Here is a 56,597-nt window from a genome sequence, read left to right as displayed (position 1 = left end):
GTCCAGTACAAGTGTTAAAAATCTTCTTACGCAAGTAATATCACAGTAATGACAATCATTATAAACCACAAAACAAGAGCATGTCAACAGAACACAAACTCACCTACAGACAAATAGAAGTCAAGTTATTCAATGCACCTTTTGGAAACATAATCTAGTCATAAATGTTACTATATAATACTAAATTACTCTTTGCTTGCATACACTTAAATACATTAAGACTCTGGTTACCATTCAAGCTACTGTAAACCACTCTGCAGAATAGCATTCTATCGGCAGTATAGAAATTAACAATGCTATTTTATTGTGAAGGTAGGAATGAATTCTGTCCTTGATAATCAGGGAGGGAAAACAGACAAAATAGTATCAAGCTTTTCTCTTGCAAGCTTAAAATCTATTTTGATCCAGTGTTTTTTATCAGTGAACTTATTTTCTCCTGAGCCTAAATAAACATTTTACACTGGATCCTCTCTGCTGGCATTAGCTCTATCCCAGCATCAGCACCAAGCAAACAGCTTTGAGCCATCCCTGCCAAGTAGGGGGCCTGCCATCCTCCCTTACGGTCTCAACAACCCCACACAACTGTGATGCAGAGAGATTGGAACTGTTCACATTTGAAATGCAATTGCCTGCACTTAACTCTGGCTTCTCTATAGCCTACTGAGTTGGCATTTGGTCTCTGATGCTCATTAACCCTGTGACACCCAACAGTGTAAAAATACCAGCCAGGTCACCCGTGATACAAGTCAGTATTCAACGTCCATCCTGTTACCTTCAAGAAGGTTTTGATTTTGCTAGGGCATTGGGGACTGAGATGGTGGATGGATGTAAGCAACTGCCTCTGATTCAAAAGGTTGCATGTTTGAATCCAGAAATATAAAGTAGTTCTTTATGTTTTTGTTTTAAGCCTATCCCAAACCTTAACCCTTACCTCCCAAACCTTAACCCTCCTGAGTGGCGCAGCAGTTTAACATTTACATTTACATTTAAGTCATTTTAAGGCACTGCATCCCAGTGCAAGAGGTGTCACCGCAGTCCCTGGTTTGAATTCAGGCTGCATCACATCTAGCTGTGATTGGGAGTCCCATAGGGCGGTGCAGAATTGGCCCAGCGTCGTCTGGGTTTGGCCGGGGTAGGCTGTCATTGTAAATAAGAATTTGCTCATAACTTACTTGCCTAGTTAAATAAAGGTTACCTTAACCATTTGGAATGAATGCCTCAACCCTAAATCAACCCTAACCTTAAAAATGTGGAGTTAATCCTTAACTTCTTGGTGACAGGGGGCAGTATTTTCACGTCCGGATGAAATGCATGCCCAAATTCAACTGCCTGCTACTCATCCCCAGAAGATAAGATATGCACATTATTAGTAGATTTGGATAGAAAACACTCTGAAGTTTCTAAAACTGTTTGAATCATGTCTGTGAGTATAACATAACTTATTTAGCAGGCGAAACCCCGAGGACAAACCATTCAGATGGTTTTTTTTAGGTCACTTTCTTTTCAATGAGTTTTCAGCGGGAATCCAGATTTCTAAGGGACCTTCTTGCAGTTTCTACCGCTTCCATTGGATATCAACAGTCTTTAGAAATTGGTTGAGGTTTTTCCTTTGTGTAATGAAGAAGTAGCCCTGTTCAGAACGAGGGTCACTTGTAGTGTACTGTTAGGTAGAGGCGCGTGACCAGAAAGCTAGCTACAGTTTGTTATCCTCCTGTATTGAACACAGATCATCCAGTTTTCAATTGTATCTATTATTTACGTTAAAAAATATCTAAAGTTGTATAACAAAAGTAGTTTGAAATGTTTTGGCAAAGTTTACAGGTCACTTTTGAGATATTTTGTAGTCACGTTGCACAAGTTGGAACCAGTGTTTTTCTGGATCAAACACACCAAATAAATGGACATTTTGGATATATATCGACGGAATTAATCGAACACAAGGACGATTCGTGATGTTTATGGGACATATTGGAGTGCCAACAATAGAAGCTCATCAAAAGTAAGGCATGAATTATATTTTTATTTCTGCGTTTTGTGTCGCGTCTGAGGGTTGAAATATGCTTTTCTCTCTTTATTTACGGAGGTGCTATCCTCAGATAATAGCATCGTTTGCTTTTGCCGAAAAGCCTTTTTGAAATCTGACATGTTGGCTGGATTCACAACAAGTGTAGCTTTAATTTGGTATCTTACATGTGTGATTTCATGAAAGTTGGATTTTTATTTTTATATTTTTTTGCCCTTTTTTTCTCCCTAATTTCGTGGTATCCAATTGTTGTAGTAGCTACTATCTTGTCTCATCGCTACAACTCCCGTACGGGCTCGGGAGAGATGAAGGTTGAAAGTCATGCGTCCTCCGATACACAACCCAACCAGCCGTACTGCTTCTTAACACAGCGCGCATCCAACCCGGAAGCCAGTCGCACCAATGTGTCGGAGGGTACACCGTGCACCTGGCAACCTTGGTTAGCGCTCACTGCGCCCGGCCCACCACAGGAGTCGCTGGTGCGCGATGAGACAAGGACATCCCTACCGACCAAGCCCTCCCTAACCCGGACGACGCTAGGCCAATTGTGCGTCGCCCCACGGACCTCCCGGTCGCGGCCGGTTACGACAGAGCCTGGGCGCGAACCCAGGGACTCTGATGGCACAGCTGGCGCTGTGGATTTTTATAGTAATTTATTTGAATTTGGCGCTCTGCATTTTCACTGGCTTTTGGCCACATTTCCCAGAGAGGTTAAACAAACTTGTCGTTTGGAACAACTTTGAAATTTGAAGTTTGAGAAACATGAATGAACATCTAATTCTGATGTGAGAGCTGGTAGCAGCATACAATATTTTCTAAATTGCATCCTGCAATCATGTCAAACGCTGTATAGTGCATCTCCTTAGGCCCAGATGTATCTTTTAATAATATTTGTTCAGTATCAGTATGATTACTGTAGCATCAGTAGCCTCTGGAAAATGTGAAAACTGTCCACTCATCTAACACCACACTGGCCCCTACACAGATATATGTTGTAGGTCATCCAAGCAAGTACATGACATGAAATATGTTTTCCTGTCTTTTCTCAGATGTAGTGATTATGTACAAAAAATGAAAATCTAGAAACAAACATTCTGAGTCAGAGCTAGAGGTAGTTTTGTAAGTATTGCAAAAAGGCAACATTGGGTTTACAGGCTTGACACACTGGTAGATACACTCTTAGAAAAACAGGTGTTATCTAGAGCTTAAAGGGATTCTTCAGCTGATCCATAAGAGAAGCCTTTGAAGAACCCTTTTTGGTTTCAGGTAGAACCCTTTTGGGTTCCATGTAGAACCCTTTCCACAGAGGGTTCTACATGGAAGCCAAAAGGGCTCTACCTGGAATTAAAAAGGGTTCTACATGGAACCAAAATGAGTTATCCTATGGGTACAGCTGAAGACCCCTGTTGGAGGGCCACAATCATATTTTGATAGACAAGTTTCCTTACCAAATTCTGCAAATATGGACAACCAAATACTTCAACAGTAACTTTGATGCCGTCTCTACACATCAAAATAACAAAACTGTATATACAATTTAAGATAGAAAGGACAATCAGATATTACTTCTCCATACACAGAAAACTCACAAAATAGTTTGTACTTTCAAAAATATAAACATTTGGATTGTTCAAGTTGATCAATTTAGCTATTTGAGACACATTTGTTAAATGAACCTTCATTTAACTAGGCAAGTCGGTTAAGAACAAATTCTTATTTACAATGACAGCCTACTGGGGAACAGTGGGTTAACTGCCTTGTTCAGGGGCAGAACAACATTGGAAACTGTATGACATAAAGAAATGCATTTGAAAGGATGATGAGGAAGCTGCGGGTGTAAACCGAAGTCAAAAGTTGGAGTAAGTTGGAGAAGAGTAATACAGTATGATGATGTTTTATTACCATGTTTTAATTATCATTATCAATCCAGTGAAACTGGCTTTGTTGTAAAGGATAGCTTTGGTCTCTGTCCCATGTTGCTTAATTTAAATATTTAAAAAGGGTTTATGGAAATATCTGTCATTCAACCTGGATTTGAAATGTAAAGCAGAGCAGTAGAAGATGGTTGCTGGGACCCACTCCCTACCAACAGAACAGGACAGAACCCTGGCATTACATTGATTTGGGGTTCTGATATATTCTTTTCTGGATCTGGGCCTGCACTAGGAGATACTGCAGTCCATAGGCTGTTGCCTGACAAGTGACACCTACTTTAGCTACATAATAAGGTAAGCTTTGCTGCACAGATTCCTTTATGCTTGGATTGCACAGGTGGAATAGCACCACAGGATCTTGTTTCACCAAATTGTATGAATCAAATCTTTCCATGGTTTCCTGTCAAACTTGATAATCTCAATGGAGATGCTAGTGTCTCATTTTCAACTGGCCTCATAAGTACAGTACATGTGGATGCACTTAGATCTGCTTTATCAAACAAGGTGAGTGATCTAAAGTAACCTATACAGGCAACTGCCAAGATAAATACCAACATAAAGTGTACTATAGGGCGTTGGGCAACCATGAGCCAGAACAGCTTCATTGCACCTTGGCATGGATTATTCAAGTGTCCAGAACTCTATTGGAGGGATGCGATACCATTCTTTGACAAGAAATTACATAATTTTGTGTTTTATTGATGGTGTTGGAAAGCACTGTCTCAGGCGTCGCTCCAGAATCTCCCATAAGTGTTCAATTGGGTATAGATATGGTGACTGAGATGGACATGGCATATGGTTTACATCATTTTCATGCTCATCAAACCATTCAGTGACTACTCGTGCCCTGTGGATGGAGGGATTGCCATCCTATTGGGGCATAGTCATGGTAGCTAAAATAATGGCCTGCCCAGCATTTTTATACATGACCCTGAGCATTACTTAATGTTAATTGCTTAATTAACTCAGGAACCACACCTGTGTTTTAAAAAAGATATATATTTCACCTTTATTTAACCAGGTAGGCCAGTTGAGAACAAGTTATCATTTACCACTGCGATCTGGCCAAGATAAAGCAAAGCAGTGCGACACAAACAACACAGAGTTACACATGGAATAAACAAATGTACAGTTAATAACACAATATAATAGTCTATATACAGTGTGTGCAAAGGAAGTAAGATTAGGGAGGCAATAAACAGGCCATAGTGGTGAAATAATTACAATTTAGCAATTAAACACGAGCGATAGATGTGCAGAAGATGAATGTGCAAGTAGAGATACTGAGGTGCAAAGGAGCAAAATAACATAATGGGGATGAGTTAGTTGGGTGGGCTATTTACAGATGGGGTGTGTACAGGTGCAATGATCTGTAAGCTGCTCTGACAGCTGATGCTTAAAGTTAGTGAGGGAGATATGAGTCTCCAGCTTCAGTGATTTTTGCAGTTAGTTCCAATTGGCAGCAGAGAACTGTAAGGAAAGGCGGCCAAAGGAGGAATTGGCTTTGGGGGTGACCAGTGAAATATGCCTGCTGGTGCGCGTGCTAAGGTTGGGTGCTGCTATGGTGACCAGTGAGCTGAGGTACGGCGGGGCTTTACCTGGCAAAGACATATAGATGACCTGGAGCCAGTGGGTTTGGCAACGAATATGAAGCGAGGACCAGTGAGATCATACAGGTCGCAGTGGTGGGTAGTATATGGGGCTTTGGTGACAAAACGGATGGCACTGTGATAGACTGCATCCAATTTGCTGAGTCGAGTGTTGGAGGCTATTTTGTAAATGACATCGCCGAAGTCAAGGATCGGTAGGATAGTCAGTTTAACGAGGGTATGTTTGGCATCATGAGTGAAGGATGCTTTGTTGTGAAATAGGAGGCCGATTCTAGATTTAATTTTGGATTGGAGATGCTTAATGTGAGTCTGGAAGGATAGTTTACAGTCTAACCAGACACCTAGGTATTTGTAGTTGTCCACATATTCTAAATCAGAACCGTCCAGATTAGTGATGCTAGACGGGCAGGCAGGTGCGGTCAGCAATCGGTTGAAGAGCATGCATTTAGTTTTACTTGCATTTAAGAGCAGCTGGAGGCCATGGAAGGAGTGTTGTATGGCATCGAAGCTCGTATGGAGGTTAGTTAACACAGTGTCCAAAGAAGGGACAGAAGTATACAAAATGGTGTCGTCAGCCTAGAGGTGGATCAGAGAATCACCAGCAGCAAGAGCGACATCATTGATGTATACAGAGAAAAGAGTCTGCCCAAGAATTGAACCCTGTGGCACCCCCGTAGAGACTGCCAGAGGTCTGGGCAACAGGCCCTCTGATTTGACACACTGATCTCTGTCTGAGAAGTAGTTGGTAAACCAGGCGAGGCAGTCATTTGAGAAACCAAGGCTGTTGAGTCTACCAATAAGAATGCGGTGATTGACAGAGTCGAAAGCCTTGGCCGGGTTAAAGCACCTGCTTTCAATATACTATCCCTCATTTACTCAAGTGAAGTGTTTCCATTATTTTGGCGGTTTCCTATAGCTATCAGTAACATTATTGTTCTGATAGGTCATATAAGATATTACACAAATGTATTGACAGTTGTACATTAGCTTGTTAGTTGTTGTCAATTTCTACTCTATATATTTATATTGTGGTGCATGATTTCATGAGAATGGATTCATTTCATTAGATTGAATTAATTTAATTTTGATTTTGATTTGAAACTCCTATTTGGTATTATCAGGTACCATGAATCTGCCTTGATATATTGGTGGTTAATTTGCAGAGAGATCTTAGCAGGGTGTCTAGCTAGGAGATTGACTACACCAATATTCAAATAGAATATATTGACGGTTTGGTTTGTTAAAATGATTATAAGAACGATATTCCTAATGCATATATTCAATGTTTTGCCCATATATCCTGGTCCTGGACCAAGATATATGCCCATATTTTATATATGTCCATATATCCTAGTCCTGGTTAAAGGAATAATCCACTCAAAAAAAAATCATTAGTCCACTGTTGATAGATTCCCAAAATGTGTTGCATGTCACAGCAATCAAGTTTTCAAGATATAGACTGTTCAAAAAGCAAGTTGCTGCCACATCATCATGATGATGTGTAAAACCACTAAAGGGACACTTGGTTTTTTTGTGTCTGTTTAACCAAGCCAGTGTTTGGTCATAATAATAATAATAATAATATATGCCATTTAGCAGACGCTTTTATCCAAAGCGACTTACAGTCATGTGTGCATACATTCTACGTATGGGTGGTCCCCAGGGATCGAACCCACTACCCTGGCGTTACAAGCGCCATGCTCTACCAACTGAGCTACATACACTTTTGAGAATTGGTATGTTACCTCACTTTAATAAACAGCGATTGAATAATGGAATTCCTTCATCAACGTACTGTCGAGCACTGTGTGATGGCAATAGTGGAGTGTGCATAGGTGGTAGGGGGGTTACAAATAATCTCTTTACCAGGTAATGTCTGCTGTTATGAACTAAAGTGACATAAAATCACTATATAGCTGTGATGGCTCAGCAGTGTGCTCAGCCCTGCTACCTCTACTCAGGAACTCAGCCAAAACACACCCAAAATGTATAGAGCTTGTTATGACTCACCCTCGGGGGAAAGTATTGTATTGTGCATGTAGCCTTGCATTTCAGCACTACAGCTTTACCCCAGCTTTGCCACTGTGTTGTTCACCATCTGAATCGTGCCTTCTGAGTATGATTTTCAGATTGATAAGTGATTAGGTTTTAAATAAGGGATCTTCAAGAAGACATGCTAGACAAAATAGATTGAAGGCTATGTAGCTGATGTCTATATTCGGCCATTTTTATTGGAAAATAAACGAATTCACCTGGTAAAGAGGCTCTTTGTGAAAGGAAAACAGAATCTGAAGCTGTAACGACGGTAGATATGCCACAAACACAGTATATTGTATGGTTTCTACCTCAAGGGGTGGTTGACGCAGAGATTACGAACTGATTACTGTTCAGAGCCGGTTTCTCAACCTCAACCTTCAACAACCTTTCCTTATTCAAATAGTGTAAAAACAAAAACACCTGACCTTCTCTATCCAATTGCACAGCATTTACGAAATGAACATGTAACAACGTGGTAATACAATGTTGTTGCTATTAATTACTGCTTTACTACACAAGAATAAGTGTAACTTAATGTGAAGTGTTACCAAGAACCTAGATATCCAAAAGGAACCAAATAGGCTGATATAAGTCAATTGTATTGTAACAGGGCAATATGTATTTATATTTCATCAACATTTATTCGTAAAGCATGCACATTTAGAAAGATGAACGGCTGTTGTGCATGAACAAAGTCTATCAAAACAGGTTAACCTTGATGTTGGCCAGCACAGGCCAAAGGTTTCTCTCAAAGACATGGCGCAGTGCCAACACTGTGTATTAACTCTCTGTGTTAAGGTCATGATTGGAGTAGAGAAAGCTGATCCGAGAACAACGCTTACAGTCCTGTCAATCATTCCATGATATACACAGCATGTTCTTCTATGCTCCAATTATGTCCTTGGTGTTATACTTCCTTTAATACTTCCCTGTTAATTGAGACCCCTCACACATAGAAAAAAGCAAATGTTCCTAACATTCCCGTTAGTAGAGACACAAATCTAAGGAGTGATCATTTGTCATGATAGAAGTTGGATTGAGGTAGCCTATCTGTACGATTTTAGTAATGAAGATAATGTTAGCCATCTTGGACTTTCGTTGTGGAAACTTATGGTCTCATCACTCCTAAAGACAATTTCTAGGGTAAGAAAATACTTTATTCAATTACAAATTTGAGTGAACTATCTCTTTAAGTCTTGTCGATGTTGGATGATGAAGGGAGAGTTACCTATTGTGTTTCCATGGCAGCCTTATTAAATCATGGCTGCACTAGTATTATTGGTGTGAAAAGGTCCTTATGTTTGACAGAACAACAAGAGAATAATCTTTTGTACATTACTTTTGGTCCTTACATTGGCAAGGCTTTTAATGTGTACTTAGAATTGTAGAATACATAGAATTGTGAAGGGAGAAGAGGTCAGTTGGAGTTCCTATGTTACATAGACATCTGGGTAGCTCATGTCTTCATCAGGAGAAGCAGACGTTTGTAATGGTTGACATTTAACTTCATTTACAAGGTGTTACTGGAGAGGGAGGAGGGGGGTGATAATATTCTTCTAAGTTTCATTTTCCCTTCTTGTTTGTACAAATATAGCTCTCAAATAATAAAAACAAAATCCAGCTTATATCTGCAAGTTAGTGAGACACCCACACTCATTTACAGCGATAGGCAAATGACCTTAACGATGACTCATACCATTTGCTTAAAGACTTTTTTTAAAGCACATTAAAAATCCTTTAATTCGAAGCCCAGGCGCCCCTGAGAAAGAAGAATGGTGTAAAGCTTTGCTGTGAAGAGCGACCATGGGGCCATGGTTATTGTCAAAAAATGCCCTCCAAAGTAAAATCCCCTCATCTTCTAGTGCACAACAAACATATCAGTCATGTTTATAGAAGTGCAAATCAAAAGCCTGCATAAATAAGTCATTTCACAAACATGACATAACAGCTTTGTAAATCATTCATAAGCTTGTGTCATACTTGGGCTCATACTGGGGTGGCTACAATGGCATTACCCCATGGCAAAACACATGATCTACACAGCATATTACATGTTACAGTTCTACAGTATGTCATTCTTTAAAATAGTAAATAATGTCAAATTACCTATATGTTATACCACGGTTAATGATGGTGTGCTACAGCATAATAATACTAAATCGACCAAGAAGTAAGTATATGCTGGAAATAATTGAATAATTACATTTTTAAATGTAACCTTTATTTAACTAGGCAAGTAATTTACAATGACGGCCTATCATAAGTATGTTGTGTATGGAATAGATAAAATAGCGAGTTGATCTGTAAAACCTTGTGAATTTGTTGCAACCCCTATTACCAGCCTGTTCAACCTCTCTTTCATATCGTCTGAGATCCCCAAGGATTGGAAAGCTGCCGCAGTCATCCCCCTCTTCAAAGGGGGAGACACCCTGGACCCAAACTGTTATAGACCTATATCCATCCTGCCCTGCCTATCTAAGGTCTTCGAAAGCCAAGTCAACAAACAGGTCACTGACCATCTCGAATCCCACCGTACCTTCTCCGCTGTGCAATCTGGTTTCCGAGCCGGTCACGGGTGCACCTCAGCTACACTCAAGGTACTAAACGATATCATAACCACCATCGATAAAAGACAGTACTGTGCAGCAGTCTTCATCGACCTCGCCAAGGCTTTCAACTCTGTCAATCACCATATTCTTATCGGCAGACTCAATAGCCTCGGTTTTTCGGATGACTGCCTTGCCTGGTTCACCAATTACTTTGCAGACAGAGTTCAGTGTGTCAAATCGGAGGGCATGCTGTCCGGTCCTCTGGCAGTCTCTATGGGGGTGCCACAGGGTTCAATTCTCGGGCCGACTCTTTTCTCTGTATATATCAATGATGTTGCTCTTGCTGCGGGCGATTCCCTGATCCACCTCTACGCAGACGACACCATTCTATATACTTTTGGCCCGTCATTGGACACTGTGCTATCTAACCTCCAAACGAGCTTCAATGCCATACAGCACTCCTTCCGTGGCCTCCAACTGCTCTTAAACGCGAGTAAAACCAAATGCATGCTTTTCAACCGATCGCTGCCTGCACCCGCATGCCCGACTAGCATCACCACCCCGGATGGTTCCGACCTTGAATATGTGGACATCTATAAGTACCTAGGTGTCTGGCTAGACTGCAAACTCTCCTTCCAGACTCACATCAAACATCTCCAATCGAAAATCAAATCAAGAGTCGGCTTTCTATTCCGCAACAAAGCCTCCTTCACTCACGCCGCCAAGCTTACCCTAGTAAAACTGACTATCCTACCGATCCTCGACTTCGGCGATGTCATCTACAAAATGGCTTCCAACACTCTACTCAGCAAACTGGATGCAGTCTATCACAGTGCCATCCATTTTGTCACTAAAGCACCTTATACCACCCACCACTGTGACTTGTATGCTCTAGTCGGCTGGCCCTCACTACATATTCGTCGCCAGACCCACTGGCTCCAGGTCATCTACAAGTCCATGCTAGGTAAAGCTCCGCCTTATTTCAGTTCACTGGTCACGATGGCAACACCCATCCGTAGCACGCGCTCCAGCAGGTGTATCTCACTGATCATCCCTAAAGCCAACACCTCATTTGGCCGCCTTTCGTTCCAGTACTCTGCTGCCTGTGACTGGAACGAACTGCAAAAATCGCTGAAGTTGGAGACTTTTATCTCCCTCACCAACTTCAAACATCAGCTCTCCGAGCAGCTAACCGATCGCTGCAGCTGTACATAGTCTATTGGTAAATAGCCCACCCATTTTCACCTACCTCATTCCCATACTGTTTTTATACTGTTTTTTTATTTATTTACTTTTCTGCTCTTTTGCACACCAATATCTCTACCTGTACATGACCATCTGATCATTTATCACTCCAGTGTTAATCTGCAAAATTGTATTATTCGCCTACCTCCTCATGCCTTTTGCACACATTGTATATAGACTGCCCATTTTTTTCTACTGTGTTATTGACTTGTTTAATTGTTTACTCCATGTGTAACTCTGTGTTGTCTGTTCACACTGCTATGCTTTATTTTGGCCAGGTCGCAGTTTCAAATGAGAACTTGTTCTCAACTAGCCTACCTGGTTAAATAAAGGTGAAATAACAAAAATACAAAAATAATTAGTAAATTGGTGTGGCGCTGCAGGTCAGTTTACTGTGAGTAAGCATGCATCGAACATAGGTTTTCAGAATGGGACAACAAAAAAGAGGACTTAGCTTCCCTGCCACAACAATGTGTATTTGTCCAATCCGATCTGAGAGTACCTCTTTGCTTAAAACCAGTAAGAACCTGACACTCATTTTAGGCCTCAGGCCTTAGAGGTGCAAGTGTTAACAGTCCCTGTCTTATCTGGCTGCATCAAGTTTACTTTGTTGTAAAAAAAAGTTGTGTAATTGGAGTCTTTAACAGGTTGTAAAAGGGACTGAAAGGATTCTGATGCAGTGATGTTATATATCTGTCCTGGTCAGGGCAGACAAAAGCACACAGCAAACTGCCAGAGCAAAGCATGTCATCTGAATGGTAAGCCTTCTTTGCAGTGTATTACATCCAAAGGCTTTGTGTCCCTGAATTTGGCTGGTAGAATGCACAAAGGAAGCAGTTTGTTCGCCCCTGACAAGTGTGCTTTTATTTTCCGCGGCCCTTTGATGTATCGAGAAACTTTGGCTGTGATATCCCTCGTGGACAAATGCAGGAGAAATCCCACTCCTTTGTATCATCCTTAACAATTCCTCACCATTCACTGGAGAGCCTTTATTCACTTTAAGACCTTAACTTTGAACCTTTGTGCCTACCGTCTGTTTCTCAAGTGTAATGAGGAATTTTGTATGACTTTATTGTTGGGGGTGGATAGTGGGTTGAAGTGAGGGACATGTTAGGAATCGTTGAGTAATGCTACAGAAGCATCACATCACAAACACATTAGCCCTGTGTTGATGCTTCATTAGCTGTCCTATAGTGACATTCATCCATGCACCTGCTGCATTTAAAAGGACTTCAAGTTTTGAGACAAATATTCTACCTCAATTATATTCAACATCGGTAGCAAATTGCTCACACCGGTGAAACATAGAAAACATGTTGACAGGTAAAAAAATATTTGTTTGTAAATCCAATGGATTTAAACACAGCAACTGCATGGGCCTGGTCATGTCCGTAGGTATAAGTTGATCATATAAAAATGCTAAGTATCTGCATGGAGCCAGAGAAGTGTGAGATTTACACAAGGCCCCAACACTGTAATTGGGTGTTGACTTTGTGTTGACTGACAGCTTTGTTCTGACTGTATGCTTGAATAAAAGTTCTCTCATCTCAGCTGCCTTCTGTGAACAATATCATAAATAGAGCCCAGCAGATCATGACCCCTAAACTGCTTTTCCCATAGCATACACAAAAGTATAGATATGAGTCCTACTCCAGTGAATAGAGTGAGGGCTTAAGATGGCGTAACAGATAGCTTTTAGGGGTGTGAAAGTTGGGTGCTGAAAAGGGGATGGTATGACCAGTATTTCTCTCTCTCTCACTTATTTGTAATGGGAGTAGTTAGCTTTGAACTTGGCCCCCAGCAGAAACTTCCATGAGTATGGAAGACAGTGTCTCTGACTAACTGGACTAATATCAATATGTTGTAAGAATTGAGGGTCAATCTATTGCACTTCAGGTAGTTATTTTTTTATATTAGTGTAATGGACTGTGTGGGTTGTCAGGCTAGTCATAAATGCAAATGATAGGGTCAGCACTCCTCGGAAGCCTGCAATGCCTTTGGCCTGGCTAAGGAACCGTATGCAAATGTACTTATTCAAATGTACACCTACCTCTTTGTACACATACATGGGCCAATGAACTACTGCTTTTGGACTGAGCAATACCATCACGGTATATGTTGTTTATTAAGAGGAGCAATTCTTACCCTAGTGAAATGGGCGTGTTCATTCTTACCTTCAGCTCAGGGAGGGCAAGCAGCTCTACAGACTTGCAAAAGCCCCAAAGTAATAGCAACATGTATATTTAATTTATTTTGAAATGTACATGGTTGGTTCTGAAATGTTGCTATTTAGTGATGAGCTCAGGCAAACCTGACAGAGTATGGTTTATGACAAGCTCAGAGCTGTCAGCATGCAACAGGCCCTTGCAGAGCCATGAACAAACACACATCACCCCACTGGGCAAAACTGGTTGAATCAACGTTCTTTACACGTCATTTCAACAACAACAACAACAAAAATGTGATGATTTTTAATCAATGTTGAAAACTGATTGGATTTTCAAAAAGTACTTTTTTTCACCCGACTTTTTACCTAAATCCAACGTCATGGTGACATTTTTTGTTGATTTCACATTGAATTAATGTTAGTTGAACTGACGTCTGTGCTCGGTGGGATTTGACAACAACAAGGAAGAGAGTTAATACAGAGTAAAAATATACATTGTTATGAAGGAAATGACTGACAGCCTGTAATGACTATGCTGGCCATTCCTGTTCCTCATCTAGGTAGATTTTATTTTACCCCATATCATTGTGGTTACCTTAGGATTTTGGCCATGAAGGCCAGTCACTTTATGTTACAAGTTGGACCAACAGAATATGACTTGGGTATGACACTAGCAGGTAGGCTGGGGAGGGGACATGTAATCTGATAAACCTATATTGATTCTGATGTTGCAGTGCAGCATGACAGAGAAGAACTACAAAGAGTTCAGCACACCGTGATGAGAAGATAAATAGGTTTTGCTAGTGTTCTCTTCCTAAAGGGCAGTCGAAATACGAGAGGGGTGTCTGCGTTACAAAAGCATCATTTAAAACAATTCTCTCTTTTCTCTCGGGTCTTTTTTGGCAGGAAAATACTTACTCTTTCTGCATATTGGATTCTTAATGGTAAATAAAAAGGGAGTGAAATAGTTTCACTGTCATGCTAGTAATTGTGCAAATCCATGTGCTCAGTATGCACTCATCTGTAGAGGCTAACATCCTGTAAACAGAGACATGGAGAGAGAAGTTGAAGAGATGGACTGGGATCTGAGGGTTAGAGATATCCCGCCATCAGTATGCACTCATCTGTAGAGGCTAACATCCTGTAAACAGAGACATGGGGAGAGAAGTTGAAGAGATGGACTGGGATCTGAGGGCGCAGGTACTAGTAACTCGTGACGTGAGGCACTCATTATCAATATTTATGGAACAAAGATTAAGACAGAGTAATGATACGCAATCCTCTTAGGACCCATTCACCCATAATAGTTGTCGTTACAGGCAACGAAGGAAAATGCTGATGGACAAATAAAATGTAGGCGGGCACTTTACAAACTAAAACCTTAGTGACTACTGTATGAGACGAGAGAATCCTGGATAGAGAACCTACAGGTAGTTAGTTGATGATGCTGCAGGTGAAGAGTTGCTCACCCCCTGCAGAAACAGACTGGCCATGGGGCAGTTAGGGCAAATGCCATATGGTCTGGTCCATCTTTAGCAGTGGGCAGGTATAAATAGGGGGTTTTGTACAGAATTATCATTACTTGGCTAATAATGAGCCTCGAGGGAAAAAAATGGGCCAGTGTGTTAGAAATCCCTGGGACGATTTCAGGTCCCAGTCCGTCCCTGACCCCATGAAGAATGCATAATGGTGGGACCTGTGAGTACTTCTCACAGGAGTAGGTCTAGTTTCTGTTCGTTGAGGATTCAGGAACTGGAAATGTATCCTATCAATGTGTTGACTCGTAACAAATTCTCATATGTTTGTTACAATGTATTTTGCTCATACTGAGTTTTTGTGCTGACTGAAACTGAGTTCCCTTTTGTGTGCATAGTGAACATGCTGTAATGAAACATAGCCTGGTCTGTTTTAATTGCTTTGGGACTTTTGTTTCAAGAATGCTAAATGTACGGTCCCTGCTGTTTACTGACCTGTTTTGCTTTAAAGATGAAGTTCTTGGTACATGGCCCCATTGTAGGAATCACTTCCTGGAATGGTCTTGGTGTTGATCAGTCTTGGATCTGTCCAATCACAGCTTGGAAAGATAAGAGAATATTCCTGTAGAGAACCAGTTCATCTACAACACTTAAAGTAATGTGCATGTTTTGTATACAGGAGGTGACTGATATTGTTGGCATAGGGGAGAATGGCATGCCAACTAACATGCAGTCCAACAATCAGGTGATCAATTGGTGACCTCGGAGTGAGCCATAAGATATTGTGGTGCAGAGTGCGGAGGAGGGCATGGATAGTGGAAAAGGGGCGAGCATGAGTCAGTGGAAGAGTGTGTGAAAGCTGTGGGAGCAGAAGAAGCGTTAACAACATAACAAGTAGATTTAAGTCAAGTTGCCATGTTATGAGGAGGACTAAGGAGGACAGAGTAGGATGACGGTAGAAGACAGAGAGGTGACGGGTGAAGTACATTCTAATGTACCACCTTCTAGAGAGCTGTGCTATGTGCTTGTGGGAGGGCTACTACTAATCAAACTTAGTGATCTAATAATGTGTGGTTCATTCACAGTTTGCCTTAATTTAGCGCGGACTTGATCGGCGTCTAAAGTAAGTGAGAATTAAAAAGGAAAATGTAGTATCCATTGCCATGGAGGGAGACTTATTTTTGGGTGCTGTTATTTTTGCCAAACAAAAACAGTCTTAGGGAATAGCCTTGCTGTAGAACAGGTATGGAAACTACATCCACATTTAGTTGATATGTGATGAGCTATGTAAAAAATACATTTTCCGTAAAAAGAATAGGCTATCTGATTGTGCACAAGTGATGTTTTTGAAGGTATCGAGTTGATTCCAGGGACTTCATGGTCTTGCATAGCCCTCTTGACTTCCATAACCCACCCCAAAAACACACACACAGTAACACACAAACACCCACACACACACACACACACACACACACACACAGGTTGATGGAGTTTATGGATGTGTACCTGGGGAATGCTATCTCTCTTTACCCTAGAAGTGGTCCCTTGGACTGAAAGTTAAAATAGACATACAGTATGTACAGAATTAGACTTAGGGGAGGGTTACCATGCATGCAAGTGTCAGTGACATCGTGTTTTCAGGTACAGCCATCTGATTGAGTAGTGTGTTACATTGTTAAACCTAGTTGTCTAATTAGTCCGACAGTCCACGAAGCATATTTGTTGTGTGTGTTCATGTGCTAGAGATTTAATGTAGCCATAGGCTACCATTCCTACAGTATTTGCCATGAGCGACAAATTATTAATACCATTCTGTTTCACTAACAATTCCCTAGATAGTTCGAATCCTGGTTCAAAGTTGGGCAAATCTCTCCTATTACTCATGTTACTTACCAGTACATTTGTAGCGCATATACGAGTGTCACAGGTGTGACGAATACCCCAAGCATAGCGCTTCGTCACTGCATAACAATTAGATGGCTGAGTGTTCGCCGTGCAACTGACGGAATTTTACTGAAAACAGATATCGCGTTTGAACTTGGAATTAATGATTGTAAACTGAAACATTTAGGATTTAAACCATTGAGTTGTGAGCTACAGCGAAATACCTAAACATATCTAGAAGTTTAGGGCATAGCCTAGGCTACTTGAAGACGTGGATTCACTTCTGATTTTTCTAGGCATTTGAAAACGAAGCAAATAACAGTATATTGCAAATGTAAGTATATGAGTCTGGCTCTGTTTCGTCCTCAACGCTAGTTTTATTTTTAGCAGCAACAAGTTCTCAAAGAACATAATCTCACTAGCGAGAGGGACGATAAACGGTTGAGAATTGTTTGTTTTATCGGATATCACCCCACCTCTGATTGTAAAAAAAAAATCGAAATGTTAAAAGTTGTGGCGGTTTTGCGTAATATTGCCTGAGTGGTAACAATATATAGGCAGCGAAAGATATAACCTAGGCTACTTCGTGCATATGTCTTATATTGTAAAACTGTTAGGGGGCTCAATATTATTGTGCAAACATAGCCTAATTTAAAGAACTGAGATTGTATTCATTGAGTGGTCATTTGGGGTCCCTCATAAACTTGACTGCCTTCGCTTATTTCAATCACGTAAGACCTCTAATGGCGTTGTCCGGGAGAGGGTATTGCGTATATCTGTCTTTCTATCTACACAGGCTTTTGTGAAAATCGCGGCTGGTTGTTGTTTGTCCTGACTGTAGAGCCACCAAGGTGTTAGAGTTTAAACACGCGGAGATTGCAAAGGGTTATTAGATTGATAAATCACCGAAGTGGTGGGCGATCTACTGAGCACAGCAGAAGTTCTCATATGATGACTTCAAACAAGACACATTACCTACCAGCATCTGTTGGAGTGAGTGGATATTAAGACACTTCTATCTCCAGGACAGCGTAGAGGAAAATGGTAAGTAAACATGGAAATACAATCGAAACAGGAATGGTATCCAAGAAATAGCAATGCTTGCGATTTAATCCGGGAATTAATTTAGGCTAGCTATATAGCTGGATCATAGGATGGACTCTGTGGGCTACTTAAGAAACTCTCAACAGAAACCCATGAGTTTGTTAAGAAGGATAATATTGGCAAAGCTTCTATAAAAAGATGGGGAGTCATTTCTAAACTCAAGAAATGCAGGTAAATTATGTATTGGGATATATTGTATCATCTGTGCGCGAAATGTGCGAGTGTGCTGTATTGTATTTGACGGCTTTAAGGTTGTGTATATTGCTAACCAGGGTGTTATGGTATGTATTGAATATCATTTTTTCAAGTGTGGTGCCAATGAAAAGCAACGTGTGTGTATCTGTCGTCCTGCCCAATACATGACTTGAAGAGTGCGGCAATAACGCAGTAGGATCAGCATTGTTAGGTGTACAGCTATTTGGAGATGCTATTTGATTGAGTCTTTGTGGTGACTAGAGGCTTTTGGTACAGGTGCTGCTTTTCTTAAGGTCCGGCCAACATGTGATCAAATATTAACAGGACTGGCTTGGGGAGAAAAACGTTCACGTGACGAGGCGTTGGGAAGCAGTAGAGTAAAGCAGTATCAAATGGTACTTAAGAAAACTATAGATTTTTTTTAACCCCTTAGTTACCCTCGCTGTGTTATGCTTTCAGCACGTTGGACAGAGGCACCGGAGTCGTTGCATGGACTAAAACACCAAGTGGACATCAACTCTCTTTTGCTGTTCCCTTACCAAAGCTGGGGAATTTTTTTCAACTTTTGGTAAGAGTATGCTGAGGGAGCCTTGTGATCTAAAACGGAAAACAGGAGAAAAGCGCGTGTCAATGAAGGTCTTGCGCTTTGAGATTTGTCTCGCCACTTAGAGCATGTGAAAGTTGAAATCTTAGAGCCGCTGTATAGGGCGTGCGTTCTTTTCAAGCTCCAGTCTTGGTATACAGCGTTAACTTTGGGAAATGCAAGTCTTGGTCTTGGAGATCTAACCACTGATAGTGGTTGTCAGCCCTTAAAAAGGTAAGAGTTCCCTCCATTGTGATTCATTGTTATTCATCCGCCATCCTTGTCATTATCGCTTATATTGTTTTGTGGTTTCAAATTGAAACTTGGATCCTATCAAATGCACCGTCATGGTATTGTGCATTGATTTGCGTGAAATTATATCCAGCTAATTATTTTCCAATTTACTATTTTGATTTGATTGACAACAGTCAGCGTTTATGGATTTATGCAAGGTGCTATTTCATCTCATGAAAGTTTCGTTTGAAGGATGTATATTTTTATACAGATTACAATATTTCTCAGTACTATGAGTGCATGACGGAGCCTTAAATTAAAACACGCAAAGCACACGTTTAGGTTTATGCTGTAGACATTTAGCAAACGCTCTTGTTCAGAGCGACTTACCAAGGCTATGCATGAAGGGAAGCTTAATACAACTCGTAAACAAAACCTTTAGAATCACTCAAATATATATTTTTACATTTACTGCAACACAATCTAGGCTACGGGATCCCGTCTCCCAATCGAAATGGAACTTTGGAATGCGCAATTCATGAATCATTCTACCCGACACTAAGCAGAATAATGGTGCATGTCCTAAATAAAATATTAGCCTCAACCCCGGCTACCTTCTCACTGACTCGCTTCATATTAGGGCATATCTATCTATCTATCTATCTATCTATCTATCTATCTATCTATCTATCTATCTATCTATCTATCTATCTATCTATCTATCTATCTATCTATCTATCTATCTATCTATCTATCTATCTATCTATCTATTTTTGTTTGTCTCGCATATCAAACTATTGTATTCCTCTCTCAGCCCTAAGCGACAAAAAATAGCCTACTCTTATCTGTTTAACATCTTTACCATCCTCCGTCATCGCGATCAAATCACTTGTGTTTTTACTACAGCCGCTTCTCGGTTTCATTCATACTGCGCTTTCACTCTAGCACTAGCATCACCTGCTACCCCTCTTTGTCCGCGCGCAAGTCTGTGTAGCCCACATTCGACCTGTCGGAGACAACTTCCACGTTTACAATAAATTGCAAAACCACAAATTACACAATGATTTAATGAAATATGAAGAACAAAAACATTACCGAGAAATCACCTCATAGAAATCAGAGGAATTTCAAAGATGCAATCAAAGATATGGAATTACAAGAAAGATAGGCGTGGTCAAACTGCCTATTGACAGATGTTAGGCTATGGCTGGCTAAAGGTGGTGCGAGATAAGATGGCTTGATAAGAAATTGCCCGAAAGCAGTGGGTTTTTAAGACAGTAGAAAACCAGGCATGCAAGATTGCGTTGATCCTCAAATTGATTAGTCCGGCGACAATGTTTTTGCTGATTTAACAGCCAACGGACTTTAGAAATTCGTCTTGCGTGCCAGCGAAGAAACTGTGGATATTGTTGGTATTCAATCTATCTCTTTGTACGGCTTCAGTTCAAATATTCTGATTTCAGGACGATGCTATTGAATGGCACACAGCTGCAAGAAAAACCCTAAGATATCAACGCCCACAAGCGCTCGCAGCCCTGTTTTAATCAAGAAGCGTCCAGTGGGGTTACATTTCAATGCATTATTGAGCCTATCCTCATTTATAGGCTACGTCTGAATTATTACAGCTTCATTGTGTTTTTAAATGACATGTTTAAGTAAAATTCTAGCTTGCCTTAGAAAACCAAATAAGGCTCTTTAAAACATAGTCCATGCGTGACTCATTATTTAATTAAATACTTTACTTTATAATTGAACGAAATGAGTATACTTATTAGGCTATTGCCTATAGGAAAGCAGGAGACCCGTTAGTTAGGATGACGCTGTGTGTTGTAACATATATCACAGCTGTAATAATAAGAACAAGAGGACGCATGTTAATATTATTAATAAAATGTTTTATATAATAGGCTTTATAACAAGATGATACTTACTAGAGCTATGCTTAACGAATCGATCGCCTAAACGTTTTCGTTTTATTTGTTGCAGTGGGTTTATGAATTAATAGACCAGCGACAATATGACAAATTGGCTGCATACAAAGCAACATGTATATTGTTATTTGTTAGATTTCTTAATTTGGTCAGGTTTTTATTTTAATAATTTTCTCAGGAATAACATATTTTCTTCAGGAAAGTCGAAGCGAGAGGAGACGTGGGTTTATGAGTGGGCGTGCGGAGGGAGGAAATAGCGGAGGCGGGGTAGGGGGGGTCTGCGGGGTGGCACGACACACTTTGTATGTATGAAGGTTTTTTTTAGAACTTTCTGCAATGTACGTCATCGGATCAGTCCATAAATGGGGTTGTGTTATCTTACTGAGAATCTCCCTCAACCCGCCCCCCTCTCCGCACTCTTAGCGCTGCAGAGTTGGGGTGGGCGTCAGTAACAAATCTGAGGATGGTAGGTTTCATTCCAAATAACATGAAATGCTATTGTGGCATCATATTTGACAGAATATGCGTGTTTCATTCTTTATAGATGACACAGGGGCGATGAGAGATATTTCTGTTTGCGTTACTATAACGGTGTTTAGTTTTCCGAGTCAACCTTTCATGAACTTTAAATGGTGAGGTCTATGAACATGTATAGCTGTAGCTATAGCCTATAGCTCTCTGAAGTATTTTATTATTTTACATGGTAGAATCTGAAGTAGGCTAACAGTTGATAACACTCCACTTTTCGTGCGTAATTGAATAGGGGATAGTTTGACATTTACGTAACAGTAAAAAACAAAACCAACAAAAGGATAATGATTATCATAATATGAATAGGCTAATGATAATAATATTAGAATAATCGGATTATAATCAGCGGCTGCCTCGTCATGATTTTCCTCATCTGCACCTCCATCCATCTAGTTATCATGTCATCATAATGAGTTATGGCGGGTTGAAACGTTTGAACCCAGCTATTTATCTATTCAACGATGCCGAGACACATCTTGGTTAGTTTAAATCATGGGAATACATGATTACAAAAGCTGATCCAACACAATATGTCGAGGTTGTTGTTTCCAAAACCAATACCTTGCTGTGCCGCTTGTCTGGTAATTGTAACCAACGAGACAAGAGTCTGACTGGCTGCTGGCATGACGCCACTGCAGGACAATTGTGTGTGTGTGTGTGTGTGTGTGTGTGTGTGTGTGTGTGTGTGTGTGTGTGTGTGTGTGTGTGTGTGTGTGTGTGTGTGTGTGTGTGTGTGTGTGTGTGTGTGTGTGTGTGTGTGTGTGTGTGTGTGTGTGTGTGTGTGTGTGTGTGTGTAACAATGAGGTCCGATGAATTGTGTCTGTTCAGAAAACAGAAAAGAGGCATAAGGGAATTGTCATATTTACAATCAACTCAATTCCGTTATTACATGTAATTGATTAAAGGGGAGTGCATTGTACTGAATGTGCTCAGAAAAATAGATGTAATTGTAAAAGCATTTGGTGTGCATGCATATTGCGCATATGTGTATGCACAGTAGCCTAATTAATATCTTTGTTCAGCATAACTTTGAGATGTCTTACGCGGTAGAGTTGGACTCAGGATACCTGCCATGAGTGTTTGAATATGGAATGGGGTGCTGAGCTCTACCTCTGGTTGGCTTTTCACACTCTTTTGATATTGACATCAAGTTGCATGCCTGTGTTATGGACAGGGGTGAGCGACTCATTTACCTTACCTATTGACACACTTAGGTGTAGTGCTCAAATAATAGCTCCGCTTAGATCCCCCAGACAAATATGTACATTTTATTTGTGTGAGTTGATGCTGCAGTCAAAAAAACAAAGAGTGTGTTTTTGTTTTGTTGTTGTTGTGTGTGTGAGAGAGACAGAGAGAGAGAGTGATGAGATACTTCTTGCAAATTCCCTTCAGCTGAGCTTGTTATGCCTTATGCATTTTCCCATCCAGGTGTTTCCACAGGGTTTGGACAGTATATACATAGACAGACTAGAGTTCAAACTTACCACTGGTTCTTAATAACACTATAGTCGGATATTCATTATGTTTCATGGGAAGCAGAGAAAGGGTTAATTGTACCCTGAAGTGTGAATTCTCAGCAGATGTGCTTATGATGCCCAATTTGATGCTGCCACAGAGCCTTGTTATTCTATTGTCTGATTACTTCCAAGAGGTATCTTTGGAAGGTGTCTTAATTGAATGTTCATGTCTCAATGTGGATCTTGGCATCGCTGACTTGTCAGAATTATGTCACAGTTGGCAAGAGAAGATGTGAAAAGATGTATGCCTGTGTGTAGTGTCATCAGTGTTGTTTTGGGCATCTGGTCAGTGAAGAGCAGGTATAGGGTGCCACAGTGTGTGCTTCTTGTGTGAGAGAAGACTATCATGTTGTGTGAACCACACTTCAAAACGGTATTCAATATTTCTAAATGATTTGTTTATGGACTTCAGAGCCATCTGTTTAAAAGTTGATGTCTGTTTTAGTTTTTAAAGTTTTAGTTCACCCAAAATACAAAATTAAGTTAAATGTTTGCTTACATTGAAAATGGTGTAAAAGCTGGAGAGAGTGTATATTCCATGCTTCAGATTTCTGGTTACTGCCACCATCCCCTAAGTTAACCTATGGGAGTGAACAGGGCTCCATCACCATGCTCTAAATTGCATGCTCAAACCACCTCATAGTACCCTTCAAGTAGCGTAACTTTACGTGTTTATATGAAAAATCTAATTCATCAACCTGCCCTTTTCTGAGTAGAAAATGGTTCAATGGGTAAAATAAAGCATGAGGATGCCGCTTCTGTCCAAGGGTTGTAATGTTATGAAGGACGTGAAACAAGGAAATGTTGGTTTGCCACACCATTCATGGTAAAGCGCCCATCACTCTTGAGAACTCTTTTCGCATAGAAATGACACTTTTTGACAAAGATAATCGTAGTGGGAGATGTCCCACAGTTAACTTAAAGAATTATGTCTATTTTCTGAAAAAGGATTGGTGATTGTCTGAAATTAACTTTTATTCTGAACGTGGCATGCTGAAAGCCAGTTTAGTTCACTGCTCAACATAACATAATGGTCTTATGTTAGCATGAGTGAGTGTGTCTGAGTTTCAGTTTAGGGGCAGTACGTTCTGATTAGGCACCCAATGTAACCTTCATCAGACACAGAGTGTACTGTAGGTGCAAGGGCTCATAATTAGCACTGACACGTATAGTCTAGTATATTATAGGATAGCATTGCATAGCATAGCACAGCATGGTACTCGGTATTGGCTAGCTCTTTCTGACTTTGCTTAAGCTTGACCCAACTATGCATTTTAAATTCAGTTGCGATGCACTTTATTTCAGACACGCTAAACTTCATTTTGAAGTTCTACACAAAATGCTAAATAATCTCCTCAAACTCTTAGGTAACAAGTCTCCTGAACTTTCCACTACTTATAACTCCACCTTGCATTGTGCTGTATTTGCAGATATGAGAGAGACCATGTTGTTGTTCTTCTAATGAGATGCCAAGTGATTTATTTATGAATTACCTTGTTGGAACAGCCCCCGTGCAAGCTTCTTTTTTGTTGGAGTCATGTCGCTCAGCGATTGCTGATGCAACTCTTTGTCATCCAGAGTTTGCCCTCGCCTACTGTGATCCTTCGGGGAGGGCTATATTCATCTTGGCATGTCCCCGGGTGTGTTGGAGGTGGAGTGAATCACAAAGCAGGTGTGAGCATTCAATCGCATCCTGCTATATGCCAAGTAAGAACCATCCACCTCATTAACTTGTACAGAGAAGAATCACGATGGCCATATAGCAAACAGATCACAGTAAATCTTTCATTGGAGGAGGTCCAAGCCACAAGGACAATGAGCTGTTTCCTTCATTTGACTTAGGTTGAGCCCAGAAACTTTTCTTTTCATAACTTGACTTCTCTAAACACCCACTGGATGGTTAAGTCAAAAGCTTTATTAATTTAAGTGAGACATTTTTTGTTCCTTCTCCAAGTTTATTGATTCAAGCCTTATTGAACACTGCTGGGATCTTCAGAATAACGTGTACATTTTCTTGAGTATATATCTTTAATATTGAGAAGCCTTGTATTTAATGATAATACTTTTGCTTTCATATGATCAAGTTATGTGGTATGAGAAGTTTACAATTTTATGTTAGGGGAAAAGGGAATGGGGATAATTGGTACAATGGCAAAAAGTGTCTACCAGTAGGCTTTCCGCCTGCATCGATCCCAACAACTAGGGCATGGAATCTTCTCATTATATAGGTTGCCTGGAAGCGGCGCTGTTCAGTAGCTCTGGTTCTCAATCAGTGATCAGGCCTTCACCTCGCGCAAATCGTGGTGCTGTCTGCGGTTCTAAATGTTTAGTATGCGGCGTGTTAATAGAGGCGCTGTTCACGGTGCTGAATGTTTAGTTCGTGGGCGCGCTGACCACAACACTGACAATGGTGCTGTTTTTTTCTCGCGCTGATATAATAGCACAACGAGGGATTACCACATATAAATGATATGTGCACGCATGATTGCATATCACATTGGATAAAAGCGTCTGGTAAATGGCTATTTTTTATTGAATCTGCGGCTTCTTCAATTTAAGTTACAACAATTTCAAGAGCTAGCCTATTCGAATGTCTCTTTGTCTTAACTTGGGACATTCCCTGAGATGGTTATATCTACTTGTAACCCATAGTTTTTGTTGGTATAACATACATGGCATAGCCTACCTATGGGATCTGACAATGAACCATTTCAAAGGCTTAGGAAAACGAGGTCTAGCTAGGCAGGCTTACCTTTTGCATTTATAACACATCTTCTGGTTTATACAGGAACATTTCAATGTATCCACTGCTAGTCGTAAATCTCATGTAGACGTAATCAATCCCATACAGAATATACACTTAGTTATAACACGTTAATTACGAATGTGTGTTTCTGTCCTATTCCACAATTGAAGTAACAGTGTTCTCTAAAGAAATGCCATATTTCTGGTCAAATGCATGGACTAAGAATCTCTTTTTGGGTAGGGTATTGGTTTTCTTATTTCCATGCTTTATTTGGGATTTTGTAAAACCAGGTTCTGAGTAGTAGTCATAATATATATATATCAGATCTAATCACATCTTATCATTACACGCAATGTAGCCACATGGCACACAATCAAATGCGTTATTCTTTTTTATGAACAGTACAGCTACAAAAATATCACATCTGATGTCAGTGAAACACGGAAGAAAGATCCATTGCCAATCCCTTCTTTATCCCACTCCCATCTGTTGACCAAAGGCGTATAAAAAGCATGATGAGAGCTAGGCCTGCTTTAGGACTCTGGTAACCGTGTTTGGTGGCAAGCAACCAGTCAGCCAGTGGCGAGTCACATGTTGCAACGTCATTATGTAGTAAGTTGCTGTAGTTGCAAGGGATACAGGCGTCATTTCAAGCTCAAGAGGTCTCTCATCGCGTAGTGCCGTCGCAGCGCAGTTTATAGCATGCAACCCCTTCGGTTTTAAGCGATCTCCAAAGGAGCCGTGCAGCCATGGGAGTCCATTACCTCAACCATGCAATTTCCACCATCAATAATTTAATCTATTTGCTCCAAAGCTGAAGAGATATCCCTAAGCTGTCGGACAGTACAGGGAAATATATCTTAAGTAATTACACAGGGGGTTGTCCAAAACATCCCAGATGACACTGTCCTGTTGAATGGTCTCCTTTACGACTGGGCAGTAAAAGGTATGTTTTTCTTAACTTGTTTGATCATTTTCGCTCTGCTGTGTCGATGCTCGCTCGTTTTGTGAGTGGGGAGATGTTTAAAAGTATTGTAATCAAGTTGGGGATCATGCATGCGCACCGACTCGGTCGCAGTTTGAGAGAGGATACATGTAACTCTATCCTCTTGTTCATTAATTTTAAAAAACGGCGTTATTATGCTGATTGAATTTCTAATAGCGACCTCGAAAGGGGTCAGTGGAGGTAATCATTTCGTTTTCTGATGTATTTAGCTGATTAATTAATGCGACTAGTTGTACATTTAGCCGTGTTGGCTATTGCCACTGTAAGAAATAGGCGAGTAGACTACATTGCCTACCCACATAGGCTGTAGGCCTATTGTAGCCTATTCATTTTAACCCATAACCCATTAATAAAATGCATCTAAATGTTATGTTAAATAATATAGCATCGTAATTCAGATAATATTTTTTTTTCAAATCTCTGTAAATGGACTTTCTTTTCTCAAAAACCAGAAAGGTTTGTAAGCAAATTATTTTTTAAAGTTTGATGCACCTCATTAAGACTTTATAGGAAACAGCTATACCCTGCAAGGTTGGTCTAGCTCTCTCTTAAACCGGATAACCTCACAAGGCGAGGATGAATATTACAGATTATTAAACGGATTCCTACATGGAGCAGTCGTGCAATTATCAAGGAGCGCGCGGAAACAACGTTTTATGCGCTCTCGTTCGAGAACAACCCAGCGGTGCCGGGATACTGCTGTTTACCAAGTAAACCTTGTTAATGTTTGGTGTAGAGATTTTTAAATTTTAATTCAGTCTGAGATTATTGCTGTATTTTAGTGTAGGCTAGTTTGTCTCGGGACATTGCATCAAATAGCTCTGAAAATAGGATCCAATTTGGCACAGACTTGGAAAACTAACTATAAATGCATTAATGACATTCCGTTAAACACGATTTTCTTTTTGTTCAGTAACCTTTTGCTTTTTCAGTCTCTTTCAGTGCTTTTTCACAAGTTTTCATGTTTTCGAATTTGACTTTGTATGTGTGTGTGCGTGTATGTGCGTGTGCGTGTATGTGCGTGTGCGTGTGTGTGCGTGTGTGTGTAGGCCTGTGTGTGTGTGTAGGCCTGTGTGTGTGTTCGTGAGAGAGAGCGAGAGAGGATTTGGGTTTTAAGAACATTTCGTGGTCTAATACGCCATCTAGCGCAACTATATGGAAACTGCTTGACACCCGTTTTAAATTAGGACTTGCTCTAGGTCTAATGTGCTGCTGTTGAGCCTTTATCTTATTATTGTTCGTATAGACCACTTGCAATCAACTTGCAATCAACATCGTTTTAAGATACTACTGATTTATTCAGATATAAATATGTGCAGTAGACTAATAAGCTAACTTGAGCACTGTCGATGAAAGTCATTATCTCCAAGACATGCCTTTCATCACATTGCTAAATGTAATTATCCTAAGGGTTTATAAGGGCTATTTAAGGGTTATAAAAATCCAAAAGAGAGCACAGAGTACTGGGCTTGTCGACCTATGTGGGGACACTGTCTGACAGTGTCAATAGATTAATTCACATGTAATGCAGACCTTATGTTTATTTATTAATTAAGATGGCCTACACTGGTATAGCAATTGGAAACTTGTAAGGCTAGCAATTGGAAACTTGTAAGGCTAGCAATTGGAAACTTGTAAGGCTAGCAATTGGAAACTTGTAAGGCTAGCAATTGGAAACTTGTAAGGCTAGCAATTGGAAACTTGTAAGGCTAGCAATTGGAAACTTGTAAGGCTAGCAATTGGAAACTTGTAAGGCTAGCAATTGGAAACTTGTCATTTGAACAGCCAATTTACACATAAAAAATATTGTTAGGCTGTAGTTTTGAAGTAGTTATCATTTTACCTGTGTTGCCTGGTTTGCAGTCACGTTGACAGGTTAACATGTTGCACCACTAATTAGTTGTAAGTGCAACTTGCGGATAGACATACAGGAAATGTTGCACTTATTAGAGTACTACGTTTATCAGGAGGTGGCTTAAGTATGAAGTGGGTAACCTTTGAATATTATGATATTGTTATATATAGGCTATTGGACCTGTCTTTTGCAAACTGGCACATTAATGACACTCACTGGTTCTTTCCAGAGGAGGTGGTGGAGGACAACGCCCACAGTGTCTGTCAATGGAAAAGATGCAATTAGGGCCTTCAAGATCTACTGGAACATATTCCAACAGTCTTAACGTGTCTTGTTTTAAGTGGTCATTACATTTATTTTATATCAGAGTTTGCCTGGAGGAAAAGCTACAGTAAAGGTTGCTTATCCATTTGAAGATGCTATTTGCGAGTGTCAGATGTGGTTCCGTGTGGTTTCTTGCTTGCATCTGTTAGCTATTACGGGAAAAAAGGGTAATGGCCTTACATTTGTATATTGTGACTGAGTCCTCTAGTATGTTTACAAAATATATAGTTCATATAAATTAAGCATTATCTTTTAGGTAGATTTATTTGGAGCACATCCAAATGTCATATTTTAATAGTCTGGATAGGAACATTTGTTGATTGGTGTAGCCATAGCACAAGCTGATGTACAGGGATCTTGGATCATGTGGAGAAAGGGTATTTTCCCCCTCGTAGTGACTTACTTGACAATGTGTTTTCAAAGTGAAAACATGTGTTAACCTTTCACTGGAAAAGAGAGGAGTGTTAAGACAAGAATGTTGAGAAAATATGTCTTTGAAAAAGAAAGTTAGTATGTACTGCCACAGAAATGTTATCCACATACATGACTGTGTAAGTTAAGTGTAAGTGAAACATGAAGTCATAATGTGGTGAGTTTTGTACATGGTTGAAACACCATTGTGTTTGTGAATCCACTCCAGCATCTGTCAAAGGGAGATTTTTCATTATAATCCCCACCTGACACGAAGAGCAAACACTGCAAGGCACCAGGCTTTCTCTAAACCCAACCGTATAGCTGTGCCTGCCTCTCTCACAACAATTGAACAGGTGCTCATCTGAATGTGTCATCGTAAACCCCTGCCACTACGTGGAAATCCATTAACTTTTATCTATGAACGTTCTGAATGCACCAAATGCAACTGTAAAGGACTGATTTTATTGATGCAAATCTTGATTTGACGGAATATATGTTATGGCTGGATAGAGTGTGGAAGTTTGCTTGTTCTATTCCACACCATACTGTACATATTCAGTACATGATAATCAAATACCTGGAGATTTTTAAAAAATTGGACCATAAAATCCAATTCAGAGCTGAAGATATTCTCAAATCTAATATAGTAAATGAGAACATACCAGCCATGGTGAGAATCACTTTTACTTTGGTTTGAATTAGATAGGTCTCAGAGAGTACTGTTATTCTGAGCCAGTCCCACAGCAATGAAGGGATTCAACGGCTAGATTGCATTTTAACAGGATGTTGATTGAGAGCATAAGCCATATTGATTTTCCTGATGGAAACAGGAAATAGCTGAGTTAGAAATAAAATTATTTGTTGTTCCCGGTGTGAGGAGGCCCAGAGGACTGGCAGGCAATTGCACACTGATGAGTGGCACTGCCCCCAAAACACCTCCCCTCCACCCTGTCCCCTATGGAGACCTGGGAGAGACGTCATCTGTGGTTGTTATGCCGCGAAATGACGCCTGCACTGACTCCCCACCCCCTGTTACTGCAACTTAGCCCCAGTGATCCATCAGGGAAGAAGGACTACTACCTCTGCTGCAGCATCTTCTACATGAAGATGGACCCCCAATCAGTTCATGTATCAGTAAGCAGTGTGATGGGATTTCAGTCCATGTATTTGTTTTCCTTGAATATTGGGGCAGCCTAATGATGGGATTTGACAGGTCACAGGAACACTTTATAGGATGATAAAGGATTACCTCTTATGAATAATTATTTTCAAATTACAATATTGAGAAAATGTTGGAACGATTTCCTGCTCATCTATGTTTGCTTGGCTATGTTTTGTCTCCAAGGTTGTCTTGTCGGTAGGAGGAAAGATGTCCCCATCCCCCTGCAAACACGTACAAACCAAGCCCTCCTTTCCTCTCCTCCTCCATCCCCTCCCTTCCCTCTAACACACACTCACACTCTGGAGAAACACGTCACTGAGCTTGGGGACTCAGCGGCTCATTAAGGAGAAGGATGTGATATTCTCAATCGAGACTGTGAGACTCCCAGCACGCCTATTTATAGATGCAATATCTCTATGGCAGTCACCGTAGCGTTGGCTAATCGCAGCCGTAGCCCCAGACGCCAATTAAGAATGAAACAAATGCTTTTTAGGTGGGGTCTGCCCCTCCCTTCTGCTAAGGTCCTTCAGTCCGCCACACTGCCTGGTGGGGGAACGGATCTGCTTGGAGCGTATTCCTGCATCAGGTCGGGATACAAGGAGGGCGGCATGCAGAGTGCAGTCAAAGCCCTGCCATGGCTATTTTTAAATGCACCCCTCTGGAGAGCAAGAGCTAGGTTTCTTATATTGTGGTTGTTTTCATATGTTTGACTCTGGGTCTGGGATGTCCGTGGATATGTTGAATTGCTGTGACTCATAGGGCATAAAGGTAAGAGATGCTATTGTGAGCTAGGGGGGAGGATAAGGATGAGGGTGTGTGTGTATATTGATACATTTTGGCTCTGTTGGGCACTTGTGGCATTCTTTCCCTTGCAATGTATTTTCACCAAATGTATGTGAGCAGCTGTACAGAGAAAGCATCTGATAGAAGGGGTACGTGAGTGTGTCAGGATGCAAGCACATTACTTCTCTTCACTTCTCTAACCAGTATTTTACTGACTCTCTCTCAGTCTCTGCTAGCGCTACTGCTCACTCTCAGCATTCCTTTATTTAAACATCTCTATGTCCCTTAATAAATCCTGCTCCCAATTTGACCCTATCAAGTTTAGCATATTAATGGTAATATTACATCAAATATTGGTTGCCTTTTGCAAAATCACACAAAATAAACAGTCACTTATCTGAACCTAGTCAGAAACACTCATTTATTCTACCAATCAATCGATCAATAAGTCTCTATTAACCCTGTGGGAAATGTAGTGTGAAGTCAGGATAACACATGAAACGTGTTCAGCTACAATACATGGTATTAGATTGGAAACATGATATATTTTGCCTGTTCTATAGCTACACTGAAAAAAAAGTATTCAGGCCCTTAGCGTTTATGATATTGTACATGCCAACCTTGGATAACAACATCAAATATAAGAAAGATAATGATGATGATAATGATGATGATTATGATGAAGACATACTGTAGTTTCATTATCAGTTTAACATAATTGTTTAAAAAATTGTTGTTGTTTGTTGTTGTTGAAGAAGAGAAAATAATGATATATTGGGTTGCACTTCATAGTAGGATGGCCCATTAGGAGATTATTAGCAATCTAATTCTTTGACATTTAAAGCATATGATGCCTAGCCACATCCACTCCCAGTCTGAAAAAACTTGGCCTCAGTTGAAAACGCTGGTGTCAGCAGCCCTTAATGTTGCTTCTGAGGCCTTTGTGGGAAATATTGTATGGGAAATATTGTATGGGAAATATTGTAATGTTGTATGAGGAAACAGAAAAAATTGAATTTACAAGAATGTATGGTAATTACTTATACTGTTATTTGCAAGTTGGCCAAGTAGTAGTCGGCACTCATGATGGTGTCAGACTGTTGGCTTTCTTTGCAGCTGGAGGAGAAATGTGATACTCTGGTAGTAATGGGTGGAGATGGTAGGCGTGCATCATCTAATGGTGCTTAGTAATAACTGAAAGGAACACAATTAGATTGTGATCCAACCTTGAGATATTATGGAATACTGTGATAATGAGTGTATTATGAACAGTATATAGTATAAGCAGACAACTCTGATAACTCAATGGAAGAAAACTGTTGATATATTATATAATACATAATATAGCTACATAAGATTATATACATATGAATTGCACTTAATTTCATCCTCTCTCCCCTCTCATCCTTCTCCCCGCTCTCTCTTTCTCTCTCTCTCTAGTTCCACCAGGTTAGAAGAGTGATGACCATCCTGTTCCTTACTATGGTTATTTCGTACTTCAGTTGCATGAGAGCTGCTCCCATGAGAGACGCCCCAGGTATAAGGGGCCACAGAACGGAAGGCTACTTGGGTGCTGCAGTGACTGCCGGACAGGGCCACGGGACTCCACAGAGCGGGGGTGGGCCGGGCCAGCATGGAGGACTGCCCTCGCTCACAGACACGTTTGAGCAGGTGATTGAGGAGCTCTTGGAGGTGGATGGAGAAGCAGCTCAGCTGGGGCCTGGAGCTGACAAGGGCCAGGGAGGAGGGGGTCCTTCCTCTGTGGTCACCACGGAGACCAAGGATGTCGACCTGTATGCCTCGCGGGTGATGATCAGCAACCAAGTGCCTTTAGAGCCACCGCTGCTTTTTCTCCTGGAGGAATACAAAAACTACCTGGACGCCGCTAACATGTCCATGAGGGTACGGCGGCATTCAGACCCGTCGCGGCGTGGCGAGCTGAGTGTGTGTGATAGTATTAGCCAGTGGGTGACAGCTGTGGACAAAAAGACAGCAATAGACATGTCTGGGCAGACCGTTACCGTCCTGGAAAAGGTCCCTGTCCCCAATGGCCAACTGAAGCAATACTTTTATGAGACCAAATGTAACCCTATGGGGTACACAAAGGAGGGCTGCCGTGGAATAGACAAGAGGCATTATAACTCCCAATGCAGGACAACCCAGTCCTACGTGCGAGCGCTCACCATGGATAGCAAAAAGAAGATTGGCTGGCGGTTTATAAGGATAGACACATCATGTGTATGCACATTGACCATTAAAAGAGGAAGATAGTGTATATAATGTATAGATTTTATTGAGAGTTTAAAAAAGAGAGTAAAGAGAAAATATCTATTTGTATATATACATAACAGGGTAAATTATTCCGTCAAATGAAAATTTTATGGACTGCATGTAAAAAAAGATGACGTTTATACAGTAAAAGTGATACTACAGTCTATTTATTGAACATATTCATGACCTTGTAAACAATTAAAAAAAGATCTGATCAGTCATTTGCGCCCAGTTTAAATTACTATATCACATTCCTCAAGACATTGTGGTTTGTTTACGTTGCCAAGAATGTGAGAAAGAGGGAAAAGAGCGATGAGGGTGAGGACGAGTTCCATTAAAAAAACTTGCATGCTGCTTCAATTGTGAATTGAGAATTTGTCCACCTAAGAAAAAAGGATATGATACCGACCAAAACATTCCGTTTACATACTCAACAGTAAAAGGGTTTTCCTCCTCAGTACTTTATCTGTTTACTGTTCTAAACTTCTCAAGGTAATGTTGGAATTACATACTATGTCAAGGTGCTGTTGTCAAAGCTTTGCTGTTTATTTTTTTATCCCCACCAGAGGACAAAATATAAGAATATATATATATATAAAAAATTTATTCATTGACATATGTTTCTGGATTAATATAATTCATTTTGTATGTTGTGAAGTTGTTTGCAATATTAAATTGAAATATTTAAAGAAATAAAAATGACTATAGGCAACTGAAAAACAAAACCAATGTCAATCAAGTTTGAACCCTACATTTCTAGTTACACTGCATAAAGATTAGATGAAAACATGGACGGATGGACGGCCAGACAGATACATAAATACCTACCTTCCTACATGCATACCTACCATCCTACCTACCGACCTACCTGCCTGCCTGTCTGCCTGCATGCATGCAGTCCAGATGAGGCTGGTGGGAAGAGCTATAGGAGGACATGCACATTGTAATGGCTGGAATGGAATAAATGGAATGGTATCAAAACATATGGAAACCGCATGTTTGACTTTGTTCCATTTATACCATTACAGCCATTACAATTAGCCTGTCCTCCTAAAGCAGACAGACAGACAGACAGACAGACAGACAGACAGACAGACAGACAGACAGACAGACAGACAGACAGACAGACAGACAGACAGACAGACAGACAGACAGACAGACAGACAGACAGACAGACAGACAGACAGACAGACAGACAGATTTTATTTTCATCAGATTTTATTTTCATCAGCATTGGCTTGGTTATAAAAGCCTCAATATATACTCAATCAACAACACAAAGAATCAGAACATATAGAAGGCCCATAAGTCTACTTCGTATAGCCTAGGCTACAAGCTGATGCTTGATGGCCTCTGAGAGCTTGATGAGGAGTACATTCAAAGTTTTTAACCCTGAAGACAGGATCCTTGAATGGTGAATTCCTTGGATGGGCCATCTCAACCCTATCCAATCGACACAGGTAGGTGTCCCATTCCTAGAAATGGATGGTCAACATTCTCTCACAAAGTATACCAAAATATGCCTAATTGTGATAATAAAATATACCAATAAAAGTGCATTCAAGGTATATTCCGTAAGATTTTCACACACAAATAGCACTTAAATTCTTGTATATATCTATAGTACTCAGGAAATTGTATTTTATGAGAGAGAAATCACTTTTCTAAACATCATTTGAGGGATCCTACCAACGTATAGGCCTACATAATGTGTTTACAAGTTTCCTATCACAACAAAAACATAAACATTGTGTCAGCAGTCTATGTCCTCAGTTTTGCCGTTATGATAAGATAACACAGTTTAATGCATAGTAATGAGTAATAGGCCTATGTAGTATTTCTGCTCTCAGAAAGCAAATTCCCTATTGCTGTGAGAAGTGGAAATTAATCAATAGAAATGCATACATAATGCAAGAACTGACAGAGATCAAAATTATGGTTTTAAACATATTGAAGCAACATTGTAGGTTTACAAAGACATTTACGAACAATTCAATTTGGGTTATGAATAATGATCAGATAAAATATTTTAATAACTAATAAATAATATTTTAATAAATGAATATCTATCATTTAAATAACCATTGAAAAGATGTAAATGTTGCAGGTTATACATTTAGGATACCACATTTTCTAAAATATCAAACAAAACTTTAGTGATATATGACTTCTCAGTTTTTCCCCCATCTTGGAATTGGCACATCGACCGTATATTGCGCCGATTGCGTGTCCTTGACGCAACAACATTCCCCGTCAATACAGCTCAAATCTGTTTATCGCGGAGTGGATATTTTGTTCGCCTGATAATTTCTCCCGAACAGTGCCGGATTTACGCTATTATGGCGTCTTTGGGGGAACCTGTTCGACTGGAAAGAGGTAAAACGTTAAACTACACAGATTGCTTGATCAATAATAATAGTTAAAATGATGAAAATACACACGAGTTTAACAGATGGCTAGCTGGTTAACGGTAGCTAATCTGGAATTTAATTTAGTTAGCTAACTAACGTTAGGGAAAGTCAATTAATTTTGAAATAACTAGCCCATGAACAATCATCTCTCAAAAGTCGAAAGAAAAATAGATATATAAATATAATCCGCTTTAGTTTTCAGAAAGACAGATGGGCTGAGTTGCTAATGTTGTAGCCAGCTAAGGTTAGCTAATTTAGCTAACAAGATAGCCATCCTCAAATCTGGTAACGTTACTAGGTTGTTTGCAGTGGTGTGTGGTACTTAAGTACAAATACTTTAAAGTATTACTTTAAAGTATTTTAAGTCGTTTTTGGGGCTATCTGCACTTTACTAATTATATTTATGCCAATTGTTTTAAGTCACTACATTCCTAAAGAAAATGATGTACCTTTTACCCCATACATTTTCCCTGACACCCAAAAGTACTGGTTGCATTTTGACAGGAAAAGGTCAAATTCACACGCTTATCAAGAGAACATTGCCTGGTCATCCCTACTGCCTCTAATCTGGCGCACTCACTAAACACATGCTTTGTTTGTTTGTAAGTTAATGTGTTGTTGTGAGCCCCTGGCTATCCATAAATACACAAATTGTGTCATCTGGTTTGCATAATGTAAGGCATTTGAAATTATTAATACTTTTACTTTTGATACGTATATTTTAGAAATTCCATTTACTTTTTATACTTAAGTATAGTTAAAACCAAATACTTTTAGACTTTTACTTTAGCACTATTTTACTGGGTGACTTTTACTTGTCGTTTTCTATTAAGGTATCTTTACTTTTACTCAAGTATGACAAATGGGTACTTTTTCCACCACTGGTAGTTTGTAGCTTCCTAGTAATGTTAGCAGTTGCACCCAAACAAAAGTTCAGCGTCTAGTTTGTAGCTTGCTAGGTTCATTTGAAAATGTTGCGCCTGAAAGCCTGGACTGTTACTATGTTGAATTCTACCATGTGTTTACAAGCAGTGTGATGAAGATTTGGTAATGATCAGCTTTGCCTGTATTGTAATACCCTGTGCATGGACAGATTTACTTAATCAATCTACAAAATCAAAACCATCAGACTCCATTACTCTTGTGCTGTAATGTTAGATCCTCTGCCTCAAACAATTATTTCCCAAACCAAAGTCTTTAAATCAATGTAAGTTATTGGTAAGATCTCTGATGGTGGGTGGTCTCCATGTTTTCTCCCCACAGACATTTCTCGAGCCATTGAATTGCTTGACAAGCTCCAGAGAACGGGGGAAGTGCCACCCCAGAAACTGCAGGCACTGCAAAGGGTCTTGCAGAGCGAGTTCTGTAATGCTGTGCGAGAGGTGAGCTGAGACTGTGCCATTAAATGCCCATCACACCCTTCAAAATTCAACTCAATTTGTGTGGTCAAATCTGGACCTCAAGGCCAGAAGTACTGCTGATTTTCATTCTCCCCCTCCAATCAGGGTGATTGATTCAGACCTGGGGCACCAGGTGAGTGGAAAAAAAATAACCAGCAGTACTCTGGACCTCCAGGCTCTGATTTGTGAACTTGTGTGAGATGGGGCTGACACAGACATGCCTATAAAACATGAAATGTTTGATTTCTGCCTATGGACTAGTTATTTGACTTCTGATGTAAGATTTGTCATTCCTTCAGTGTATCATAGTGTTTTTTTTCAATGTCGTGTTGTGATTACAAAATGAGCTATCCAGTTTGAGGATTAATTACTAGCTTGGAACCCTGGACAGCAAGAACTACCATTTTTAACATGCCAGACTTTTTGAAGGAAGTCATTTAGCTTAGCAGTTTGTATTTGACTAACCTTCTTTCTGTGTTTTCTAAACAACTCCTTAGGTGTATGAACATGTGTATGAGACAGTGGACATTAATAGTAGCCCTGAAGTCAGGGCCAATGCCACAGCCAAGGTATGTCACAACAACAACAACCAAAATTACTTAAATGTAAATGTAAACAACAACTCTGTATGCAACTCTGGGTTAACAACTTTCTCCTCTCTTGCCCTGTAGGCCACTGTTGCAGCGTTTGCGGCCAGTGAGGGGCACTCACACCCTCGCGTGGTGGAGCTGCCTAAGACTGAGGAAGGACTTGGCTTCAATATAATGGGAGGGAAGGAACAGAACTCTCCTATTTACATCTCACGCATCATTCCTGGGGGAATCGCTGACCGCCACGGGGGCCTCAAGAGAGGCGACCAGCTTCTTTCTGTCAATGGGGTGGTACGTGTTGTTTATGCAGTCTCTGGCTGTGTCCATATACATGTACTTGCGTTCTAAATAGTAGGCATTTTGGGAAGGCAGATTCTTTTTTTGTGTTTTTTTTTGTTGTGGTATGTGAAATTTTGAAGATTGAGTATGCTTTAAAAATTCCAGGATGTCCTAGTCATTTTGCATTTGTATCTAGTAGAATTTGCTGCACCCTTGAGGAAGAGAATTGTATTTCGAGGCCCACGTGTGTCTAACAGCTGATAAACAGTTGAGATGAGCTGTACAATAATGAATGTAGGGAATCAAAGCATTTGCGCATTAGATGATGTAGGATGAGCCTATTATACTGTTATATTTTGCTTACTGCATTTGTTTTTACTAAACCCAACGTTCTAAGTAGTATGACTAGTACACAGTATGCAGTTTAAGTAAATGGCAGGCAAACCAGATTTTGGACACGGCCACTAACAATATACATTTATCATATTCAGTCACCTAATTTTGTTTGTTATTTAAATTAATCCTCCTTTTATCTCTTTCTTTCCAGAGTGTGGAGGGGGAGCACCATGAGAAAGCTGTGGAGCTTCTCAAAGCTGCCCAGGGCACTGTGAAGCTGGTGGTCAGGTACACTCCTAAAGTCCTTGAGGAAATGGAGTCCCGCTTTGAGAAGATGAGGTCTGCAAAGCGCCGGCAACAGAACAGCTATCCCCAATAGTGTTTTTTCATCACTGGCACGCAATTCCCTCATCTTTCACCCTCTTCCAGCCATTTGTCCCAGTCACAATTTTAACCTTCATCTAAAACTTATCTCACTACGTTTAGTTTGTATCCACATATATTATATTTCTACCTTTTCTACAACCTACCCCTTCAATTTCTGACACTATCCTCCACACCACGACTCAATGCAAACACTAGATTTATCATATTTCTACAAGTAGTTGGTCATTCACACTTTACATATGCATCACATTTTGGACTGACATATTGGATGCCGTTTGAGGACCTGTGAGACCCACCACGGAGGTTCATTGATTGAAGAGATGGTATTTTTTTTATTTTAGTACAGCCTTTATAAAGTGCCTCAGGGCAATACAAATGTATTTGAACTTGTACTGTCATTCAAATTACAAAACTAAGCTCAGATGATTCAACACTTCAATGTCAGGTTTACCAAGCATTTGCAGGAATGCAAATGTCACACCTGCTATTTTTGAGAGCGAAAAGAAACTGGTACTAATAGAATATGTTTAGGATATAAGGGTTATAGAATAAATATTATCGAAGGAATTGGGTATTGTGTGTAAATTGATGTAGACATTTTGTGTCTACCAGTATATGAAGGCTAAATGGAGACCGTTATGTTTTACCATTGTCTCTGTTTAGTTTTTTTCCTCCTGAAAATAACCGGTATGGTCATTTTGGTAGATCTGTGTTTAGTATTCTAATCTAAATTCTAAATTGTTAAGGAATTAAATAATACATTCTCTGAATTTATTTTTAACCTTGTGCTGATGCTTTCACTGTCTTACAAACTTAAAAAAAAAAATTGCTGATAAATTATTCAACAACTTCTAGCTTTTGCATCCCATGAATGATTTAGAGCCTTCAAATGTGTAGGTTTTCAGTGGGCTGGGAGAAGGCTTTCTAATGCTGTGCTCTCTTTTAAAATTCAGATAACCTTTTCCTCTTATGACAGTAAGGGGGGGACAGTATACAATTTTGAGACCTGAGGCAAACCTGACATTTTAAATATTTCAAAAGAGCAATAAGTCAGAACCTTTTGAAACCAGAGGGGTATTTCACAAACGGGGTCAGTGGATTTTGAGATTCCCCAAGAAAGCTGCTTGCCCATAGTCATTTTAGTTTTTAATTTCTTTGAGTTACTTTGGTCTATTCACATTTCAACGGTGTGGCCAACTCATTCAAGGTGGGTGTACAGTAAGTTGGCCAACTTGTCGCAGCGATGACAAACATGCCATTGTTGTCCAACATCAACTGATGTTTCCAAAAAGCATAAATGAGAAAAAGACAGTATTGCACTACCACCAGCATGGTTGTTTGAAATAGGGTGCTACCTGCTATCTTTCAACATGAGTAAACTCATTATTGAATGGCATTCATTAAAAATGCATGAAATCTACTGGTATGTGAAACCCACCTTCATTAATACAGTTCATAATTAAGATGAATAACGTTGCTATGCTGTGGTTTAGTTAACAAAGCCATATTTTTGGTTGCTGACTTACAGGTTCGAATAATTACTTGTTGAGCTATAAAATTGGGTACATGTCCCATTTGGGTGAACTATCCCTTGAAGATTCAATTCCAGATATTATGTTAATTTTCACCTGAATAGCATAGTTTGTATTTTATCTTATGATGGTCACTCGTGAATGTACTGTGTAATTCCAGTTATATTGATCAAATTAAATTTTAATGTTTTTTTTTGGGCTGAATTGAATAAACTGTATTCTTCTAAATCATGAAACATTTTGTAATTCCTTCACTCTAAAGTTTTCTTAATAATTTCTTTATGAAGTTATGTTCTATTCATTCTTTTAAAAAGATGTGTAAAGTAAGCAAAGGCTTAACAGATTTGGCACCCCATAGCAAGTTGGTTACATGTCAGCTTGCCCCTTAGTATGATTACTGAAATGTCCTTGTGACTGACATGAATGGTTTCAACAGAATGTTCAGGACAGTTACCTTGCCAATTCCTAGAGCTTTGTGAAACACCCCTCAGGTTTCTACCCTCTTATATTTTGGAAGGGTCAATAGAATATTTTTCTAAGTGTTTTCTTTTGATATTTTTATTTTTTACAAGGGATTTTCATGAGAGAAAAAAATCCTGAAATGATTTGTATTCCTTTTCTGACTGTTATATTCTTGTTTTGAGTACCAAGACCAAACTTGCAACATTTATGAGAACTATTTGATATCATATTGAATGTTTGCTTGTTTTGGACTGTTTAGGTCTACTTACAAAATGTGCTGCTCTCAGTTAATTCTGTCCATTTGTGTTGTATATTGTGTTACAAAAACTGCACAAAATAAATTATACCATGAAAGATGTTTTAATTTGCTTATTTTTATTCTAAACTTAATTCATATTACCATACATTTATTGTGTAATTCCTTAACACATGTAGTTTTAACATCCTTTTTGTTTAGGAGCCCCACATTTTTTGTTAACTTTTGAAGATTCCATATGTCATATTGCCAGAGGCAAGAATGGTACTATAGTAAGGGTTATTGCACCATTTCATAGAGAATGGTACTAATGTAGTCCAAATTAGGTGTCTGTTCTAAGGTCACAGCACAGTCCCAGCTCCGTCTGTCCAGTTATTGACCACTGAGAGTCAATGGCACTTTGCTGGACTGAACAGTGGCCCAATCACTTACATGGGGCGTATCATTATGTTGTGATTCCAGTTTCCCTAAATTATTATTTTTTCTGACATTTTTCATTGTGTTGACGCCGCCTGGCCTCTGGACCATCTCCTCACTTCGTCCTGCAAATCAAGTCAGCAGCATACCACCCTGCATACCATGCCAGCAGCATACCACCCTGTATACCACTGCTGGCTTGCTTCTGAAGCTAAGCAGGGTTGGTCCTGGTCAGTTCCTGGATGGGAGACCAGATGCTGCTGGAAGTGGTGTTGGAGGGCCAGTAGGAGGCACTGGTCTAAAAAATATCCCAATTACCCAGGGCAGTGATTGGGGACACTGCCCTGTGTAGGGTGCAGTCTTTCAGATGGGGTATTAAAACGGGTGTCCTGACTCTCTGAGGTCATTAAAGATCCCATGGCACTTAGCCCTGGTGTCCTTGTTAAATTCCCATTCTGGCCCTCAAACCATCATGGTCACCTAATAATCCCCAGTTTACAATTGGCTCATTAATCCCTCTCCCCTGTAACTATTCCCCATGTCGTTGCTGCAAATGAGAATTCTCAGTCAATTTACCTGTTAAAATAACGGAAAAATAAAAAGTCCACCCTGTTGTGAAATTTCTCCTCCAATCAAAATTCATTCGATTTCTCCGCCCATCATGCGTTTTCCGTTTCCCCCCTGCCTTGGAACTTCCTTTCCGCCTGTGCAAATCTCGTCGTGAACACGCATCTGCCTTCTCCGTGTCAAGTGAGTGTCTTCTAAAGGAAATGTAGTGTATATACACTCTGTGAAAATTAGTCCAATGCGGCACCATAACGTAGACATTCCCTTCAAATATTTGTCTTACCCCTAACCTAAACCTGGACAGCAAATAATGTATTGGAGAGGAGCATGCTAACCAGTTAGCTTGCTACCTAACAGCCATGACATGTCACCATGTGTACTCGCTCTCACGGTTGCCTCAAAGAAACAAGGCCCAAAACTGTAGCTAGTTGATGGGTAACATTATTTGCGAGGGAGTTTTTCAATGCCACATCTTCATATTCTGATTGAATAAATAACAGTTATCAGTGACAACCTCACCAACTGGAACTTTGTGGACATTGCGCTAGCAAGCTCGACTAGCTGGCTAATTTGCTGACCTCCGTTATCTAGCTAACGTTACCTAGTTAGCTAATCAATCAGATGTTTTGAGTAAGGCAGTGAGTCCTAGTGTTTGGTAAAGATGCCCAACCAACATTTTTTTTCTCTCACTTAGATTATGGAGAAGGTGTCTAAATATCACTCTTGAAACAAATGTATAATAGATGTTTGTAGGCCTAGCTACTTGATGCTCTGTGGGTATGACATGGAGAAGTTATAATTGTTTTTATGTTATAGGGTTATACTGCGACGTTCCCTTTGAGACGCATGTGTACTATTATTTGTTTAAAGTAACATAACTGTATTGGGTATTTTTTTATGCCCTGTTTGTTTGTCATGATAACTGCATCATGATCTGTATTGCAGAATGCGTTACGTTGCTGCATACCTGCTCTCTGCCCTTGGTGGTAATGCCAGCCCACAGGCTGCTGACATAAAGAAGATCCTGGAAAGTGTTGGCATTGAGGCTGACAACACCCGCATGGAGAAAGTATGTTTAATATCACATGTTTATACCTTATCTCAGTGTTGAGTAAAAGAAACACAGATGTTTGTTTTGAAAGTTGCGCTAAATCCGAAAACATGCTTGCAATCTCTGGGCCACTAATTTCTGACCCATTTCTCTCTTCCCCTTCAGGTTGTCACTGAACTTGGTGGCAAAAATGTGGAAGAGGTGATTGCCCAAGGTGAGTTGCAGAACTGTCAATGCATAATGAAAAGTCACTTAAGAGAACACATCTACTTAAATTTAGAAACTGAAATAGTCCGCCTGGACTAAGAACAATAAACTTGTAATTAAATTGGTTAACTGTAATTTCTCACAGGCTATGGTAAACTGGCCAGTATGCCAGCAGGTGGTGCTGTGGCAGTGGCCAGCTCAGGTGGAGCTGCTGCTGCTGGGGCAGCTGCCCCCACTGCAGGTGAGCATACATCAGAGCCCACATGAGTGTTCGAGATCCTTGTCAAGTTGACCTTTTGGAGGTCCATCATTCTTCATGCCAAACTGGGCGCAATGGGGTGTTAAATTTATAGATATTGATGTGCGGGTCAGCTCGATATCGATGGGGCACTTGGTCAGGCAAGCTAAAGCTTATTTGCCTTTGCTAAATACTTGGGAAATTTAGAACAGAACAGTCTCAATGTAAACAGCATTAAGAGTTTCATTGCTAAATGTATGGATTGTTACTTTCACTAGAGCTAGCTGTGTTTTCAGACAATGTATATGGTAAATAGTATATGGTTAATTGATTACTTATCTCTTTACAGCTGAGGAGAAGAAGGAAGAGAAGGAGGAGTCTGAAGAGGGATCTGATGACGACATGGGATTCGGCCTGTTCGACTAAACTTGTTCAAAATCTGAAATAAACTTTGTAAAAAAGGAAAAGGCTAAATATTCTGTATTTTCTTTTGGTATTTTGCTTGATAAAACCTTTTTTTGTTTCAATCTGGACACAGCCACTGAAGCAGTTGGGTGCCGCATTGCCCTTGAAGATGACTATTACATTACACAAGTCTTTGGACGAGGGCGGCTTCTGTACTGGGGGATTTTGGTAAGAGCCATGGATGCTCAGTTTGATCATTAACACGCATTACTTGTGGTAGTGTTTTGGAAGCAAAAGGCCCTTTCAAATGAGATAAATGTAAAAACAAAGGGATGAAATGAGAGACCAAATGACCTTCAGGCAATAGTCCAAGAGAAGAGGGTCTGCGTCAGTCTGAAAAGAAATGTTATGCTAGAAGTATAATAACTACATGGATGATTGCATGTTTTATGTGATCTAAATAGCTATTACTGTGTACAGTAGTGTTCCCACACGAACATACAGTATCTCAGTGTTACAGCGTGTGTTTACGGAAAACAGATTGAAGTTGGTCAAATCAAATTTTATTTGTCACATACACATGGTTAGCAGATGTTAATGCGCGTGTAGCGAAATGCTTGTGCTTCTAGTTCCGACAATGCAGTGATAACCAACAAGTAATCTAACTAACAATTCCAAAACTACTGTCTTATACACAGTGTAAGGGGATAAGGAATATGTACATAAGGATATGAATGAGTGATGGTACAGAGCAGCATACAGTAGATGGTATCGAGTACAGTATATACATATGAGATGAGTGTGTAAACAAAGTGGCATAGTTAGTGGCTAGTGATACATGTATTACATAAGGATGCAGTCGATGATGTAGAGTACAGTATATACATATGCATATGAGATGAATAATGTAGGGTAAGTAACATTATATAAGGTAGCATTGTTTAAAGTGGCTAGTGATATATTTTACATAATTTCCCATCAATTCCCATTATTAAAGTGGCTGGAGTTGGGTCAGTGTCAATGACAGTGTGTTGGCAGCAGCCACTCAATATTAGTGGTGGCTGTTTAACAGTGATGGCCTTGAGATAGAAGCTGTTTTTCAGTCTCTCGGTCCCAGCTTTGATGCACCTGTACTGACCTCGCCTTCTGGATGATAGCGGGGTGAACAGGCAGTGGTTCGGGTGGTTGATGTCCTTGATGATCTTTATGGCCTTCCTGTAACAACGGGTGGTGTAGGTGTCCTGGAGGGCAGGTAGTTTGCCCCCGGTGATGCGTTGTGCAGTCCTCACTACCCTCTGGAGAGCCTTACGGTTGAGGGCGGAGCAGTTGCCGTACCAGGCGGTGATACAGCCCGCCAGGATGCTCTCGATTGTGCATCTGTAGAAATTTGTGAGTGCTTTTGGTGACAAGCCGAATTTCTTCAGCCTCCTGAGGTTGAAGAGGCGCTGCTGCGCCTTCTTCACGACGCTGTCAGTGTGAGTGGACCAATTCAGTTTGTCTGTGATGTGTATGCCGAGGAACTTAAAACTAGCTACCCTCTCCACTACTGTTCCATCGATGTGGATAGGGGGGTGTTCCCTCCGCTGTTTCCTGAAGTCCACAATCATCTCCTTAGTTTTGTTGACGTTGAGTGAGGTTATTTTCCTGACACCACACTCCGAGGGCCCTCACCTCCTCCCTGTAGGCAGTCTCGTCGTTGTTGGTAATCAAGCCTACCACTGTTGTGTCGTCCGCAAACTTGATGATTGAGTTGGAGGCGTGCGTGGCCACGCAGTCGTGGGTGAACAGGGAGTACAGGAGAGGGCTCAGAACGCACCCTTGTGGGGCCCCCGTGTTGAGGATCAGCGGGGAGGAGATGTTGCCTACCCTCACCACCTGGGGGCGACCCGTCAGGAAGTCCAGTACCCAGTTGCACAGGGCGGGGTCGAGACCCAGGGTCACGAGCTTGATGACGAGCTTGGAGGGTATTATGGTGTTGAATGCCGAGCTGTAGTCGATGAACAGCATTCTCACATAGGTATTCCTCTTGTCCAGGTGGGTTAGGGCAGTGTGCAGTGTGGTTGAGATTGCATCGTCTGTGGACCTATTTGGGCGGTAAGCAAATTGGAGTGGGTCTAGGGTGTCAGGTAGGGTGGAGGTGATATGGTCCTTGACTAGTCTCTCAAAGCACTTCATGATGACGGAAGTGAGTGCTACGGGGCGGTAGTCATTTAGCTCAGTTACCTTAGCTTTCTTGGGAACAGGAACAATGGTGGCCCTCTTGAAGCATGTGGGAACAGCAGACTACTTACTACCTGTGCTAATTGGCCATCTGAGTCTCCTAACGTGTGTAAATGGGTGCTACAAACAGGTTGTCAATGGAAAAATACTATTTGCAACTTAAATGTACAGCAAGTGTATTTTGCATTTGTGAAATTATTTTAGGATATGAAAGTAGGGATTTATGTTCAGAATTGTACCACAATTGAGAATCTGTTTAGGTGAAGTATTTGGCTGTTTAGGCTTTCAGAGCCTTGAAACAACATGTAAGGTCCTTGGACTATAAGGAGCAATGTTAGCCACCTTTAGTCAATGTTTGGACTTGGTGCTGCAGTGCAGCCATGTAGGGGTGTAAGTAGTAATTTGCTTGCTACTGTACATTTCCTTGAATCTAATTATATTTGGGGAATTATAGTCAAGGTGTGTGACTGTGGTATTGATTGTCGACTAATTTGACTGCTACGACAATGTTTTCGGTAGTTACTAGTGCGGTAGTAGGAAAAAGGTTAAATTCATGGATAAAACAGCAGATAGCGCCATTTACCCTTCTGCTACTGGCCCTGTCCAGAAACAACCCCAGTCTCCCTAGACACGTCTGAACGTTTTGAATGGGTACTATAAGAAATGTTGAGCTCATTAGTCTGCAGCTCCTCTTCCTAAGGTCCACATAAAATGACAGGCTAATACATAACATTAATAGACCAGGACAGAACTATGTACACACATTTCAAATCCCATTATTTGTCACATCCCGAATATATGTGTAAACCTTACAGTGAAATGCTTACAAGCCCTTAACAATGCAGTTAAGGGAAAAAAAGATAAGAATAACAAATTGAAGAGCAGCAGTAAATAACAATAGGAGGGCTATAGACTGGGTACCGGTGTCGAGGTAATAAGTACAGTCGTGGCCAAAAGTTGAGAATGACACACTATTCATTTTCAAAGTTTGCTGCCTCAGTTTATATGATGGCAAGGATATTGCTGCCAGTAAGATTGCACCTAAATCAACCATTTATCGGATCATCAAGAACTTCAAGGAGAACGGTTCAATTGTTGTGAAGAAGGCTTCAGGGTGCACAAGAAAGTCCAGCAAGCACCAGGACCGTCTCCTGAAGTTGTTTCAGCTGCGGGATCGGGGCACCACCAGTACAGAGCTTGCTCAGGAATGGCAGCAGGCAGGTCTGAGTGCTTCTGCATGCACAGTGAAGCAAAGACTTTTGGAGGATGGCCTGGTGTCAAGAAGGGCAGCAAAGAAGCCACTTCTCTCTAGGAAAAACATCAGGGACAGACTGATATTCTGCAAAAGGTACAGCGATTGGACTGCTGAGGACTGGGGTAAAGTCATTTTCTCTGATGAATCCCCTTTCCGATTGTTTGGGGCATCCGGAAAAAAGCTTGTCCGGAGAAGACGAGGTGAGCGCTATCATCAGTCCTGTGTCATGCAAACAGTAAAGCATCCTGAGACCATTCATGTGTGGGGTTGCTTCTCAGCCAAGGGAGTGGGCTCACTCACAATTTTGCCTAAGAACACAGCCATGAATAAAGAATGGTACCAACACATCCTCCGAGAGCAACTTCTCCCAACCATCCAGGAACAGTTTGGTGACAAACAATGCCTTTTCCAGCATAATGGAGCACCTTGCCATAAGGCAAAAGTTATAACTAAGTGTCTCAGGGAACAAAACATCAATATTGTGAGTCCATGGCCAGGAAACTCCCCAGACCTAAATCCCATTGATAACTTGTGGTCAATCCTCAAGAGGCGGGTGGACAAACAAAAACCCACAAATTCTGACAAACTCCAAGCATTGATTACGCAAGAATGGGTTGCCATCGGTCAGGATGTGGCCCAGAAGTTAATTGACAGCATGCCAGGGCAGATTGCAGATATATTTTGTCAGATGTTACTATGGAATACTGAAGTATAATTTGACAATTATGAAATGCTTGCAATTATACTTCAGCATTCCATAGTAACATCTGACACAAATATCTAAAGACAACGAAGCAGCAAACTTTGTGGAAATTAATATTTGTGTAATTCTCAAAACTTTTGGCCATGACTGTACATGTAGGTAGTGTTAAAGTGACTATGCATAAATACTAACAGAGAGTAGCAGCAGTGTAGAAGGGAGAGGGGGGCAATGCAAATAGTCTGGGTAGCCATTTGATTAGGTGTTCAGGAGTCTTATGACGTGAGGGTGGAAGCTGTTATGAAGCCTCTTGGACCTAGACTTGGCACTCCAGTACCGCTTGCCATGCGGTAGCACAGAGAACAGTCTGACTAGGGTGGCTGGAGTCTGACAATTTTTAGGGCCTTCCTCTGACATTGCCTGGTATAGAGGTCCTGGATGGCAGGAAGCTTGGCCCCGGTGATGTACTGAGCCGTATGCACTATCCACTGTAGTGCCTTGCAGTCAGAGGCCGAGCAATTGTCATACCAGGCACTGGTGCAACCCGTCTGGATGCTCTCTGGTGCAGCTGCAAAACCTTTTGAGGATCTGAGGACCCATGCCAAATCTTTTCAGTCTCCTGAAGGAGAATAGGTTTTGTCGTGCCCTATTCACTACTGTCTTGGTGTGCTTGGACCATGTTAGTTTGTTGGTGATGTGGACCCCAAGGAACTTGGAACTCTCAACCTGCTCCACTGCAGCCCCGTCGATGAGAATGGGGGTGTGCTCGGTCCTCTTTTTCCTGTAGTCCACAATCATCTCCTTTGTCTTGATCACGTTGAGGGAGAGGTTGTTGTCCTTGCACCACATGGTCAGGTCTCTGACCTCCCTATAGGCTGTCTCGTTGTTGGTGATCAAGCCTACCGTTGTGTCATCAGCAAACTTAATGATGGTGTTGGAGTCGTGCCTGGCTGTGTGGTCATGAGTGAACAGGGAGTACAGGAGGGGACTGAGTACGCACCCCTGAGGGGACCCGTGTTGAGGATCAGCGTGGCATATGTGTTGTTGGGGGTGGCCCGTCAGGAATTCCAGGATCCAGTTGCAGAGGGAGGTGTTTAGTCCCAGGGTCCTTAGCTTAGTGATGAGCTTTGAGGGCACTATGGTGTTGAACGCTGAGCTGTAGTCAATCAAATCAAATGTATTCCTATAGCCCTTCTTACCTCAGCTGATATATCAAAGTGCTGTACAGAAACCCAGCCTAAAACCCCAAATAGCAAGCAATGCAGGTGTAGAAGCACGGTGGCTAGGAAAAACTCCCTAGAAAGGCTTAAACCTAGGAAGAAACCTAGAGGGGATCCAGGCTATGAGGGGTGGCCAGTCCTCTTCTGGCCGTGTCAGGTGGAGATTATAACAGAACATGGCCAAGATGTTCAAATGTACAAAAATGACCAGCATGGTCAAATAATAGTAATCACAGTGAACAGGTCAGGGTTCCATAGACGCAGGCAGAACAGTTGAAACTGGAGCAGCAGCATGGCCAGGTGGACTGGGGACAGCAATGAGCTTGGTCCTTGGGGCATGGTCCTAGGGCTCAGGTCCTCCGAGAGAGAGAAAGAAAACAAGAAAGAATTAGAGAGAGCATACTTAAATTCACACAGGACACCGGATAAGACAGGAGAAATACTCCAGATATAACAGACTGACCCTAGCCCCCTGACACATAAGGGATATCTTCAACCACCTACTTACCATCCTGAGACAAGGCCGAGTATCGCCCACAAAGATCCCCGCCACAGCACAGGGTGGGCGCCAACCCACGTCAGTGACTCAACCCACTCAAGTGACGCAACCCCTCCTAAGGACAGCATGGAAGAGCACCAGTAAGCCAGTGACTCAGCCTCTGTAATAGGGTTAGAGGCAGAGAATCCCAGTGAAGAGAGGGGAACTGGCCAGGCAGAGACAGCAAGGGCAGTTCATTGCTCCAGTGCCTTTCTGTTCACCTTCACACTCCTGGGCCAGACTACACTCAATCATAGGACCTACTGAAGAGATGAGTCTTCAATAAAGACTTAAAGGTTGAGACCGAGTCTGTGTCTCTCACATGGGTAGGCAAACCATTCCATAAAAATTGAGCTCTATAGGAGAAAGCCCTGCCTCCAGCTGTTTGCTTAGAAATTCTAGTTACAATTAGGAGGCCTGCGTGAATGAATAGTATTCTCACATAGGTGTTCCTTTTGTCCATTTAATGTAAGTATACACACTTTCATACATTTATGCCTTCATAACCATGTGATTCATAGACTACTGAATACAAGTGAAGCACACAAAAATCTAAATACAAAAACGAGATGTGTTGCAAATAGGAAGCTGGCACTGCTATAAATTCCCCCGATGTAAATAATTCTACCATGTTCCTATAGTTACCGCCCTTAATGGGTATCCTGGGTATAGACTTTTTACAGTTACCACCCTCAATGGGTTTCCTGAGGTAAGATGTAATCTCTTAAAGGTCCAATGCAGCCGTTATCTCAATATCAAATAAGTTCTGGCTAACAATGAAATACCTTACTGTGATTGTTTTCAATTGAAATGGTCCAAAATGAACATATCTTAAGAGCAATTCCTCAAGCAATAATTTTGCTTGGACTGTCTGGGAGATGTCTGAGTGGGGAGGGGAAAACAGAAAGCTTGCTGTTATTGGCAGAGAGGTTTGGAACGCATTTGTCAACTAATTTGAACTAGGTTTGGAACTAATTTGTCAACAGACAAGCCAAAACTCCATCTCACCAAAACAGGCAGAAATTGCACGTGTATTTCAAACAACTCTTACACTTAAAGGGCATTATTATAATTTTCTACAATTTCACAGTATTATTCCTACCTCAGTGTGGAAATATATTAAACACAGAAAACCACGTTTTTGACTGCACTGGGCCTTTAAATTTGTAGGAATTTTGTTACCGCTTACCACCCGCTATGGGTTTCATTAGGTCAAATACAACATTGGCACCTCCTCCACACTGACGAAAAGCGTCTGTATGCTTCCAAGACGAAACAGTTCGTGCATATATTATGACGACATTTTGGTTCGTTTTGGACTTCGGCAAGGGTTTTTTCGGTTGTTCAGGCACACAAAAAAAATATCCAGGCAAACCGAAGTCGGTAGCCGACTCGTCTGCGACTGGTCAACAGTAGGGATTCTACAATGAAGTGCCTGTTGTCATTCAAAGAGGGACGACTCCTTCTCGTGCAAATTTTGTTCACTTGAGATATACTGCACCAAACATTCTCCTCGGCAAAAAAATGGCAAAATTAATGTCTTATGTTATCTTAGATTCATTCGGACTATTTGAGGAAGTGTATACTGGCTACAGCGTTGACAAATTGACAAATAGTACGATTGCCGCTTTTTAAAAAGGGTTGGCTGAGGTATAGTGTAGTGTGTTACAGTCTAACACCCATGAAGGGTTAGCTGAGGTATAGTGTAGTGTGTTACAATCTACCACCCATGAAGGGTTTGCTGAGGTATAGTGTAGTGTGTTACAGTCTACCACCCATGAAGGGTTAGCTGAGGTATAGTGTAGTGTGTTACAGTCTACCACCCATTAAGGGTTAGCTGAGGTATAGTGTAGTGTGTTACAGTCTAACACCCATGAAGGGTTTGCTGAGGTATAGTGTAGTTTTAGATGCACTATTGTTAAGTGACTGTCCCACTGGATGTCATAAGGTGAATGCACCAATTTGTAAGTCGCTCTGGATAAGAGCATCTGCTAAATGACTTAAATGTAAATGTTAAATGTAATGTAATGTAGTGTGTTACAGTCTAACACCCATTAAGGGTTAGCTGAGGTATAGTGTAGTGTGTTACAGTCTAACACCAATTAAGGGTTTGCTGAGGTATTGTGCTGGGCTTTGGACCTGCTCATAAAATGAACAAGGTCCCTGTGAATCAGTTGTTGTTACGCTTCTGCTCATATAAAATTAACCAGAAGCAGATGGGAGTTTCACCTTAGGACCTTGGCTCCGCTGAGGCTTTCAACTCAGCCACCGTTATCAGACTTAAAGGACGTGAAAGCAGCAACCTTGAATCATGTGGAGTTTCCTCCCTCCCAAGTTAACTTAATGATTTCCACCTTCATTCCCCTACACCACATTCACACCCAGCAGCATCCACCAGTCACACACATATCAGCACATACTTTGGTATCATGGACAGAACTAGATTTAAAATAAGAATACACACTTTATACACTTATGCTTAACATTCCATACATCAATAATACTTTGCTCTACTGTGACAGACCCTGATATCCTAAAGGCACCTCACCAATGTTCTTTAAATATCTTGAGAGATTCTCACAACATCAGTTGTGGGCACAGACTTCAATTACATTTCTATTCAACATTGGTTCAACATAATTTCATCGAAATGACATGGAAACATTTATTCAACCAGTGTGTGCCCAGTGAGTAGTCAGAGTGCTGAACAGAGTATCATATCATATGCAGCTGTCAGCATTGATGTACTTTGTCAGCAGCTACTGGTTGTTGGGCAGGTGGTAAATTGGCTGTGCCAAATAATCATTGAAGATGTTTGTGCTTGCACTAGCCCCTGTAAACACAATTTGCTGAGTCCGAACAATGCAATGTTTCTATCTAGGACACAGGAAGGAATGAAACATAAAATGGATTTTACACCCAATTACATTTTATAACCTGTTACAATGCCCCCATTTACTGTTAGCCCATGACATCAATATACCCTGAGTGTACAAAAAATGTGTGTGTTGTGAATTCAGATTGTGAATTGACCATGCAGAACCTATAACCCGCAAATATACACTGAGTGTACAAAACAACACCTGCTTTTTCCATGACATAGACTTACCAGGTGAATCCAGGTGAAAGCTATGATCCCTTATTGATGTCACCTTTAAATGTAAAGTCCCTGGTTCTGGTACCGGTTCCGACCGACATTTTAGCAAAAAAAAAAAAAATTTCGATCTGTGGACACCATAGATCGAAATGGCTTACATTGAGTGATATCCTACACTGTCCATGAGAACCATGACTATTTATTGAGCCTGTATGACATAGGATGTGAAATCTGAAACCACTTAAAACTCTGACAGTCCAGCAACTCCTGGCTGAACCCTACCTCAGCCACTGACAAAGCACATGTCTGCATCTTACAGGGCTTTACATGGTCCATCCAGTGTCTGCGGTGGCCATACTGCGTTTGTACTTCTTTGCTGAGCAGACCAGAGCTGTTGTCAAGGAAGTTGTTTTAAACAAAAAACACTTTCTGTTTGTCATTAATGGACAAGATTTAACGAGTTCAGGAAGCCAAGCTAAATGAGACCAGACGTTTTGATCAAGAGAGACCTTTAGAAAATAGGCACATTTTCTCTAACACTAACAATACATATCTGTATTTTACAATTATAAAGAAGGTGAAATCTTATACTTAGGTGTTTTATTTGATTATGCAAAGTCTGCTTCCAACTCACACTCTCAAACACGGAGATCCCCTGAATGCAGCTCACTCTCCAGATCCCAATCACCTGAATTCTGATCACCTGGTTCACACACCTGTATGTCATTATCACACACTATTTAGTTCAGTTCTCTGCACCCCATCACTGTGAGTTATTGTTTGTTTTGTGACACGCTTCTTGTCAGAGGTCTGGTGGTGCTGTAATGTATGCCGCCCTGTGTATGATAGTGTTTGCCTACCTCACTAACGATGACTATTCCCTGCCTGTACCTTAGCCTATTGGATTTCCTGTTATCAACCTATTGCCTGATCTCCAGGAGGACATTACAAGCCGTTGCCCTATTGGACCCCCTGTGTATGACCTTCTGCCTGCCCCTGGACCCAGCTACCTGCCTCCTCCTGTGGTCCCTTACAATAAACATTTTTTTTAATAGGAAATATGTTAAATATTTTTTATCATATTTCTACTGTTTACTTGAGCTTGTGTCCTCAAAAGTGACTACACCTCAGCAATTTACAATTATTTCTTTACCAGAAAGTTGAGATTTTAACCTTTCTTGGAGTATGTAGCATTACTAGTTATTGTTTATGGCCCTCTCATGATAAACAATTACTTTGGGGGATTACGTAGATTACATTTTGTTACCTTTAACTGGTTAAATCCGCTTGAACCAGATGAAGGGAAGGAGACAGATTAAAGTATTGTAAAGTCTTGAGACAATTGAGACATGGATTGTTTGGACAAGATTTGTGCCATTCAGAGGGTGAATGGGCCAGACTAAAGATTTAAGTGCTTTTGAACAGGGTATGGTAGTAGGTGCCAGGCATGCCGGTTTGAGTGTGTCAAGAACTGCAACGCTGCTGGGTTTTTCACACACAACAGTTTCTCGTGTGTATCGAGAATGGTCCACCACCCAAAGGACATCCAGCCGACATCCCACAACTGTGGGAAGCATTGGAGTCAACATGGGCCAACATCCCTGTGGAATGTTTTTGACACCTTGTAGAGTGCAAAAGGGGGGTGCAACTCAATATTAGGAAGGTGTCCCTAATGTTTTGAACACTCAGTGTATGGGGAGACATGCTGCTGAGCCATCAACTGTCATCCATATGCTGCACCAAAATATGTTTCACTTCTTTGTAACAATGTATATCAGATGTGGGTGACGCAGCAGATAGCCAGTTCCTCTAAATCTTCAAATAATTTTAATTGTATCCATGCCTTAATTCATCAATCCTGTATAAAAAAACAAGTGGAGATGAAAGGCATATCTTAATTATTACTAACTAAGGTAACCAGACTCCAGACTAATATATAGCACATTATGTTTCCTAGCATTGAGAGGAAGTGTCTGATGAATGAGATTAACTTGGAAGGTGCAAATGAGAGATTGTGATACCTAGTGGCAAAGGAAACGAGACAGTTTTATTCATGGGTTGGATTTTCAACCAGTGTCTATGGCATTATGTTGTAGCATTTTCTGGTGTGATTATATGATACACTGTATGCCAATGACCCAGCAGTCCTCTGTTCTTGCTGGCTGACTGTCTGGTACACACAGTGGTTATTAACTGTGTGTAGCATACCAGACAGACAGAACTGTGGTGATGATAGTACTGTTTATCTGCTACAGCTGTTCAGTGTCATGTAGTGTCAGTATTTAGTCACATAGTGATGGTTCTTCCCATTATTTAAAATCAAGTCTAGCCTGAAACTTAAGTCTAGCCTGAAACTTATAGCCACACAACTGTAATCAAATAATTCATAATGGTTTTGTATACTTATCTGAATTTGCCCTATTTTTCCACCATGACTTATTTATGGACGACACCATAAATAAGTCATTTCACTGATGGCATCTCATTCATGTGGCCACAGTTAGACTCTCAGAACTTATTTTAATGCGTGGCACCCATTGTGCTTGGGATTTTGAGATATTTTGTGTCGATCAGACTATGACATCTGTTCTGCTGTTGTCACTTCTGGGAAATTCAATTCCCCCTTCAAAAATACCCGTTACGCAATATCATGAATTGTCAGCATCTCTGCAAAGAAAATGTGGTCTACGTGACTGTTTAGTGTATTGTTAAGTTCCTTATTTGATTCATCCTGTTTATTGTGTAAGGCCAGCAGTTTTTGAAGTGTGACCTGACCAGGGAAAAACTCTGGGTCCATCCTTGGGAGCCTTAGCCTAGTATTTTTTTTGGTTATGACTGGTGGTCTGGAAAAACTCTAGACCAGGGATCATCAACTAGATTTAGCCGCGGGCCGATTTCTTCTTGAGCGGGGGCCGAAACATAGACTGCAAATTGACTGCAAGAAGCCCAAACAGATATAATATTTGACTAATACAAAATAATTTCAAACTTTGCTTGAATATGATCTCTCAATTATGCGTGAAAATACATTTGACATTTTAGTTATTCAGCAGACACTCTTATCTAGAGCAACTTACAGGAGTAATTAGAGTTAAGTGCCTTGCTCAAGGGCACAGACAGAATTTTCACCTAGTTGGCTCAGGGATTCAAACCAGTAACCTTTCAGTTACTGACCCAGTGGTTAATGGCCCAGCACTCTTAACTGCTAGGATACCCGCCACCCAGATTCATCAAATAAAAATCACTAAGAGCTGATTTCCTGGTGTTTTTTGAGTTTATTATGTCCAACAATGAAAACTCAACAGAAAACCTGGGGGAACAAATAAACCACCATTTGCCCCTGGGGAACCCTGCTCTAGGCTCTACTCATGTGATACAATTTCCATCTGTTTGCTATGTCTCATTGAGTAAAAAGGGATTTCAAACAAGTGTCGTGCTTTACCATATAG

General features: G+C 40.8%; 3 protein-coding genes and 1 long non-coding RNA gene across 7 annotated transcripts; 3 read left to right on the top strand and 1 right to left on the bottom strand.

The window, feature by feature from the left end:
* The first annotated feature begins 17,848 nt into the window (after nucleotides 1-17,848).
* On the top strand, nucleotides 17,849-34,292 carry LOC124033099 (brain-derived neurotrophic factor). Of its 4 annotated transcripts, none has more exons than XM_046345031.1 (2): nucleotides 17,849-17,968; nucleotides 32,750-34,292. In XM_046345031.1, exons 1-2 carry the CDS (start codon nucleotides 17,966-17,968, stop codon nucleotides 33,578-33,580), a joined length of 834 nt encoding a protein of 277 aa, XP_046200987.1. In that variant the 5' UTR covers nucleotides 17,849-17,965; the 3' UTR covers nucleotides 33,581-34,292. The 4 variants fall into 4 exon arrangements, with proteins under 4 accessions (XP_046200987.1, XP_046200989.1, XP_046200988.1 ...); XM_046345033.1 differs by lacking the exon at nucleotides 17,849-17,968 and adding an exon at nucleotides 18,707-19,040; XM_046345032.1 differs by lacking the exon at nucleotides 17,849-17,968 and adding an exon at nucleotides 26,441-26,711.
* Nucleotides 34,293-35,801: 1,509 nt separating this feature from the next.
* LOC124033651 (protein lin-7 homolog C) lies at nucleotides 35,802-41,341 on the top strand. Its single transcript, XM_046345792.1, has 5 exons — nucleotides 35,802-35,956; nucleotides 37,255-37,373; nucleotides 37,889-37,960; nucleotides 38,063-38,272; nucleotides 38,808-41,341. The coding sequence occupies exons 1-5, from the start codon at nucleotides 35,920-35,922 to the stop codon at nucleotides 38,973-38,975; spliced, it is 606 nt and encodes a 201-aa protein (XP_046201748.1). The 5' UTR covers nucleotides 35,802-35,919; the 3' UTR covers nucleotides 38,976-41,341.
* Nucleotides 41,342-42,285: 944 nt separating this feature from the next.
* On the top strand, nucleotides 42,286-44,180 carry LOC124033652 (60S acidic ribosomal protein P2-like). Its single transcript, XM_046345793.1, has 5 exons — nucleotides 42,286-42,400; nucleotides 43,163-43,286; nucleotides 43,434-43,482; nucleotides 43,621-43,716; nucleotides 44,063-44,180. Exons 2-5 carry the CDS (start codon nucleotides 43,164-43,166, stop codon nucleotides 44,137-44,139), a joined length of 345 nt encoding a protein of 114 aa, XP_046201749.1. The 5' UTR covers nucleotides 42,286-42,400; nucleotide 43,163; the 3' UTR covers nucleotides 44,140-44,180.
* A 5,636-nt stretch (nucleotides 44,181-49,816) lies between these two features.
* Nucleotides 49,817-53,830, bottom strand: LOC124033098. Its single transcript, XR_006838314.1, has 3 exons — nucleotides 53,783-53,830; nucleotides 50,022-50,127; nucleotides 49,817-49,870 (listed from the first exon to the last, which is right to left on the bottom strand). It is a non-coding gene; the product is annotated as an uncharacterized LOC124033098 (long non-coding RNA).
* Between the last annotated feature and the right edge of the window lie 2,767 nt (nucleotides 53,831-56,597).

The sequence above is a fragment of the Oncorhynchus gorbuscha genome, linkage group LG04, assembly GCF_021184085.1.
Source record: "Oncorhynchus gorbuscha isolate QuinsamMale2020 ecotype Even-year linkage group LG04, OgorEven_v1.0, whole genome shotgun sequence".
Classification (NCBI taxonomy): domain Eukaryota; kingdom Metazoa; phylum Chordata; class Actinopteri; order Salmoniformes; family Salmonidae; genus Oncorhynchus; species Oncorhynchus gorbuscha.
The sequence above is the reverse complement of the archived record's forward strand: the minus strand, read 5'-3'. Positions and strand labels throughout refer to the sequence as shown.

Bases quoted from the DNA above. Each gene is read 5' to 3' on its own strand.
- LOC124033652 (XM_046345793.1), top strand. From the start codon at position 43,164: ATGCGTTACGTTGCTGCATACCTGCTCTCTGCCCTTGGTGGTAATGCC. The intron at 43,287-43,433 runs GTATGTTTAATA...CTTCCCCTTCAG, and splicing joins ACAACACCCGCATGGAGAAA to GTTGTCACTGAACTTGGTGG. The intron at 43,483-43,620 runs GTGAGTTGCAGA...AATTTCTCACAG, and splicing joins GGAAGAGGTGATTGCCCAAG to GCTATGGTAAACTGGCCAGT.
- LOC124033651 (XM_046345792.1), top strand. From the start codon at position 35,920: ATGGCGTCTTTGGGGGAACCTGTTCGACTGGAAAGAG. The intron at 35,957-37,254 runs GTAAAACGTTAA...TTCTCCCCACAG, and splicing joins ACCTGTTCGACTGGAAAGAG to ACATTTCTCGAGCCATTGAA. The intron at 38,273-38,807 runs GTACGTGTTGTT...CTTTCTTTCCAG, and splicing joins TTCTTTCTGTCAATGGGGTG to AGTGTGGAGGGGGAGCACCA.